General features: G+C 49.7%; 4 protein-coding genes across 5 annotated transcripts; all 4 read left to right on the top strand.

Moving 5' to 3' along the window:
* The first annotated feature begins 12,399 nt into the window (after positions 1-12,399).
* LOC136113863 (dynein axonemal heavy chain 9-like) lies at positions 12,400-41,311 on the top strand. Its single transcript, XM_065859095.2, has 17 exons — positions 12,400-12,480; positions 13,460-13,573; positions 15,400-15,468; positions 16,416-16,542; positions 18,431-18,686; positions 20,527-20,768; positions 23,521-23,656; positions 24,683-24,879; positions 24,974-25,398; positions 27,393-27,615; positions 29,883-30,049; positions 30,416-31,286; positions 34,315-34,445; positions 35,557-35,683; positions 39,076-39,228; positions 40,440-40,565; positions 41,197-41,311. The coding sequence occupies exons 2-17, from the start codon at positions 13,482-13,484 to the stop codon at positions 41,290-41,292; spliced, it is 3,438 nt and encodes a 1,145-aa protein (XP_065715167.2). The 5' UTR covers positions 12,400-12,480; positions 13,460-13,481; the 3' UTR covers positions 41,293-41,311.
* Positions 41,312-41,331: 20 nt separating this feature from the next.
* On the top strand, positions 41,332-50,275 carry LOC139825819 (dynein axonemal heavy chain 9-like). Of its 2 annotated transcripts, XR_011736004.1 has the most exons (7): positions 41,332-41,436; positions 42,527-42,687; positions 43,720-43,876; positions 45,279-45,383; positions 48,033-48,190; positions 48,495-48,633; positions 49,838-50,275. XR_011736004.1 is itself a non-coding variant. In XM_071800131.1 (6 exons), the coding sequence occupies exons 1-5, from the start codon at positions 41,332-41,334 to the stop codon at positions 48,153-48,155; spliced, it is 651 nt and encodes a 216-aa protein (XP_071656232.1). In that variant the 3' UTR covers positions 48,156-48,190; positions 49,838-50,275. The 2 variants fall into 2 exon arrangements, 1 of the variants encoding a protein (XP_071656232.1); XM_071800131.1 differs by lacking the exon at positions 48,495-48,633.
* A 203-nt stretch (positions 50,276-50,478) lies between these two features.
* On the top strand, positions 50,479-54,938 carry LOC139825820 (dynein axonemal heavy chain 9-like). The gene is made up of 3 exons (XM_071800132.1): positions 50,479-50,811; positions 53,083-53,210; positions 53,685-54,938. Exons 1-3 carry the CDS (start codon positions 50,682-50,684, stop codon positions 53,847-53,849), a joined length of 423 nt encoding a protein of 140 aa, XP_071656233.1. The 5' UTR covers positions 50,479-50,681; the 3' UTR covers positions 53,850-54,938.
* Positions 54,939-55,118: 180 nt separating this feature from the next.
* On the top strand, positions 55,119-66,505 carry LOC139825826 (dynein axonemal heavy chain 9-like). Its single transcript, XM_071800145.1, has 4 exons — positions 55,119-56,065; positions 59,022-59,195; positions 60,579-60,786; positions 65,408-66,505. The coding sequence occupies exons 1-4, from the start codon at positions 55,925-55,927 to the stop codon at positions 65,575-65,577; spliced, it is 693 nt and encodes a 230-aa protein (XP_071656246.1). The 5' UTR covers positions 55,119-55,924; the 3' UTR covers positions 65,578-66,505.
* Positions 66,506-68,665: the final 2,160 nt, after the last annotated feature.

The following is a 68,665-nucleotide window of genomic DNA, read 5'->3' as shown; positions in this document are numbered from 1 at the left end:
AGACTTCACAACCTCTTTGAGCAACCTGGGCCAGTGCTCGATTACTCTCATAGTGAAAAAGTGTTTTGTGATGTTCAGGAGCCTCCTGTAGCTCAGTGTCGGGTTATCTCAGGTGGGCTGATGTTTTCTTAAAGAGATCGTCAAGAGGTTCGAGTGCTTTTGCTTTGCTGTGTTATTAGCCTGAACTAGACAATGTTGTTTCGGTTTATTCCTGATGGCTCCTCACCTGGAGAAGTCTCAGGAATGAGGCTGTAATGGGAAAGCAGAGGAGCTGCTGGATTTGAGAAGCTCTGATCATGATGTTTGGTATATTAAGATGGTGACTGATAGATTGGATTCCCAAGAGCAGGCTGCCAGACTGGTTATCCTGGTTTTGTGAGAAAACACATGATTTATACGGGGAGCTTTTGTTTTGATGAGCCCCGTGGTCTTGCGAAGTCTGCACAAACAGTGGTTTTGCATCACGGCTGGCCAATAGCATTGCAAGCACCGTCTGCTATGGGTAGATGGTGGGGTAGGAACACTTTGGCAGATCCTGTTAAATCCTGTTTTCTGAATGCCTTTGGGAGCCGGGATTGTGCGTCCCAGCTGCGTGTTTGCAGGCTTTGCTCTCCCCTGTGCAGACATGCAGTATTTCTGCAGGGAGCAGATTGTGCCTGGTTTTCATCCTATTTTCCTCTCAAGCTTCACTTGAAGGCAAAAGCAGCGGTGGTGCTGGGTCAGGCAGATGGGGTGGGTCTGCGTGAAGGTGAAAAAGGTCTTGAATTTCCTGGGGTTGGGGTCGTGTGTTCCTCTGCCCACACTTTGTCTTTATTCGGTGAGGGGTCACAGCTGGTGACCTTGTCCACTTGTTGCTTCACTCCTGCGGTGCCGAAGGGAACACACCTGCTCTGTGGGCTGGGGCTTCGTCCTGAGTCCAGTTATCATTTTAACAGTCAGAAAGAAAATGAACGGCTATCATTTGCCTGGTTACAACATCACTGGCATTAGCAGTCCACATGCTTTAAGTAATAGAGACACATCTTGCTAATAATGCAGCTAAAACTGCTGAAGGTGAACTCGTCAGCACCTGCCCGTGTGTTCCCTGGGGTTGTGCTCCCCCTTCCCACGGCTCCCTGGGCACGAAGGTGGCTGGTCGGGTCTTCTTCGGGTCTACAGAGCCAGCCACAGTTCCAAAGAGTCTTCAGCATCCTGGGACAGCACCATGGAGGTGCTGAGCTGCTTTATTCCGTTTCAATTTTATGTCCATTTGCAGCTATTTTTATGCCTTTAGTCACCTCCCCCCCCTCCCCTACCCCCACCCTGAGTCCAGTAACACAAAGGGCTGTTGTTTGTCACTAGGGACAACCTGGCTTTGTTAGGCTGTTGCCACAGGCTGGTCCCAGTGCAGAGCCAGCCAGGATAGGTGACAGACACGGTGTTGCTGTCACAGCTCAAACAAGCCAAAAGCAGCTCAAATCTGGGCAAACCCCGACCAGCCCCACAACCCCATGCTGCCGGGTCAGTAAAAGTGCTGATAAAGGCAAAGCTCCTGTTTGGTGGGCTGCAGCTGGGACCTGGGGGACCCTCACCACCAGTGTATCCCAGGGGGTACCAGCAGACCTTCCCTTGCAGCACACTGAGCTCAGCCCAGCCCTGGCAGGCTCAAAGGGCAGCCTGACGGCTGTGCCCATGGGCAGGGACATGGGGACCAAGCACCGGGGACAGTTGTGAGGGCAAGGGACAGCAGCCCATGGGGCCATCTCCAGTTGCGGGCTTGAAAGGCTGGGAGAGCCTGGGGATGGGGCTGCTCACTTTGCCTACTGGCTTCCACCCTCCTTGGCTGCTTGGATTTGGGGAAAAGGGTGTTCTGCTGTATAAAGTGGGCCTGTAGAGATGCCCATTCATCATCAGCTGCCTCTATTTCACATGGGAACTGCTTGAGACAGCAATGAATATGGGTCTCCAGGCTTGGCCAAGCACAGACCTCAGAGCCTGGTGGCCCGTCCGTCTCCTGCTGCACTTTTTTCTCCATTGGTCTTCCGTGACTCCCGCTGTAGGTGATCGTGCCCATCCTAACGAATAAGAAGAACCATCAGGGCTGGCCACAAGTGGTGTCACAAGACATCGTGCGTCATGTCCACAACCTCAAAAGTACCATTTTCACAGTTGTTGGCCAAGTAGACGGCAAGACCTTGCTGCCTCTCCCAGCTGGCTCAGAGGGAATTGAGGACATTGATCTGGAAAATGAGAAATCGTGAGTACCACCCCAAAATAACAGGTTCTGGAAGGTCCAGAGAAGCAGATGCGTTTGTACATCAAGTTGTCATCGTGTCTGGGCTGCGTGCGTGCCCCTGTGGAACCCCAGGAGATGTGTGGGTGCAGTGGAATGAATCACTCCTCAGACAGGACGTGGTGCGGGTGGGATTTTGTGAGAAGTTACTGCTTCCAAGGCAGTGGGGTGACCTGTCCTCAGCTTCCCAGCCCACTTGGTGGTGTTTCTTGCTGAATTAAGTGAGTTAATGACTGCAGGGATGTAGAATATTTTGAGGGAGAATGGTATGGGGAGAGAGAATCTTGCTGGATGTGTGAGTCTCCAGGTCAGATCCTGAACCTGAATGGATCTGATGTGACAATGACTGGCTGTGCAGAGAGGTGGCGACTGGCTCTTCATTTCCACCATTCACTTTATGAACAGTGTTGTTGCCCACACTGCTGCAGACATTCAGCCGTTTTCTCCAGAGAGTAATTCCTATATTAAACCAGTGACAAAATCTTATGGGGTTTGATTGTTTTGTGGTTTTGAAATGTGAAACCCTGTAAAATCCAGCTGCCCACACGGCCATTGGAAGTAGATCCAACTGAGCAATGCACATCAACAAAGTTAATCACGTACTCTGTTTACTACAGCATGGAACGGATAGATAAATCTCTGGTGTATGCCATGGAGTCGGCCATCGTAGACTGGAGCCACCAGATCCAGGAGGCACTGAAGAAAGAGTCTTCAGAGCCTCTCCTGCAAGGCAGCAATCCGAACCCGAAGGTGGAGCTGGAGTTCTGGAAGAACAGGTACCCAGAGCAGCCTGGCCAGTGCATGGTGCCCTGTGGTGCTGGTTTTGTGTAGAGGGAGAGTGCTGGTGGTGGAGCTGCTAATTCCATGAGTTGAGAAGAACAGGCCACTTGGGGTTCATGTAGGCTTCAACTAAGGAAAATTGCTCCCGCACAGAAAATCATCATGATCTGCAAAGTGCCTGGGAGGTCACTGGGCAGCTGGCTGTGTTTTAACTTAGCCCCACCACAGGGGCTACACCTCAAGGGACTTTTTTCAGAAATGCCCTTTACAGAATCCCAGGCTGGTTGGGCTGAAGGGACCTCTGCAGATCCCCCAGTCCAAGCCCTGCTCACGCAGGGTCACAGAGCAGATCACACAGGTGGGTCCAGGCGGGTTCGAATGTCTCAGAGAAGGAGACTCCACACCCGCTCTGGGCACTCTTTGGTCACTGTTCACTAGGAGCCATCCACAGGAGTAATTGCTGATGGACACCTGCTGGGGGCTGTCTGGAAATGGTGCATCTCAGCTGGCTGCTGTTCATCTGTCAGGGCCAGAGGGGCTTTAGATGCTCAGGAGCCTGGGAGTGGTATTTCCTCCTGCCCTTTGAAAACCTTTGTGCTGTACTGGTTCAGGCTGACTCGGGGCAAAGCCCTGCTGGCTGGAGAGCTGTTGCTAATGCCTGCAGAAACACGATGGCTTTTTTTCAGCGATGTTCTGTCAGTAGCAGAGCTGCTGTCATGCTGAACTCAGCACTTTCTGTCCTGTAGGGTTTGTCTGTGCCTCATGCAGCTTTCTCCCATTTCCACAGTCCATGTGTAGCTGGAGGAAGCCCTGAATCAGGCCCAGGGGAAACAGATGATGTTGGGGGACAGCTGATGGCCCAGTGTAGGTGGGTAACATGGCCACCAGCATCCTGGTGTGCATCAAGAACAGTGTGGCCAGCAGGCCCAGGGCAATGACTGTCCCACTGTACTCAGCGCTGGGGAAGCCAAACCTCAAATCAGTTTTGGGCCCCTCAGGCCAAGAAAGACCTTGAGGTAGTGGAGTGAGTTGAGAGAAGGGAATAGAGCTGGTGAGGGGCTGGAGCACAAGTGTGATGGGAGTGGCTGAGGGACCTGGGGGGTTCAGCTGGAGAACAGGAGCTGAGGGGAGACCTTCTGATCTCTGCACTGCCTGAAAGGAGCTTGGAGCCAGGGGGGGTCGGGCTCTGCTCCCCAGGAACAAGCGCCAGGAGCAGAGGAAACGGCCTCAAGTTGCGCCAGGGGAGGCTGAGGTTGGATATTAGGAAACATTTCTTCCCAGAAGGGGTTGTGAAGCATTGGAACAGGCTGCCCAGGGCAGTGGTGGAGTCACCATTCCTGGAGGGGTTGAACAGTCACAGAGATGACACTCTCAGGGACACGGGGCAGTGCCAGGGGTTAGGTTATGGTTGGACTCGATGATCTTGAGGGTCTCTTCCAACCAACTGATTCTGTGATTCTGTGTCTCGGTTGCTGTAGGTGTGATGACCTGGAATGCATTTACAACCAGCTGACAACGAGGAAGGTCAGGAACATGATGGAGCTGCTGGAGAGAGTTGAGAGCAGCTACATCCCAGCCTTCAAAACCATGCTAATGGATGTTGAGGCAGGTGAGATGCTGGGGCAACTTTACCACAGTGCTGGCTTCTGGCCTTTCTTCATGGCCTGGTGTGACTGATTTCAAGCCAAATCTTTCTAGTTTGTGAATTGAGACTGGGCTGCTTGTGCTTGAGTCTAGGCTTTTGTTTCCAGGCTGGGACAAGCTCCATCGCTGGTCTGTTGAGCCAGACTCTTGCCAAAGTTCAGGGTGAATGGGTTTGGGAATTTATTCTGCTGTAATAAAGTGTTTGCATTACTCTAACAGGACTCACCTCAACTTCCACCAGCTCCTCTGGTGTTATTATGCAGGAATGGGAGTTCAGACTAAGAGGACAGATCTTGTACCTAAGACTGCTTTGTTAGAGCGCTGCTTCTCAGGCTTTGGCCACTGCAGCCCGAATTTCCTTGCTTTGCTTTGCTTAGGGGAGTTGAGCGCAGCCCAAGGAAATGTTGCAAATCCCTGTCTGTAGTGAAAAACAGTGTAGTCCTGCTGGTCTGTCCCTGCAGACCAACACAGCTGGACATCCATGTCCAACCCAGCTGCTCTCTGGCACAATGAAACCATCCAGACTGTGTTAGCTGTGCACGTGCTGGCAGAAAACACTGTTCTTCACCACTTCACGTGCAAACATTGAATCTCTTAAGGATCTGTGTCACACTCTGCATTGTGCAGTTTAAATGGGCTGGAGAAACACCCCTTATATAAGGAGCCAAGGGTTCATTGTTGAACTAATTAATACTTTAAGGGTTTAATCAAAATACAACAAATATTTGGTTTTAATCCGGCTACAGCGATACTAACCCTAACTGGATAATTTGGACTATAATTGTTAATTTCCATTACAGCGCAGTTCAGATTTGTGTGCACCTGCTTTTAAGTCTCTGCCCCTTTCCCTGGCATTGTACTGGTGTGGCTGCTGTTGGTGGATTTGCTGGGAGGGTGATGCTGATAGTGGGAGTCTCTTCTTCCTTGGTCTTGGGCCTTAGGGGTTATTTTTGCATGCATTCAAGCACTTCTGTCACTTCTTGTTGGTCCACAGGTTTAATTGCACAACGATCTGGTTTTATTAATGCTTGCGCTCTGGGGTAATTCTTCAGGGTAAAACCACACAGCTGTACAGAGCTAAGCTAAAGCTTTCGACGAGTCAGACATCAGTTGCTTTACTGTTGACAGGTTTTCTATTACAGTCAGGACTAGTGGGGCCGTCGTCATCTGCCCACTGGACAAGGAGTTGCTTGAGCCAAAACTGAGCTAAAAAGGGCTCAGGCCAAGGCTGTACAGCCTGTCGTGCTGTACAGCAAGGCCATGGCTCACAGCCATGGCAGCACTGTATTTTTGGTGCTGTTGGGCAAATTCCGTGTGACTTTTTAGCAGTTGTGGACTCAGGCTCTCCACGAAGCCCTGTCCCAGCTCCCTGTCCCCTGCCATCACATCAGCTTATTTCTGTTCTGGTTACTGCCGCAGGTGAGTGATGTTCACGAGTGAGTGACCTGCAGCACACAGGTGGCTGAGGGTGCTCAGTGCTTGTCAGGACAGTTTCTTTTCCCAGGCACTTTTCCATGTGGTGAGGCCAGCACCTAGCTGGGAACCCAGCACACCGCAGCTGGGTGGTTCTTACCGCTTCTCACGTCTCTCAACACAGCTTTGACTGAAGCTCAGGACGTTCACCTGCACCTGACACCCCTCAAGCGCCGCTTGGAAGACGTAGAGAGGGTTGAGTTCAGCGAGGTGAAGCCTTTCCTGCTCCCCCTGCTCCACGTGGTGTGTTTGATCTGGGTCACCTCCAAGCACTACAACATGCCCGTGCGGATAGTGGTGCTGCTCCAGGAGATCTGCAACCTTCTCATTGAGCAGGTCTGTGGCTGTGATGCCTGTGTTTGCAGTCCCCTGTGTCCCCTCTCCCCTTCGTCCTATTGTCCTTCCCTGGAAAAGTGATTCTTTAGGCAACATTTAACTTAATAAACAGGTTCAAATGTGTTCAACACAAGAAGTCCTTGTTTTCCATGATGGCAGAAGTGACCTCTCAGGTGTGATTTTGCTCTTCCAGGCCCTGGTGTACCTGTCTCCAGAAGACCTTCTGAAAGGGGACATGGAGGAGAGCCTGGGCAAGGTGCGAATGGTGCTCGGTATCCTGAACATGTTCAAAGAGGCATTTGAGGAGAGAAGGGAAAAACTGCACATGTATTATGAACCAGGCCAAGAAGTGAGGGAGTGGGACTTCAGCTCCACGATGGTGTTTGCGAGGCTGGACACCTTCCTGAAGAGACTGGAGATGGTGGAGGTGAGACTCTGGTCTTGAAAAACATTGCAAACCGTCAGGAGAACTCTGTAGCCAGGAGATCACTTGCTGGCATCTTTCCTTTCTATAGCTTCACCTGATACCAGGGAATGGGGCCACTCTTTTGCTGTTAGGTCTCCTGTTACAGCGAGTCTAAGACTGTGTTTTACTATGTCCTGCTCAGTGCATATGTAAGCTGGTCAGGTTGATAGGTGTGTTTTTTGCTCTCAGGAGTCCCGTTGGACTCCTTGCTCCTGTTGGGGCAAGAAAAGGAGGATTACTGGAGGTGTGGTTTGCACAGCTGTAAATAAAGCAATGTAATCTCCCAGGTCTCCTGGTGCCATCAGAGACAGATTTAGGTTATGGTTGGACTCAATGATCTTAAGGGTCTCTTCCAACTGAAATGGTTCTATGATTCTATGACACCCTAGAGCTGGGTCCTGCCTGTCTTGGAGAGGCCAGATGGCAGGATCCCCTTGGCTGTGCCACGTGGGCCTGGGGAGGAGCAGGGACACGTTCCTCACCAGGTTGTCCCTTCGCATCCTCATAGTCCATCAAACTGGGGTGCTGTGGCTCAGGGGTGTCCCTGTTTGCCAGATCTGTCACCTGAGGCAGGGACATTGGGGTGTCATCCCTGAGCTCCCAGTGTGGCCAAGGGCTCCTTGAGCCACAGGAGATGTTCTGCAGAGAGCAGGTCTGAGTGTGAATGTGGGAGCTCCCTATGCTCTCCTTACCACATGGCTGTGTCTGGAGACCACAGACATACAGACACCATATGTACCTGTTATACAGACACTGTATATACCTCTCATACAGATACTGTATGTACCTCTTGTACAGACCTTGCATGTACCTGTTCTCTCTCACGTGGCTAACCACACACATTCATCTGCTCTCCACACACATCCCAAATGAATTTCTTTGTTGATTGTTGCTGCGTTCTCAGTGTGTAGGGTTGGATGGCCAGTGTACAGGTTGCTGGTGTTTGCAGTTTTACTGCTTTAAATGTGCCATATACTTTCATGTGTTCCTTAATTAACTATGTTGAAAACTGTCATGACTGGTGCCTATTTTAAAAGTATTCATAATGATGGTTTCCAGTAGGGTTTGATGTGAAATAAACCAAATTATGCTGGTCAGTGTAGAGAGGAATATAAATAGACACAGGAATAACTGCAGGTTATCATGAGGACAGTGTTGGTGACAGGTTTACTGGGACCCTGTAAAGGCTCTGGGGCACTGACTGCTGGGATTCCATGGATGCCGTGGGCACACTGTGGATATGGGCTGCAGACAAAAGCCAGTGGGGAGGTTTTGAGCTGGGGCACTGTGCGTTTTGACCAGTGTCTGTTTCCTCCTTCCGTGGCTGTCCCACACTCCAGGGACAGTAGAAGCTGCAGTATCTGGAGTCAGAGGGAGAGCCTGCGGAGTGAGCTGTAAAACAATAATTAAAAGCATAGTGCACACCAGCCTGTTAATGAGGAAAACTGCTGCATCTCTCTCCGTCTCAATTTCCCCTCATCACTTCATTTCAAGCAACCTTGCAAGACAAAGCAAGGGACAACTGGTATTTCCACATTATTTTTTTGCCTTACTAGGTATTTGTTCAAGCGGATGTGCTGGTGTGTCGAAGTGAATATGAATGCATATGTGCATTTGTTTTCGAATTTTCATAAAAGCTGCAGTTACACTGGTGCATGGGTAGCCCATGAGCACGTGAAGAGGGAAGGATCCCTTTCCTTTGGTTCGTTGCACTGTTTCATATTACGTGTCTGTGGTAAAACCTGCTGCCCTGCTCGGGTGGCCCCAGGACAAGCGCAAGCAGAGAGTGCCCACCAGTACATTCCTGTGCACATTTCTCCTGGTCCTCTGAGACAATGGACGTTCAACCAGCCCTTACTTGGCCCTACCTAGGGAGACAGATGAGGTGGGATGGCAGCAGAGCTGCCCAGTGCTGCCACCACCACTGGGGGAGCGGGACATTTTCCCAAGAGGTGACACTGCCAGGCTGCAGAGGATGGGAAGGGAAGGGAAGGACCCGTGTGCCACCTCAGCAGAGAGGGCCAGCGGGGCAGGTGCTGCAACACCCACTTGGACACGTGGAGGTTTGACTGCGCAGGAGCTTTGGACAGTTTGGGTACCTGTAAATATTAGAAATCTGTCCTTGGTTAATACCTATAAAATTGGGATTCTTAGCTATGCTGGATGACATATAAGAGTCTCGTATCCTGCTTTGGATCTGTCCTTTAAATACACTTAAAAGCGATTTTACAGTTGTCATGGTATTTCTAGTGGCTGCAGCAGGTCTCACTGGGCAGGGACGTGTTATGAGCAGCCACTGATGCTCAGGACAGGCAGATCAGGCTCCCCCCTTCCCATCCCTGCCACCCAGCCTGAGCACCAGCGCTGTGCTTGGGAAGGTCCCTCAGCAAGTGCAACTCTGTCGTGACAACTGTTGTCATCTTCTTTTGTCAACATCATGACCTGTGTCTCCCTCCGTTGACTTTGAAGGATCTCCTGGCAACTTCCTTGGACTTGATGAAGCTGGAGAAAATTGAATTCAGTGGGATTAAAGGGAAGACCCTGGGCCAGCAGGTCCTGGACATGTATGAGGAATTCCAGGAGGCATACAAGGTGTTTTCAGAGCGAACCTATGACTGTCTTGACCTGACCAACACGGTAGGTGGGACCAGTTTGCGGGAACATCAGGAACATGTGCATGTTTCCAAAGCAGCAGTTTCCTGCTGTCTTCTTCCCAGCTCTTTCCTCCTTTCATTATGATCTGATCTGGTACTGGAGGGAACAGGGAGCCGCTGGCCTTTCCTGCAGAGATTTGGGACTTCTTGCACGTCTATATCTAACATATCTTGCTAGATCAGCACCTTAGATCAGTGCAGCTGGGAAACTGGGATTTCCATGAGTTATGCACAAGCTTTTGCTGTACATGGTGCTTGCTGAGGTATAAGAGCTATACCAACACCCACATCTCTTTGCTTTCCTGCTCTTGGTATTTACCATGTTTCCCCAAAAATAAGACCTACCCCAAAAACAAGCTATAGCATGATTTTTCAGGATGCTTGAAATATGAACCCTATTCAAAAAATTAGCCCTAGTTACAGTTCATAAAAAAGTCAATTTAAATAGGGTCCAGGCAGCTATACATGTAAAAAAGTAAGCATCTTTTGCAGCAAAAATTAATATAAGACTCTGTCTTAGTTTTGGAAAAACAAGGTAGTTTGCCTGATGAGGGCCAACTCAGATCATCTCTGGGATGTGTTCGCTCCTGCCTAGATGAACACATGGCATCTGGGGCTCTCAGAATTCAAGGATGCTCTATTTTATTATCAGTAGTGCTTTAATTAAAGGAATATTCCCAGCCCTCTGGGACCTGCCTGGTGTGGGGATGGGTGGCTCGTGCTTTGCTTCCTGCAGCTCCCAGTACATCTCTGCAGGGGGTGGCACGTCCCCAGTGTTTCTTGCTGGAAAGCTGCTTGCTCCATAGCACCCCTCCTTCAGCAGGGCAGGCACAGAGGAGAGGTGACAGTGGCTCTGCAGGAGGTGGCTTGGGTTTGGTGACCCCATGGCCATTTGTGTGACTCTGAGTCATGTTTGTTCTTTCAGTGCTCTGGTTTTGCACCCTCTGCCACTGCTGGAGCCGTTTTTTTTAGCTAAAACATGGCATCTGGATCTGCTGGAGCTCAGCAGTAGCAATAGTAAAAGCTATTTCCTTGCACTTTGTCCTTTGGAAAAGAGACACATGACCTCGTTTTTAGTGGTTTTGTCCAAGCTAGAACAGAAGGACTGTCACGGACTGTCAAGTTCAGTCTTTGATTTGGACTCTTTTACGTGTAGGAAAACAAATATAGATGTTACTCTTGAAGTTCAAAGGATTTATTACAATTGAAGCAAGAAAAGCAGTGCAAGAAGATGATGGAAATTACAGAAACCCAGTACTGTTGAGTTTGAAAAGGACCTCTGGAGATCACCCAGTCCACCTTCCCTGCTCAAAGCAGGCTCAGCTAGAGCAGGACTGTGACTGGTCAGGTGAAATATCTCCAAGATTACCTATGTCCAAGTGTGGAGACTCCACAGCCTCTCTGGGCAACCTGTGCGAGTGTTTTGAAACTGCCTCACTCACAACCAGCTCACCATGGAACCACAGGCTTGTTTTGACTTGAAAGTAGGTTGGATTTGGGACTCAGCAGGTGCATCCGTGGGTTTTCTGGATGATGGTGTGGTCTTCAGGCCAAGTGGTGGGGGAGAGGGTGTGGAAATAGTCCATCTTGCCTGTAGGCTGAAGATAGTGCCATGTGGGCTGTGGAAAGCCCTCAGGACCAAAGGGTCCCTCCCAGAGAAAGGGCCAACATCTCAGCCATGGGACAGCACAGAAATGTTCTCGAGCTTCGTGAGGACTTTGCCACGTTGCGATGGCTGAAGATTGGCCAGAGGAGTGGCTTAGTTCACGGTGAATAAGAGAGGGCATCTCTGGATCGAGGAGTTACAGGTACCTTCCTAGTGCCATCTTGCAGCCTCACAGCTTGTGTTTTGCCTTTGTGCAGGACTTTGAGCAGGATGCCTTTGGTTTCCAGCAGAAAGTAGAAGACATGGACCGTCGGCTGGGCACCATTTTCATCCAGGCTTTTGATGACGCCTCCAACTTGGACCACGCCTTCAAGGTTTGTTTATCGCTCCCTTGCTCTTCCCTAAAAGGGAAATCAGGGCACCCGGCTCGGTGAGAATCACGCTGAGGAGACCAGGCAGTGCTGGAGCCACAGGCACATGGGGCTGGTGTTTGCTGGTGGGACAGTGGGACTTGTAGCTTTTGGGCTGCTCTTGGTTTGGGATGCTCAGGCTGGTGGGTCCCTCACAAAGCTTTTGGATGCCAGGAGATATATTTGTGTCTCTCTCTGCAAGTCGGGGGAAATCATGCTTTTTCTAGGATTTCCTGGTGAGAATTGATATTGTTAGTATCAATTTGTTAATATTATTAATACATGGATCTGTTTCAGTTTTGGAAACAGGTTTTCTAGAAACAAAGCTGGTTTATTTATCAATTAATCTATCTTGCAGAAATAATAAATGGTAGTTTTTTAAAAAAATCAATATAAGCATTTGTAGAAAAGACTTTAGCAAGTGACAGTGTTTATCTTTGTAAGTTTTTTGAAAAAAATAGAAAATCTTGAAGCATTTGAAGAACAACAGTTGGAATGTGGTCCAACCCCAGAGAAAGTCTGAGAGGCCCCGTAACAAAGGGAGCAAATTTCCTTTTTCCAAAGTGCCCATCGGTGCGGACAGTGTTGAAGCCTCTGGGCTGGGGAGGAAGGTCCCAGCTGATCTCTCTGCAGGAGTCGGGGTTGTAAATTTTTCCCCTCTTCTTTTCCTGCGTGTTCACCCCAACAGCTGCTGGACATGTTCGGGAGCCTTTTGGAGCGACCGGTAGTCGCTGCAGATGCTGCTGGCAAATACTCCGTCCTCATCAGCATGTTCAGCAGGGCCCTGGACCACGCCAGGCTGATCTACTCCCGGCACATCCAGGCAGAGCTGAAGCTCGGTAGGTAGAACGTGCTGAGTAAAATGGGTTTTACAGGGAGTTTGATTGAGATTAATTTGGGGGGGAAATGATTTATTTTTCTAAGGAACCCAAAACTTTACAAATTGCAGATGTTTTCAGCCTCTGTAGCTCCTAGTGGCAATGGAAATGCCTGGGAAAGCTCTGTTCTTAGTATTAAAGCAAATAATTGGTTAGGAGTAAAAATACCCTTTTTCAAATGTGTATGCATGATATGTGACTGGGAATGGAGACACATGCTGAGCTTTTCTCCCAGCGAGGCTGTGACAGGAGGTTTCTCTCCACATTTGTGTGCTGCCTCCAACACCCCATGGGACCTGCAAACCCACTCATGTGCTCCTCAGAATGAATTTATTTTGTTTCCCTTACAATGCTTAAAATGCAAAGTATGCGAGTGGGACTTTGTAACCAAGGGTTTAATCAGCCTTTTCCAAGTTTATTATTCCCCGTGACTGTTGGCACAGGGGGGAATGGGTGGATTTCTATCAGATTATGAGGATTCAAGTGTGTCATTTTGAACAATAACCTATTTACTTGCCTCAGAAAGATCATACTGGAACGAGGCAAGTCCTGGACTGGAGAGAATCATGGAGAGAATCATTTGCTGTGAATTTGTGGTTATTGTTCTGTGGCTGTTAGATAAGGCGGACAGAAGTAACTCCTGGTCAGAAATCCCTATGTCAGTGTTTGTGAGGGGCGGGGAATGTGTCCCAGGCAAGGGACACCTCACATCAGCTCAGGTTTGGACATAGTCTGGGCTTCTCGTTCGATCTCAGCTCCTTATTCAAGATCCAGAGGCACTCGCCTTGGTCACAGACCTACATCAGTGTGGCAGATGTTGGATTTAAGGAAGGAAGCTGGGAAATCAGAGCAGTTTTCTGCAAATGAGGTTCTGTTGTTGCATCTTTGGGGTTACAAGTGCAGTGTTCAGTCAAACGCTGTTCCAATGTGCCCTCCCCAGGATCCCCCCTGTGCACAAGAACATGCCGCCGGTGGCTGGAGCGCTGCGCTGGGCGCAGGAGCTGCGAGCGCGAATCCAGGTGCCGTTTGATCACTTCAGGCACATCCCACATCTGTGCGTGTCTGTTCCAGCTAAGTTGCTTTATGACCACCTTGCTATCTTCTCTGTAATCAATCTGATTTTCTTTCTGTGGTGAACATTATCCCATGGTTATAGCTGAAATAATTCTTAGTCAAAGAGGTGTGAAGTGGTTGCACTGGTGCTTTTCAGCTTCCTTGTGATCATTATTTTTTTTAAGAAACTCATTAACTGGATTTGTTTTGAAGCGATTAAGAGGCACAGTGGGCTATTCAGCTTTCAGACATAGTTCCCGGGTTGCAATTGAAAGAGGTATCAGAACCTTTCCTGCTGCAATCCCACTCAGCATGTTCTCCAGGACCTCCTCAGCTGCAAGTCCTGGTTCTGGCATCATCCAAACTGTGAATAGCAGAGAAGTGCTGGGCTGGACTCAGCTGAGATGGGTCGATGGAGCTGGGTTTGCATGTTGGGGAGCAGACGAGCATTTTGCGGGCAGAAGAAAACTTTCTCAGCGTTAAACAAAGGAGCCATCTCCCAAGATCAAGGAAAGAAACCAATGCTGGTATATTTATCACCCAAATGCTTGTTATAACGGATGGTGTCAGGGAAGTATGGCCTCATACTCACAGCTGGCACCACATGAGACAACATTTAAGAGCTCTGTAAGCAAGGCAGTGTTGGACTTATGACAACTGCGGATGTTCTAGGGACTGCACCTGGTAGCTCACAGGAATGGCTTCACGTGTGCTGGTCAGGATTCTGTGTAAATGGATCCACTTTTTTAATGTACTTGACCAAAATAACTTGACCGTCACTGTACCATGTTTGTAACCTTCTCTCACTGTATCTTGCCATTAAGTGTCTTTAAGTGCACAGTTATTCTGCAGCAGCAAAGACATTGGTGCAATGAAACAAACTCTTGGGCTGTTCCCAGCACAGAGCCCAAGTTATCATGTCTGATATGAACCTAAATGGCAAATTTTTGTCCAGCATGAAGGACCCAGATCTGCATTTCACACTGATTTTCTGTCCTCTGTTTAGAGTAGTTAACAACATGCTCTGCAACGGTGGTGACATGATGCTGTTGAAAGGGAAAAAGGATTAAAAAGGAGAAACAAAAGTGGTTTTGCTGGGATTTACTTGGATTTGCTCAGAGGACTTGTTTACTTCCAGCAGGTTTCTCAGCACTTGCCCAGCGGTGACTGCTCAGGCGCTCCTTTTTTCCAGCTTTTGGTTAAGTTAATTCAAGTTTTGTCAATATGTCCTCCAAAATCAACAACCATCTTGAGGAAAACTTGGATATTGTAGATGAAACAGTGGGGAAAAGACAGCATGATAAGAATTCCTCTGGCCTGCTGTTCCCTGGGCTGTACAGCCCTGGCAGCGTGGCCAGGGCTCTGCCTCCCGCACTCTGGGACACCTTTGCTCTTCGGTTTGAGGGGCATGAATTGGGCACCGCCAAGAGCTTCATCTGCCGGGAGCCACACTCTGCTTCTTTCTGTGCCTCTTTGACCTCAGAAAGTGGTGGCTGGTGAGCAGAGGTTGCCCTGCTCTGTGCAAACACCGGAGCATTGAGTATGTTACGGAGACCAGTGTTCCTCCAGCAGCTCTGGGCCCTTGTTCTTCCCCCAGGACGTGGTTCTCATTTGCCAGTTGCCATGCAAACACCCGCAAAAGGGCGCACTGGGGCTTGGAGAGCTTTTGTGCAGTGAAATGGTTTTGGGCGATATGGTGGGGTTGGAATGTAAGATCCCCAGCCAGGCTCTGCCTGCAAGGTGGTGGGTGGTTTTGGGAAGGGGTAAATAGAGACTGCAGCCTCACAGGGCTAAATGTAACGCTGAGCTTGTCTGTTGTGCCACCAGCTGCTTGGACTCTGCTGAAGGAAGAAGGGTGATAGAGAAGTATGAAGAAATGATCCAGCTGCTCGACAGGTAAGTGGTGGCTCAGGCATGACTGTAACTATATGAAAAAAAGCCAAACCTTATAGAATCATAGAATTGTTTTGGTTGGAAGAGACCCTCATGTCCATCCATTAACACAACCCTGGCACTGCCCCGTGTCCCTGAGAACCTCGTCTCCACGTCTGTCCACCCCTCCAGGGATGATGACTCCACCACTGCCCTCGCAGCCTGTTCCAATGCCCGACAGCCCTTTGGGGAAGAAATGTTTCCTAATATCCAGTCTGAACCTCCCCTGGTGCAACTTGAGGCCATTTCCTTCTCCTTCTCTAAACCACCTTTCAGCACATTTGCAAGCCCAGGGCCTGAGAATGTCTCTTTCTAAGCCAGAAGGAATTTTGTGATGAGAGAGGAGGAGGAATCCTTTGCTACACACCACAGTCTTTCTGTGATATCTTGAAATGAGAAGTTTGCATGGGAGGGACAGGGGCTGTGCAGCCCAGCAGAAATGTTGGAACGAGATTCTTTTGGATGTAGGAGATGCTGTGGTAGAAAACCTGAGCTGACCAGAAGTCTCAATCCACTTGTGCCCATTCACAGTGTACTTACCGTGGCTGTAATGTGTGTATTCCACAAGTGGGAGTGGGATTCGTTGCACCTCACTTAATATCTTAATGTTTGATGCTAAAACTGAACTGATTGCTCTGAGCTTTTGAATGTTTGTCCCCAAATTTGAATCCTCTGCTAAGAATGGTACTTGGGGGATCTTTGTTTTCCTGACTTGATGCTGTCACTGGTTTTCAGGTGTTTGTCTTTGAAGCCAAGATCTTTATGGAGGTGGTGTGGGTGGGTTTTAAATATTCCTTGATGTTCTTCAGCCCTCAGAAGTGGACTTGGCTTTTATTTGGTTCTATGTCTTGGTGTGCGGGCTTGGCAGCTCCGTGGTGGATGTTTTAATTTGTTTGTTTGTTTTCCGGCAGGTATCAGGAGAAGCTCTATGCAGACTGGTCCCAGACAGTCTCTGAAAAATCACAGTACAACCTTACTCAACCGCTTATCCGGCGAGATCCAGAAACCAAACTGATCACAGTTAATTTTGATCCCCAGGTAAGAACTAGCTTTCCTGTCTGCTGGAGGGCACGTCTCCAAGCTGTGCCCCAGCGTGCATGGCAAGTCTGGTGGGATCGCTACTAGATCTGTTCTGCTGAGGTCCCTGGAGCATCTGTTATGGGTGACATGAATTAACCATCCCCTTTGTGGGCTCTGTCTCCTGGTAAAATATCAGGATTACAGTTTAAGCAGCGCAGATTGTAATTAAAGCCAGAAAGTCTGTGAGTAGCCAGAGGTTAACTGGTGTCAACATCTCCAGAGCAGGTTGGTTTGACGCTGGTGTGGGGAGCGTAGGAGCATCATCCTACAGACGTGGGTTCGTGTTATGTTTACCTGAAATCTGAGCTTCCTGAAAGGGTATAAAAATCCCAGGAAAGGTTTGTTTTGTTACTTCAGTGTTGTGGCTGTTGGATTTCCTTAATTGTGGTGCAGGAGGCTTCCAGTAGGTCTCTGTTCCCTAGGGCTGCCCTCTCCAGCACAGGGAGGCCTGACCATCCCCCTGCCCAAAGCAGAGGCAGGGTCCAAGCCAGCAGAGTGCAGAGGTGGATTCAAAGGTGCTGGGGCCTGATGAGAGCTGGGGCCTCTCAAATGTGAAATGCCATTTGCTGCGGAGGTGCTGAATCTCAGGGGCCTGGGAAAACATCAAACACTTCCCCCTTTCCCTGGGACTTGCTGCTGTTAGAGAAAAGTGTTGAGGTTCCAGAGCTCATTCCAGCTTGGCTCTCAGACAAAGGATTTGTCCAGCTCCTTGGAATCTCCTTGCTAAGGTGGGAAGCAAATGGCCCCAGGGGATGTTTTCCACCCTTCACCCTGGTGCCAGGGTTTGGAGCCTGTGACGTGCTGAGCATGTTCTCAGCTCCAGTCTCTGAGTGCTTCTGCGCTGCTCTCAGCTTTCCGTACTGAGGACTGCCTCATGTCCTCAGGTGCCTGCTTAGCAGCCCCTTCATGCCCTTCAGAGCAGATAGGAGCACCTCATTTTGCCTAAAGGGAGGATGTATTTGCAACCCTTCAACATTAAAGAATCTTCCAGAGCTCACCTTCCATGGAGGAGAGGGAAAGAGGGTAAGACATCCTTGACACCATGGTGGGGATGTCTCAGACATTCCAGTGCATAAAAGGGAGGGGAGTTTGGTTCTATCTCACTTGGCCTCCTGCTCCCTCAGTCCCCTGCTTTTCCCTTCCTCCCATCCCATCCTCTTCCATCCACCTCCTCAAACTGCTCCCTTCACCCTTCTGCGCTCCGTCTTTCTTTCCTCTTCTTGTCATTGTGGACATAGTCACTTTAGTATTGTAGATACTCCTCACCCCTGCCATTGCCCATACAATATACTGAATTTCTGTCACCCAGCCAAAATGTGCAGTTTCAGGAGCATTTTCCCTCTCACAAGCCACTAAACTGAGCAAAGATTTTTTTTTTTTGTCTTAGAAGTGATATATTGCGTTGGAAGACCTTGCTGCTCCGTTTGTTGCAGGGACTCACTTCTACTTGGGTTTATAGTTTAATAACCCACTCAATCCCGTTCCATCACAACTCAAAGATGCTTTTGGTTGTGCCTCCTCCTGCAGGCACAGTATTGCTGAAAGACTGTATTGATGAGGATAGCTGAGAAGACCAGAGATCATCATGGCTTTTAGAGGCTGCACAGGGTTTGCTGGCTGGGTAGTTAACAGAGCTAGATGTCTTTGATTGGGAAGCAAATCAGAGGCAAAGATCAATGGGAGGGAGATGGTCTGGACTAGGAGGTGTCCAGGCCCTTCTCAGAGCGTACTGCTTTGTGAATAAAACAGCAGGAACCCCCTAAGATCCCCAGAATTGACGGGAGGGTGTCTGCCAGGTGAATGGGGAGGATTGTCTCACATTCAGCTCTCTGCCTTGTTTCTGCAGCTGGTGTCGGTGCTGAGGGAGCTGAGCTACCTGTCTGGCAGCCGGCTGGGAGCCATCCCACCCACGGCAGCAGAAATCTATTCCTCCAAGGAGTCATACCGGCAGCTGGCGGCCAACTTGGAGCTGATGGTGAACAGATACAACAAGGTCCTGAAGACAGTCCTGGAGGTCGAATACCCTCTCATACAGGAGCAGCTGTGGGATATTAACTTGAAGCTGAAGAAGGCAGAAGAAACACTCAACTGGAAGATGGAGGGTGAGCTAGCTCTGTGTTAGGGCAAAAGAGGCCGTACAGGATTTCACAGAATCCCAGACTGGTGAGGGCTGAAGAGACCTCTGGAGATCTCCCAGTCCAACCCCCCTGCTCACGCAGGGTCACAGAGCAGATCACACAGGTGGGTCCAGGCGGGTTTCAATGTCTCAGAGAAGGAGACTCCACACCCGCTCTGGGCAGCCTGGGCCAGGCTCTGGCACCTCCCAGCAAACAAGTTTCTGCTCATGTTCAGATGGAGCCTCCTGTGTTTCAGTCTGTACCCGTTGCCCCTCACCCTGGTGCTGGGCACCACTGAACAGAGTCTGGTCCATCCTCTGACAGCCACCCTGAGATATTGATCCCATTGATCAGATCCCTCTCAGCTTCTCTTCTCCAGCTCAACAGCCCCAGCTCTCTCAGCCTTTCCTCAGAAGAAAAATGCTCTAGACCCCTCAGCATCTTGGTAGCCACCGCTGGGCTCTCCCCAGTAATTCCTTGTCCTTCTTAAACTGGGGTGCCCAGAACTGGACACACCACTCAGATGGGGCCTCACGAGTGCAGAGCAGAGGGGGAGGATTCACCTCCCTCGACCTGCTGGCCACACTCCTACTCACGCAGCCCAGGTACCATCAACCTTCTTGGCCACAGGGCACATTGCTCATGGTTAACCTGCTCACTTGGGTCTCATCAGATTCCTCCCATGTCCCCAGCCTCCATCACCTGGTTCCCAGTGACAGTTCACAGCAGGGCAGGGGACTCTCCAGCAGAGCCAGCACTGGGGAGACAAAGGGCAGCCCCCAGCCTGCCTGCTCCTTCCCATCTTACCTTGATCTGCTTGGGCTGGGGACAGGATCCTGATCCCTTCAGCTTCCCTCTGGGCTTTTGGGGAAGAGAGGCTGCCCTGTAAGCAGTGATGCTGAGGAAACGGCAAGATTGGGGTTTGTGAGAGCTGGCAAGGCTGGGGTTGAAGAGTCTGCTCCCTGCCCGTGCCAGCCCAAGTGACCCACTGTGTGGTCATGTCCCTGTGTCCCCAAGGCACTGCTTTCTCCCTGAGTTGTGCAGGGACTGGGACCCCTTGGCCCAGCCATCTGGCTTGGGACAGACTTCTCCCGGTGGGGGCCAGGGCCACCTCGTTATCCTTTCCAGCCGGATGAAATACTGTGGTTAGTGGTGAGGTTTGTGCACCGTGACTTTGGGATGATTTAACCAGTGTTCTTGCTTGATCAGTTTTAACTGCAAAGCAGAATGGAGGAAGACAATTTGTTTCCTCTTGGTGAAAGCAAACTGCTCGCTGTTGGAATATATATTTCTGTCATCAGGCTTGTGGTATGAACAGGAACAAGTGTCCTCCCTTGGGAACTTGCAAAGCAGAATTCCTCATGCTGAAAAACTCTTTCTCCATTGCACAACAAAGATGAAGGGACTTTCCTGCAGATGAAGTTCCCTGAATCTAAATGCAGCCCTCGCTGGTACCTTGGGCTGTCACAGCCTGTGTTTGTGGGGCTGTGGGTCCCTGCTCTAGTGACAGTGGCAGGAACACTCAGCCTGTTGTCCTTGTTCTCTCTCTGGTAGCAGATTAAATCTGGGTACGGGAAAGGGGGAAGTGTCAGACGTCCCCACGGTGCTGGTGCTCCTGGCAGAAAACAGAGGCTGCAGCTGTACCATGGATTGTTGGGGTAGGAGGGAGCTAGAAGTGACTCTTTTGGTTGAGGTGGTAAGTCTCTTGTGTTAATGATGGGTGAGAAATACATGAAACCGTGGGGGAAAAGTCTTATGGAGAGTGCACAAGAGCTTGGCCATGCAGCTCTGAAAAAAAGTAGTCAATCATCTCATTTTTTACCAGGTGTCTGGGATCACATCTCCATGGTGATGGATGATGTCCATGACCTCGAGCAGAGGATACAGAAAGCCAAAAACAATGTTGAGGAGATCCAGACCATCGTGGGATCGTGGGCGTCGCCCATATTTGTGAGAAGAGATTGTAAAAGAGAATCGCTGCTGAGCCTGGAGGACTGTCAGGACCGCCTGGAACGGCGTTACAGCCTTGTCCGAGAGTCAGGGCAGAGGATTCATCTGCTGGTGAAGGTGAGGGGGGACCTTCTCCAGGGGTTTGTTGACTCTTCATAGGCTCTGGGTGTCTCTCCGCTCTGGTGAAAATGTCCAGAGCTGCTTCACCTTAAAATTAACTCCCTTAACTCATTTGAAAAACTTACCTGTTGTTGATTAAGGAATACTTTGATGGGTGAGCTGGTACAGCTGAGTGTGCGGGGCTGCTGACCAGGCACCGAGTTTGGAGCAGGAGTGGGAGCCGATGCAGCCCAGTCTGGCTCCCAGTCCTGGTTCTTGTGAAGCCACTAGAGGGGAGTCGTGCATCAGGCTTTGGGATCCTGCTCAGAGGAAAAACTCCTCCGAAATATTCACCTTAAAATGGAGAGGCAGCTGGCTGTGGCTGACCTTTCTGCTTTAGGCTTGTTGTTCCTCTGTGGGAGCAGGAGGTGACGCTGTCAGTCCAGGGAGAAGCTGAGTAACAAGAAAAAAGCTGCTGTCTGAACCCTGGGTTTTTTCCAGTGGCTTTGCCAGAGCTGAGAGTCCTCTTTGCAGAGCAGGAGAAAGCCCAAATCTCTGCGCCTCACCTGCCCAGAGGTTTTAGCGTGTCAGGGACAGCACCTTGGCTGGAAGGCAGATGGATTTTAGGTCCAGCCCACTCCTGAGGGTCACCATCTGGCCTTGGACTCTGGAGAGACTGGGCTGACCCTCTCTGGGACGCTGAGCCCTTGTTGCTCACCTTACTTCACTGTCTGCACTCAGCCTTGGGCTTCTGACCCACTTCTGTACCCTCTGAACCCACGGCGAGGATTTTACTATGCCCACGTTGTCCTGCTGCTACAGCTGTGACAGGCTCAACCACCTCCAGCTACACCCAAAAGATGGGAACACTTCCTAAATTGACCGGAGAGAACATGGGGCTGTGGCCAAGGCAGAAGGGCTGGCACCGCTGCTCTGGTGGCTCACAGGGCAGGACCAACTGCAAAGCAGCATGAAGGTCCTGGGGAGGGAAAGGCACCGTGGCCCAAAATAGGATGTCCCCATGCCTCTGTCCTGCTGTGCTGGTCAAACCTGGAGGAACAGCAGCAAAGGGGCCAAGAGCTGGTCTGCTGTGTTTCCCTTGGGTGTTCAGGTCTTCTTTTGAGCAGGGGAGTCTTGAGGCTGCTGAGAGAAGAGCACAGAGAGTTTGGGTACGTGCACCCACAAGCACAGGCAGGACAGTGAGATGCTGGCTTGCATTGCCCTTTTGCACCAGGATGAGGCCTCTGGAGTAAAGGTTCAGTAGAACACCAGTGACAAGGGGGCATTGTCAAATACAAGGGCATGGGACGGTGAAGAGGGGGTGGTGCTTTCAAATGGGCATTCCCATAGTGTTCAGTCCTGTGAAGTTCCCCTTTCTCTTGTGTCAGCAAAATGTGGAGGTGAGTCTGCAAGGCACCAGAGCCCTGGCTTGCTCTGTTAACAGTTTAATCACTCAGCGTTGATGTGTAAAGTTGGGGAGCAGCAACTCTGGGTTGACTCAAGCCCAATTGGCAATGCCACTCTATCTTGAGGAGGCTGAGGCCAGACCTTCTTGCTCTCTGCAACTGTCTGAAAGGAGGTTGGAGCATGGAGGGGGTTGGTCTCTTCTCCCAAGTAGTAAGAGATAGGATGAGAGGAAGTGGCCTCAAGTTGCACCAAGGAAAGTTCAGATTGGATATTAGGAAAAAATAATTCACAGAGAGGATTGTGAAGCTTTGGAATAGGCTGCCCAGAGCAGTGGTGGAGTCACATCCCTGGAGGTGTTAACAAATGTACAGATGGGGTTCTTAGGGACATGGGTTAGTGGTGGAGTTAGGTTATGGTTGGATTCGATGATCTTGAGGGTCTCTTCCAACCAGAATGATTCTATGATCTCATGTGTGCCAAGCTGCCATGCCACTGGGAATGGCACCCTCTCCTGTGTCCCCAGAGATGAAATACAGCCAGCTTTGAACCCCTGGCAGCAGACTGCAAGCTGGACCTTACGTTTTTTTTGAGCCCGTGCCTGTGTTGAGAGCCCCTGGCAGGCTTAGGAGAAAGAGCCCTCAGAGGGCATAGCAAGGCCGGAACAGGATCACGGCAGAGCCTGGGAGGTGCAGGGGATGGATACCCAGGCTGGTCTTGTGGGTGTGGAAGAGGAGACGCAAGAAGGATGGGGCCATTCTGTGGCCTAGAAAACCGTGAATTTCCTGACTGTGAACTTGCCTGGAGGTAAGGAACGCAATAAGCTGAGAAGGGAGGCTGTAAGCCAACCCTTTGTCTTCTGATCCCAATCTTTAACTATTTTCACTTGGTTTATTTAAAAACCCTTTTCTGAATTTTAAAGTTCTCTTGTTTTGAGATGACCATTTGTAGGGCAGAGGTGTAAGCAGTCCACTTGGAAGGACTCATCCACCCGAGGTAACATTATACAGGCCACAAGGACTGAGGCTTCATGCATTGGGATGAGCCTTTGGCCCAGGTCTGCAAAGCACCCTTGAGCCCTTTGGCCTCAGAGAAGAGGGAGGAGAAGGTTGCAGGGCTGCTAAGTCTCTCACGCACTCCATTTTTACCTTGTGATTATTTTGAGTTGCTTCAGATGACAAAGCAGCCCTTGACAGAAGGAGAAAATTGTGGCCATGCTACCAGCAGCAACATCCGTCTGTCTGGTTTCTCTCCCCCCGCAGGGCTGGTACCTGTGTGCTCATTGCCATGAGTCCTCAGCTGTGGGCAGCTCTTGTAGGACAGACTCAGCCCCGCTGTATTTCAAAGTGTCGTCTTTTTCTTCCAGGAAAACCAGAGCCTCTTACTTGCAGACCCAGCATCTGACATCTGGAAGGCCTATGTGGATTACGTGGATGAGATAGTTCTGGATGGATTCTTCACTGCCATTGAGTGCTCACTCAAGTACCTCCTCGAAAACACAGGTAACTGCTGGTTCCTCAGCTCTGGCCGTGATACCATCTTCAGTCTCACCAAAAGGAAGTTTCTGTTTTGTGCTTTGACTTGTGGTGGTCTTTCTACTCTGCCTCTTGCATTGTCTACAGCAAGTGCTGGAGGAGCCTCCAGACTCAGAGGGTAACTCTGTCCCCTGGTCACTGGAGCAAAGCCTTGCTCAAGGGAAGGGACAGAGATGACTGTGCACCATTTGCTGGGATTTGTGAACAGACAAAATTGAGGCATCATTCCAAGTCTGTTCTTGGGCATCAGCCATCTCCTGACCTCCCATGCACAAAGCATCAAGGTGACACAACCTTTCGTTTGTGGAGAGTCTCAAGAGTTGGTTCTGTGGATGAAAGACATGAAAGAAAAACCTCCATCACTGAGGAGTGAGGAGAGGGGTCACCAAAGCAGAGCTCCTGCCTAAGGCTGCCACGGAGGGTCACTCTGCTGAGAGCAGCTGTGTCCAGCTAAAGCACATCTTCAGAACGCTTCCCTCCTGGATGTGGAGGCACACTGAGCTGGAGAATTGCATCCAGTTCCTCACCATCTTGTTAAAAACAAGCACATAATTTCACATTTGTGAAACCAGTTGGTGTTTTATTTTTTCATGCCTTTCTCCACTAAATTAAAGAGCCTCTTGGTTCCTGTTGTTTTTCTCCTCTTTAAGTACTTATGCGCTGTAATTGTTCAGCTCTCAGACTCCCTTTTGATTAGCTGAAGAGCCTGGTCTCTTTAAGGCTTCCCTCCACAGCATTTTTCCGGTCCTTAAATCACTTGTGTCTCATCTGTTCTCCAGTATCTCCTGTGGGTACCGGAACACCAGCTGGTTTGGCAGCCTCCCCTCTGCGTTGTATGCAGACACAATGTCACTGGACCCAGCGAGTGGGTGTCCCACCTGCCTGGTGTCCCTGTGGGGCATGTGTGTGTCTTGTGGTGGGATGTTAGTGGTGGCTCTAGATCACTTTTCTCCCCTTCAAAAATAACCTGGCACCTCTGTTCTTCCCTACCAGATCCCAAGGCAGGGCTTCCTCCCCTGTTTGAGGTGCAGCTGGATTTGGTGATCCCAGATTTGATATTTCAACCCTCCTTGGACCCTGGCACAAACGATGGCTTCTACGACGTGGTGGAAGGTCTTCTCAACGACATCTACCGGATCTCATCGCTGGTGCCCAGGCTGGCTGAGCACAGCGGCTTCCTCCACTACCAGGTCCGTGGCTGTGGAGCTCCCTCACGCTGTGTGGCAGTGAGGAGGTGCCACGCTGCCCCCGCATCACTGCGAGCTCCTCTCCTCTTCTCTCCAGGCTGACACGGAGGACATGGCTGACCTGGCCGACATGCGCCATGAGCTGATGGGGCGTGTGCAGGCCGTGATGGCGGCCTGCTGTGATTACCGCAGTGCCTTCGACCACTACTCCTACCTGTACGGGGAGGACAGAAAGGAGTTCTTCCGCCAGTTCCTCCTCTACGGGCACATTCTCACTGCGGCAGAAATCGAGGCCCATGCAGAGAACGGGGTCCCTGAGTCACCTCCCACGCTGCAGCAGTTCCGAGAGCAGATTGACTCCTACGAGAAGATCTATGAGGAGGTGAATCGCATCGAGCCCATCAGCATTTTCCAGAGTTGGATGAAAGTTGATGCTCGGCCTTTCAAAGCGTCTCTGCTGAATGTGATTAAACGGTGGAGCTTGCTGTTCAAGCAGCATCTCATGGACCACGTCATGCACAGGTAGGAACCGTTCTACCTCTTCTTCCCAGAACCAAAGTGGGTTTCTCTTGTGTTGGCTGGGCTTTATCATTTCACACTGATAAGCAAAAGGCTAATACAGGAGCAAGAGGAGGGGGCACACACCCCCTGCCAGCTCCATCGCATCTCTGCTAACTTTCATCCCCTCGTCTCTGCTGGGAGCAGCTGGTCCAGCTGAGTGTGTAAAGTGCAAACAGTTCCACGAACTCGGTACCATCGACATCCTGCGAGCTGATGCTCCTACGACCTACTGTGTGGTGTTGGACAGGATGTCTGTTTGTCTGTTCATCCTGGTCCAACTAATCTAATCTCTTCTAGGGCTCTATGCTTATTTTGTTGAATTTGCCATCAGTAAAGCTGCATTAATGCCATGAGATACTTGCTCCGTTTCTAAATGCAGTGCTCTTTTGAGTGCACTCTTTGTAAAAAAAGTAATTTGGGTTGCCTGGCATGAGCAGTCATGGGGAGGCAGTTTCAAGGTTACAAAAAGGAGGAGCTTTGGATGTAAGTTTTGAATTAACATGTGTTCCCTGCTCTGAATAGCTGCTCAGCCGCCTGGTCTCTGCAGGATGATGTGTTAGGTGATTTATTTGAGTAGTAGCAGCTGAAGGATGCCACAGGGCTTGGATGCTTACGAAGAAATATTTACAGACATATGTACTAGTGAAGGCTGCTGCGTGTGGTGGCTGCTGTGATCTCTTGTGTTCTTTTCAGCACGATAATTCCTGTGCAAAGAGGTTTTTGCATAGGTTAGAACAGGCATTTAGGAGTTCTTCTTAAGAGCTCCTGACTCAGCAGTTTAGTCTTTAATAGGTGAAGTGTTTAGGGCTATGTTTTGGTCCAGCAGCATCCACAGAATTTAAGCGGGCACTTCAAAAGTAAGCGTTTTGAGAAGGGAAGAATGGAAAGGACCAAAGATCCAGGAGCCCATCAAGCTCTGCTAACAGTGTCCAGCAGCTGGTGAGATCAAGAAGCAGGTAGGGAAACTTCCCCCAAATAGTCTCCTTGTCTCTAACCATTCATACCTGAGGACTTTGAGAGTCATGGGTTGTACCTTTGTATCTAAAGACCTGGATGGATTTTTTTTTCTCCCACAAATGTTCGGTTGCTTTTCTGAACCGCTGTGAATTTTTAACATCTGCATCCTTCTGCAGCAGAGACTTACCCTCTGAAATAAGGCAGCGTGCGAAGAAGAATCCCTGTTTGTTGTAGCTTTACAACCTACCAGGTTCATTTGTTGAATTCTTGTATTGGAAGAGATGACATGAAAACTGTCCTTTCAAATTCACTCTCTTCAGACCACAGACCCGAGCTCACAGGTCTCCCTTATAGAATCATAGGATAGAGTCATAGAATCTGTTTGGTTGGAAGAGACCATCAAGATCACAGAGTCCAACCATAACCTAACTCTGGCACTACCCCATGTCCCTGAGAACCTCATCTATATGTCTATCCAACCCCTCCAGGGATGGTGACTCCACCACTGCCCAGGGCAGCCTGTTCCAAGGCCCGACAGCCATTTCTGTGAATATTTTTTTTCCTAATACCCAATCTGAACCTCCCCTGGAGAAATTTGAGGCCATTTTATCTTATCACTTGCTACCTGAGAGAAGAGACCAACCCCCTCCATGCTCCAACCTCCTTTCAGACAGTTGCAGAGATCAGGTCTCCCCTCATCTCCTGTTCTCCAGGCTGAACAGCCCCAGCTCCCTCAGCTGCTCCTCGTAAGACTTGTGCTCCTCAAATGCCTTTTCTCCAACCTGTGAAGTCCCAACCCATTTATCCGTTCCTCACAGGAAGCTGTACCACATCTATGGATCCCTGTGAGCATGAACTGTGGTTCTGATGCCCTCAGCATGTTGCCATGTGATGGGCAGAGTTAGCCAGGCCTTTCCCTCTCCGTGCCAGTCCAGCTGCCTGGATGATTCCGGTAGGAACTGCTCTCATTTGGTGCTTTCCTGTTTTGTGTTCTACAGCTTGTCTGACCTGGACGAGTTCATAAAAACTGCTGACAAAGGTTTGAGCAAAAAGGTTGAAAAAGGCGATTATGATGGTTTGGTGGAGATCATGGGGCATCTCCTGGCCGTTAAGGAAAGGCACAGTGTCACCGATGCCATGTTCGAGCCCCTGAAGCAAACCGTCGAACTGCTGAAGACGTATGAGCAAGAGCTGCCGGAGGAAGTCTATGAGCAACTGGAGGTGGGTGAAAAGCTGCGGTGGGCACGGCGGTTTGCCGAGTAGCCAGCGTCAAAGAGTATGAGCTTAAGAGCATTGCAGGAATATTTAAAGCCCCACTCCCTGTCATTAGAGGGCCTCAGTGGATAGTATTTTACTATTGTGGGATGTGCCTTAATAGCTCTAAATTTTGGAGTTATATTGAGGTTTTTCTTTTAAAGCAGAGATTAAGCCTTTTGCTATGTATGAAAAACATAGAATTGCCTGCTCCAACTCTCAGCGATTACTCTTGAAAAAAATTAATGCATTTTCAAATACATCTGTTAATTAGTTTGAATTATAATTATTTTTAAATAAGCCAGTTCTTGGCAACTGTGGAGATGGGAAGGATAATGTTGGCAGAGGAGTCGCCTTCTCATAGGACTTCAGTCCTCCACTAGGTCTATAACACCCAATCTGCTTGACCCAAAGGACATCACTGGGAGCACGTTATGAAAGTATTTCAGCACCTTTCCACATCTGGCCCTGATGAATCAATTTTTCTTTGGGGAATTCTTCTCATTTCTGGACAGGGGACCATGAGGTGAAGGTTGGAAAAGCCTGTGGGATGCCCAGCCAGCCTTGGGGAACTGGCAGCAGTCACCATGTTACGGTGGAGGAGCGTGTGGCTGCATGCTGATGGATACCCCTTAGTCACGGGGCGTTGTGTGCAGAGGGCTCTGTGTAGGACACCAGGTTTAAGGCAGAGCTTTTTGGGGAGAAGTTCCTCCCTCTGCTGCAGGCTTGGATGGGACCTGAGCAGGGTTTAGCAATCCCCCAGTTTTCTGCTGGTGCAGCCGTGATCCACGGATGGTTGTATCACCAAATCTGACATGGGTAAGGGTCCTAAAGATAACTGGATTCCTACAGACACCCTGAAAAACAGAAGAGCTGCATTAAATGAATGTTTTGGCTGCTACAGCAGCTTCAGTTCAGCATAAAAAATGGTGCTATGGGGAACCCAGCTCTGCTGATTCCTCTGCCCAAGAGCTGCTTGCTTGGTGCCTGTTTGTGCGTGTAGATTTGAACAACTGATTTATTTTTCTGACAGAAGAAATGAGGTATGCAGGGCAGCCATTCAGATGGAGGAGATAACAAAACAGTTTCGTTCTTTCTGGCAAGTGACAGCAACACATAGTTGAATAATTCATTCACTGCTGTGCACAGTAGGAAAACCAAAGTAAGTTCCTCCAGGTACCGCTCCCTCCATGGCCATGAAGATGGATGGGCTGGAGCTGATAGTTTGTATGAGAAGGACAAGGAAGCAGCTCCATGTGTGCCCTGCTATGGTCATGGATAGTGATTTCTACAGAGACTGGAACATGAAGTGCCAGAAAGAGACCCCTCAGGAGGGACTGGCCCTGCTCTGGCCGCCTCTGCTGCCTCCAGGTTATTTCGCTTCTTTGCATAGTGTTGGTGCATCTCCATTAGTCTTCTCAACTGTGTGCACTGGGATGAAAAGAAGCCCAAAGTCTTTCCTGTAGGCTGGCACAGTACCTGGGGAAGTGGGAGAGCAGAGCTGTGGGACTTGAGGACAGCAGAGCCCTGGCTGGTGTCACTGTCTGGGGTGAGGATTTGGCTCGAGAAGTCTAGTGAGAAGAGAAGAAATCAAATCTCTTTCTAAATAAAATCCCAGGTGCAAAGGGTGGATTGTTAGCAGTGCTGTGCACCAGCAGCTTGGATGCAGTCCTGAGAAAGAAACTGTCTTATTTAGTACTAATATTATACAGGCAGGCTGGAGGGATTTGCCCCAGAAAGCTCTGTAGAAGTCCTTCTGGCATAATATCTTCTGCTCTAAGAGCTGGCTGGAAATTTCCCGGGCTCTGTTTCTTAATTAGCTCTGGGAAGCCGGACGATCTGATGAACTTGCATCCTCAGCCCACCCTCCTGCCTCCAGCCAGCTCTGGGTCCCGCTGGGCTCGGTGTCAGGAGAACTGTGCTCTCTCAACCACCGAGCCATCCTGGGAGCCCAGGATCTGGTCTGGGACCCTTCTTCTGAAGTTATTTAACATGTTTTTGCAATCAGAGCAGTCAGTTTTAAAGTCTCAGTCTTCATTCGTCTTCAAAATTGTGGATAACTGATAAGTTTTATCCCAAATTGTGTTTAGCTTTTGCATCACAACAAAACTTCCTTGCAGTTTTAGGCATGGAATCTGTTGCTTTTCCTGTTCTGTGATTGTCCATAAACAGATCAGTCACATCTTACATCAAATAGCAAATACTGCCTACCGTCATTTAAATTTTGCTTGCAGGAGCTGCCAGAAAAATGGAACAATATAAAGAAGCTGGCGATAGCTGTGAAGCAGCATGTGGCTCCTCTGCAGGCGAACGAAATGACAGTTGTGCGCAAGAGCTGTGCGGCGTTTGATGTTGAGCAACACAGATTCAGAGAGCGATTTCGGAAAGAAGCACCATTCAGGTACAGTGAAATTATAACATCAGAGAAGCCCTGAGGAAGAAAAGCTTCATGGGATCATCTTGGAGTGTCCTGAGGATGTGTTCTTGAACCCTTGCATACATTTCCTACCTGCTCACGGTGTTGTATCTGTTATGCCCTGGGTGTTTTGTCCCTGCAAACACTGTAAGGTGTTAGCAAGAGATTCAATCTGGATGCTGAGTGCACAATATTGCTTAAAGGGGTTGTCAGCAGTGCCATGTGGCTGCACCATCAATGGGTACTATAGATGTATCATGTCTGCTTTGTGTCTCAGAGGCACCATTTGTTTTATGTTTTCTTTAGAAGTTGTTACAATATCACTTATGAAGAATAAACATTTCTTTCTAGGTTTGACACCAAAAAGCCTTATCAACTGCTGGATACAAAGCACATTGAGATTAAACAAATGGAGTCAGCCATGACCTCGATTTATGAATCAGCTGGTCTGTTTGAAGTCATAGTGCCAGACTATAAACAACTGAAGCAGTGCCGAAAGGAGCTGTGTCTTCTCAAAGAGCTCTGGGATATGATCTCCCTTGTGGGCACTTGCCTTGATGACTGGCAGACCACCAAATGGGCGGATATTAACGTGGAAAACATGGATCTGGAGTGTAAAAAGTTTGCAAGAGAGATTCGGAATTTGGATAAGGAGGTGAGGGCGTGGGATGCTTTCACTGGGCTGGACAGCAAGGTGAAGAACATGCTGACGGCCCTGAAAGCTGTGGCAGAACTTCAAAATCCCGCCATTAGGGAAAGGCACTGGAATCAGCTGATGCAGGTGACGGGTGTGAGGTTTGTGATGGACTCGGACACCACGCTGGCTGACCTCCTGAAGCTCAACCTCCATAACTTTGAGGATGAGGTTCGTGGCATTGTGGACAAAGCGGTACGAGAAATGAGTATGGAGAAAGTCCTGAAGGAGCTAAAAATGACTTGGAGCACCATGGAGTTTCAGTATGAGCCTCACCCCCGGACGAACATCCCGTTGCTGAAGTCAGACGAGGAACTCATAGAAACTTTAGAAGACAACCAGGTGCAGCTGCAGAATTTAATGACATCCAAATGTATTGCTTTCTTCTTGGAGGAAGTGTCCATATGGCAGAGGAAGCTGTCCACAACAGATTCCGTCATTTCTCTCTGGTTCGAAGTGCAGCGTACGTGGTCTCACTTGGAGAGCATATTCATAGGCTCAGAAGATATACGGGCACAGCTTCCTAAGGTATGAAATCCCAAATCCTATTTTTCCTGTGTGGAAAGCGTTGAAGAAGAGCCTCCATTACACAGAAGAAGGTTGTCTATACTGCCGTGTTCCCCCAAGCAGGACTGTTCTCTTGCTGCATTGCTTTCTTGGAGGCTCCCTTAATGCTACAGCAGTTTCCCCAGTGTTGCCCCAGGATGTTTTTGTACTGTTGGTTGTGCCTGAACCCTGCTGAGAAACTGTTTTTCCTCCCCTCCACCATTGCACAGCAGATGCAGAGTTCCTGGAGGCTGAGCAGGAGGCTGCTGGCTTCCTTCAGTGATACAGGCATGTTCCCTCTTTCCTTGGAGGGGAGAAGACGGAGATAATTACTCAGATGGTGCAAACTGTCAAATCAGAGCTGGACCAGGCAGCTTTGCAGTATCCGCTTCCCTGCCTCCAGTGCTGGTGCAGCAGGAGAGCAGCTCTTCTCCCACTTCAGCTTCAGAAAATTGAGCAGAGTTGTCATTGATGCCCTCCTCAGGGTTGTGACCTCCTCAGGGCTGTCTTTGAGTCCAGCTTCCAGTCTTATTCCCTATTCTCTTGATTATTTAGAAAATCTTCCAAGCTTGTTCCTGGCCCCGCTGGACCACTCGCAGCCCTGTGGAGGAACCTGCCTTTCACTCACGAGTGACCCACGGTTGGCTGTGTGACCCCCGTCCCTGTTCACGAGCAGCATCGCTGACAGCACCACTGTGGGACGAACACCCACGAGGGGATGTGCGCAGCCCATTGACCCCTGGACAACACACTGTTCTGTCTCCAACCCTGCACTCTGCTCTGCTTGGACTGTTCCTCCATCTGCTTCAGAGAGCACGCTGTGCTGAGTGTCCTGGGGGCAGATTTTGGTCCCTCACACCAAGAAAGCCCTTGTGGTGCTGGAGCAAGTTGAGAGAAGGGAATGGAGCTGGTGAGGGGCTGGAGCACAAGTGTGATGGGAGCGGCTGAGGGACCTGGGGGGTTCAGCTGGAGAACAGGAGGTGAGGGGAGACCTTCTGATCTCTGAACTGCCTGAAAGGAGCTTGGAGCCAGGGGGGTCGGGCTCTGCTCCCCAGGAACAAGCGCCAGGAGCAGAGGAAACGGCCTCAAGTTGCGCCAGGGGAGGCTGAGGTTGGATGTGGGAACAATTTCTTCCCCAAAGGGCTGTGGGGCATTGGAACAGGCTGCCCAGGGCAGTGCTGGAGTCACCAGCCCTGGAAGATGTATAGATGAGGAACATGGTTTAGTACTAGATTTAGGTTATGGTTGGACTCAGTGATCTCAATGGTCTCCTCCAGCTAAATGATTCTATGATTCTGGGCACACCTCGCTCACTGGGCAGTATATACAGGTGCTGATAACCAGTGCCCTGAGGCTGTACCATGTGCCAGCAAGCTCTTAATATCCAGGAGCTATCTAATGTCATGTATGAAATTGCATCATGATTTACATTTGCATCCTGCTGGGCAGCTGTCTGCATCTCAGTAGCTGTCTGGCAGTGGTATGAACCATAGAACCATAGGATGTCCTGACTTGGAAGGACCCATCAGGATTGTCAAGTCCAACTCCTGTCCCTGCACAGGACACCCCACAATTCACCCCATGTGTCTGAGGACGGTGTCCAGTCTCTCCTTGAACACTGTCAGGTTGGGGCTGTGACCCCTCCCTGGGAGCCTGTTCAGTGTCCAGCACCTCTGGGTGAAGAACCTTTTCCTCATGTCCCGCTGCCCTCCCTGGCACATCTTCTGCCATTCCCTGGGTTCTGTCACTGTCACAGAGAAGAGCTCAGCCCTGCCCCTCCTGCTCCTGCTGAGGAACCTGCAGCCCCATGAGCTCTGCCCTCAGTCTCCTCTGCTCCAGCTGAGCAAACCCAGGGACTTCAGCCGCTCCTCATACGGTTTCCCCTCCGAACCCTTCACCAAGTTCATGTCCCTCCTCTGGACACCCTCCAGTAGCTTTATCTCCTTTTCTCCTGTGTCCCCAGCCCTGCACACAGTGAATGCTCCAGGTGAGGCCGCCCCAGCACAGAGCAGAGCAGGACAATCCCCTCCCTGCCCGGCTGGCCGTGCCGTGCTGGATGCACCAGGACACGGGGCCCTCTTGGCTCCAGGGACACAGGTGGCTCAGTCAGCAGCTTCTCTTCCGTAAAAGAAAGACTGAAGCTCAAAGTCTCTGTAGCTGAGCACCCTCAGGATGCATCCAGGGCTGGGGGGATGTGCTGACAGGCTGTGGGATGCTCACCTGGAGCTGGATCTGTGGCGTGAGTGTAGGGAGGGCTCAACCTTCCAGATGGAGCCTTGCTCCTGGGGCTGAACACAGGGTAGCGTGGAAGTGTTACCTGGACTGCTTGGAACACTTGTTCAGTGTCCCGCCTCACTTAGGAGGCCTGACCTGGGAAGAAGGGAGGAGCAGAGATGTTTTGAACATAGCTTGCTTTATTCTTCAGTGTTTAGCTCCAGAAATTCAGAGTCCCTGTTAGATATGGAGCATAATTGTTGATGTGGGCCTCCGGTGCTGACATGGGGTTTCCATACCCTCATTGAAGGCAAGGAAGGGCTCTCCTCTACAAGAGTCATCGTACCCGTTTTGTGGATGGGTGTTGGGATTCCTGTGCTGTAGCAGGAGGGGAGGAGTGCACTCACATGAGGCTGGGAGCCTTTCCACGGTGTGGGAGCATCTCCTGCTGCTGCAGCCAGGGAAACTTGGTACTTCACCTGGACATGGGAGAGAGAGATTTATGAGGTTTTCCAAGGGGAATTAAATCCCATGAAAATGGTTGGTCCTAGACATTGCCTCCTGCATGGAGCGCTTTATCCACAACCCCTTTGGGATACAGTGACAAGAAGGCAAGTGCCTGTTTGCAGACTAGTTTCAGGCAAGTCAGTGGAAGAGCCATTCTGGAATGGTGGAGGGGTCCCTGTCTGCACTGGACAGAAGGTTTTCCCCTCAACCCAAAGACAGCACCCAGAGGATGGAGACCTTTAGCACAAAATCCATGTTTTACCATGAACATGTTTGTGTTGCTTTTTAGGACTCCAAACGCTTTGAAGGGATTGATGTGGACTTTAAAGAACTGGCCTATGAAACTCAGAAAACCCCAAATGTGGTTGAGGCCACCAATAAACCAGGTCTGTCCCAACAACTGGAGGACATTCAGAGTAGGTAGGTACAACTTCAGTCCCAGGATTTTGTCAGAGACTGGGATCAGCTCTAATAAGTTGGTTTAACCTGTGCTCCAAGGCTTTCCTTCTGGACTGTGTGTTCTTTGCATTCACACATTGAGTCTTTTTATTCATGATCCATCACCCTGAAGCCCCCAAGGTGGATTCTGGCTTTGCGTATGTGCAAACTCTTATCTTGAATATTGATTTGCACACATACAAAGCTAGGCACTCAGTTGGTTTTAATAACATGTGGCCTCACTGCCACCCCAAATTTGGTGTCTTAAATATCTATTTAGCAGTCCAAGCAGGGATATCTGCAGCAGAGCTGATCCCATGTGCTTTAATTAACAAAATTATCTTTGTGTGTGTACCCTTCACAGATGGTATAACTAAACTCCCTGAGAAAGACCTTAATGTCCAGAGATGGATACAGTTCTCACCTAACATATGAGCTACTCTACCTGGAACACACCTAACAAGTTAACGTGAGAGCTGTTGTGTCAGTAATAACTATCCATTTAAAATAGAGATCTAATTTTACTTCCTAAACAGATAAGGCCCGTGTTCCCCACAGAGGACTAACTGCATGTTATTTATGAACTTTGAAAGCTCAGCAGCAGTTTAACATGTAAACACTGAGAGATTCATTTTAGAACGGAGCAAACAAGTTTCTTTTCAGGCTTCACAAGCACAAAAAGCTGAGTAGGTTTGAATCAGACTTTAAAATGTGCTCATTAGAATAAAAGCAGTTTTGGAAACTTTCATCCTAGTGTGAAATCACCTGTGGCAGTTGAGAGCTTGTCTAAAACAGTAAGTCAGACTGCAAAGCCTTTCTAGCCTCTTCTTCCACCTGTGTTTCTGCTTTTTGGTGAGGATTCTCTGACTCTTTGTCTGTTTGACCCTTGGGAGTGGAGAGAGATCTATGAGTTACTATGTGCTTTGTTATCTATTTGGAAAATGCTGTAAAGGACCAGCCTGCAGGCTCAGCTCATGTCTGGCATTTCCCCATGGGAGGGGAGAATCTGCTCGATAACCCAAACTGTAGCACGACACATTAAAGGATATTCACCCGCCTGTCCTGGGCTCTATTTTTCTGCTCTTCTCCCCAGGTTGTCCCTGTGTGAGAAGGCTTTGGCTGAATATTTGGACATGAAAAGATTGGCCTTTCCCAGATTTTACTTTGTTTCTTCAGCAGATTTATTGGATATTCTTTCCAATGGCACCAACCCACAGCTGGTAAGCCTTGCACTATGTCACCTTCACATTTTCCAGCTGTCAGTAATGTCAGGGTGGAAGATGCTGTCTAGGGACTCAGCTGTAGCTTATCCTTTCTTGAGTGCCTTTTCTCCCACCCTCACTTGGATTAACAATAACTCTTTCACTGCTGGCCTTCATCTGTCGTCTCTGAAAGGCAATGCGCACACTGTATGTTGTCCCATCTGTCCCTGGTGATGCTTGCAGATGGTTCTGAAAGCACTGCACAGAGCAGAGCTATGTTCTTGATACCATAAAAACAGTGGGTTTGTTTCTGCTGGGATACAGTGAGGTTGGGGGAAACCATTTCTTGAGGATCTCAGCCAAAACTTGTTGCTGAGCTTGGTTCCCCAAGCTGGGATGCCAGCAAACAGCATCTGTTGTTGAAAGAGCCACAGACCGATCATTCAAATGTGGCAGTGTTGACAACCGAGGGCTTGGAGACGTCTCTGTTTTTAGGCAGAGGAGACATCTGCTAGTCAGCCACTTCTTCCTTCCCCCATGCAAAGGTCTTTGGGATGGCCTGTGTACAGGGGAAGAGCAGAACACAGCCTGGAAGAGGTAAGACAGCTGGTGGTCAGACAGTGGCTGTGGCCAAGGCAGGACTTCCTTGGGTTGCCACCCACCCCTGCACAGCTCTGCTTGGCCTTGTTTGGGACGCATCTTTTATTCAGAGGTTGGTGCATAAAACCAGTCAAAACGTTCACAGCAAAAGGCGAGTGTTGGATGATGAACAAGGTCCTAATTCTGTCTTTTGGTAGCGAGTATTTTCACTTTCTTCAGGCTTTCCACCATTTTCAGTATTGATGTGAGCACAGGAATGGAGCAGGTTTGCATGTGTATTTGGAAATGCTGTTGTTTACCTCTAACCTTTAACGCTGCTTCTATCTGTGTCTGCTGCTGGGTGATTTCAGCCCACAGAGTATCATAAATACATAGTTGATTGATATTTAAAATGAAGAGGAAAAAAAAACCACAGGAAGCAAAGATACTGTGTTGAAATGCTCTGTTGAGTAAGAAGAAATTCCTGGTGTTTTCTCTTATTCAAAAGTATTTGCAGTAAAATCAAAGTAAATGTCAAGCAGTATCATACATAGATACACTCTCAGCCTTCCCAATGTAGTTTCAAAGTCTGATGATTCCTAAAGGAGGATTAAATACACAATGACATTATCCTCGTGAACTGGGTGCTGAACTTGTGCAGATTCAGGCGCGTTCGGGCTCTGGCAGCAGGATCGCAGCAAGTGCTGGGGTTGTGTCCGAACCCTCCAGACTGGACAGGGTCTGGGAAGGGGCAGCTGGGGATTTGTGACCAGAAGCTTCTACATGTAAGAAAAAGTTTCTACGGTTTACTTACGGTTTGAAAAGAGATAAGCTTATGGCCTCAAGATACGCTTAATGGCCTCAAGTTGTGCCAGGGGAGGTTCAGATTGGATATTGTAAAAAAATTCTTCCCAGAAAGGGCTGTGGGGCATGGGAACAGGCTGCCCAGGGCAGTGCTGGAGTCACCATCCCTGGAGGGGTTTAAAAGACATTTAGACGAGGTTCTTAGGGACATGGATTAGTGCCAGAGCTAGGGTATGGCTGGACTTGATCCTGAGGGTTTCTTCCACCCAAAATGATTCTGTGATCTGGGGGGATGCTGAGTGCCCTGTGCTTCTCAGAGTCACTTAGCACCTCCCAGGGTTTGGCCCTGCTTGTATGTGTGTGAGAAGCTGCGTCCACTTGCAGCACAGCTCATGAGAGGGAGGGTTGTAGTTCTTTGTGAGTCAGTGAGTCAGAATTAGATGGACAAATCCACCTCCACCCTTCCTTCTCTGAAAGCATCAGAGCATTGGGCATCTCACGCAGAATCCCAGAATGTCAGGGTTGGAAGGGACCTGGAAAGCTCATCCAGTGCAATCCCCCATGGAGCAGGAACACCCAGCTGAGGTTCCACAGGAAGGGGTCCAGGGGGTTTGAATGTCTGCAGAGAAGGAGACTCCACAGCCTCCCTGGGCAGCCTGGGCCAGGCTCTGACACCCTCACTGAGAAGAAGTTTCTTCTCAAATTTAAGTGAAACCTCCTGTGTTCCAGTTTGAACCCATTCCCCCTTGTCCTATCACTGGTTGTCACCGAGAAGAGCCTGGCTCCATTCTCCTGACACTCCCCCTTTATATATCTGTAAACATGAATGAGTCCCCCCTCAGTCTCCTCTTCTCCAGCTCCAGAGCCCCAGCTCCCTCAGCCTTTCCTCACACGGGAGATGCTCCACTCCCTTCAGCATCTTGGTGGCTGCGCTGGACTCTCTCCAGCAGTTCCCTGTCCTTCTGGAACTGAGGGGCCACAACTGGACACAATGTTCCAGGTGTGGTCTCCCCAGGGCAGAGCAGAGGGGCAGGAGAACCTCTCTGACCTACTGACCACCCCCTTCTAACCCACCCCAGGTACCATTGGCCTTCCTGGCCACAAGGGCCCAGTGCTGGCTCATGGTCACCCTGCTGTCCCCAGGACCCCCAGGTCCCTTTCCCTCATTTCTCATCTCCCCTATGGGAGTTTTTCTACCTCTCTGCTGTAATTGAGAGAGGCAGCTCCTGTCTGGGACTGCTTTGGGAGCTTCCCCTTTCTGTGGGGACGTCAATCCTAGGAGAATCTCACCTTCATTGGCGTGGGGCGCGCAGTGATGCAGTTGTGTGTTACGCAGTGGTCTGGAAGAAGTGCTGGTGACCTGCTCAGCTCCCAGCAGGCAGATGCTGATGTTGAGAGCCCACAGCATCTCCCTGTTGGCTTTGCAGACTCAGATGGAGGTGAACAGGAAAGAACTGAATTATTCTTTTCCTTCTGGAAGAGTGCTTTTGGTGAACATGGTTGTTCTATAGGAGGTCTGGGCTGTTTATCATAGGTCTTAGGCAGAAATAAAGATCTTTCTTCTCCATGAAAGAGAATTTAGGATATTTCACTAGCACAAAATCAGTTTCTAGTAGTGGAAAAACAGGAAAGTTCATAGTGAAGAAAACTCCACGTTGTGCTGAGAATAGGATGAGGTGGAGAAATGGCTACAGACTTCTCATCACTACATGTAGGGAAATTTGGGGTAGGAGTCATGAGGTGTTTCAATGTTTTCTATGCTTTTGCTCTGTATGGAAGATTTCCCAATGGAGAAACATGATTTATTAAGGCATGTCTGTTTTCTAAATTACGTAGAAATAGGTGGAAGTATTACAAGAGACAGCAAGAGGCTTTTGTTGGCAGTATGTTGGCCACATTTGAGAAGATGTGGTGCTACCTAAATATCCAAGATATTTTGTTAACATGATTTTGCTTGTGACATGTATAGTGATCTTCATTCCGCTCGTCCTATCTCGGTTGCTTTATTTATACAACCCGTTTTGCAGGTGCAACGTCATCTTTCCAGACTCTTTGACAGCTTGGCCAGGATGAAATTCCAGCTGGACTCTGAGCAAAAGCCAACCAAGGTTGGCCTGGGAATGTACAGTAGAGAGGAGGAGTACGTCAGCTTCAGCGAGCCCTGTGACTGCAGTGGGCAGGTGAGAGGGAAGTCCTTGTCTATCAGAACTGTCCGGTGGAGTCTGCTCCCCTGCCCCTCGTGTGAGATCCCTTGCCAAGACGTCATAGAGCTTCACTGCTCTCCCCTGGTGCATGAGAAAAGCTGGAAGAGGTGGTGATTTAGTACCTCCTTACACCGCAACCTTTCGTGTCACTCTGGATAGGTCCTCACTAAGGGGGGACGTGGATGTCGCAGTCCACTGTGAGAGAAAGAGCTGTGCCATTTTTCTGACTAGGTTTTTAATTTGATTTTTTCTAAGACCTTTTGAAGGTTAGTCTTAAAGCTTGCTACAAATATCCTTGGTGAGGGAGGGGATGCAGACTGAAAAGAGACTAAGCTATTCCATAGTACCTCTGCACGGGTGTGTTTGGCAGGAGAAGGCCTTTTACCTGTTTCTCAAGTCTTCGTTATTTCATACCACGAGTGAAAGTATGAAATGTAAGAATCAAGCTACTGCTCAGCTTATCTATCCTGGTAGTTTCACCTTTCTGCATGGTCTATTACAGGAAGCTAAAGTACGTAATACCGGCCACTGAGCTCCCCAGCAATGGAGCTTGCTGCGTTCAGTCTGTCTTCTTGTTGAGGGCTTTGCCTGTGAAATATGAAATTCAGCAGGAATTGTGTTCCCAAGTTTGGCAGCATCTTTCTTCTGCTGCTGGCAGACTGCCCACGTCCCACCAGGGATTCTGTCATGGCCTGGAGGTGGAACACACCTGACCAAATTATTCATTGACGGAGTTCATTTTGGTTCCTCCTGTAGCTAGAGTTCAAGGAAAAAATCTGTCTTCTGTTCTTGGTGTCTGGAAGTAGATGCTAATCCTACAGTACCAGAATTAGCCCAATCTACCCAGTCTGAAGGAGGCTGTGAGGTTTGGTTAACTCATAGAATGTCCTGAGCTGGAAGGGACCCACCAGGATCATGGAGTCCAAGTCCTGTCCCTGCAGTGACAACCCCACAGGTCACCCCGTGTGTCTGAGGACGTTGTCCAGTCTCTCCTTGAACACTGTCAGGTTGGGGCTGTGACACCTCCCTGGGAGCCTGTTCAGTGTCCAGCACCTCTGGGTGAAGAACCTTTCCCTCATGTCCAGTCTAAAGAGAACTGAGATGCTTGCCTCATTTCCTATCTTCACTAATTACCAAAGGCACTTAAGAAGAGCAAATGTGTTACTGGGATTTAATCTCTTTTCCAGGTTGAAGTCTGGCTCAGTCATGTACTAGACAGCATGAGGGCTACTGTGAGAGATGAGATGACAGAAGCCGTCATGGCTTATGAGGAAAAACCAAGGGAACAATGGCTCTTTGACTATCCTGCCCAGGTATCTGCCACTGCTTCTTATCACCACTCAGGCTGGCTCGTGGAAAGGTAGCTCTTGGGTTCCCCATCAGTCCTGCCCTTCCCTTCTTTCAGCAGCTGTGGACAGGCATGTTTCTGGCCTCCACCTTGCTATCCAGGAGAGAGGGAGGATGAGTTGTCCTTTATCCTGGCGGTCTCCTGATGGAGTTTTCAGGCTGAGCTCCATGCTCTGGTTGGGGCTCTTGGTTGGGTGACAGAGCCCAGGGGCTTGGGCAGTGCAGTCTGTACAGCCAGAGCAGTGAGAGGTGCAGCAGGAAGGCAAAGTGGTGAGGCCTGATAAGAGTGAAGAGCCCCTCAGATGCACCTCTGACAACCTCGTGGTCTCCAACTCTTCCTCCTCTGCTGTGTCAGGCATGTGAAAGGTGCTGATTTACTTATAACTAGCTGCTAAATGTGTCTATCACTGATATGGTGTTTTAAATGAATGTCATGGAGCAGATCCTTGTTGTACTGTCTGCTGTGACTACTGTATGAAAAAATACTTAATTTCATGTCACGGATGTTTCATCCTTGATCTCCCTGTGGATCCGACACTCTTGAACATAAGGAAGCTTTGGTATTTTCCCTGATACTGAACCAGCCTATTTCCCTAGGTGGCGCTTTGCTGCACCCAGATCTGGTGGACAACCGAGGTTGGGATTGCCTTTGCCAGGGTGGAGGAAGGCTACAAGAATGCGATGAAGGAATAGCACAAGAAGCAAGTGACCCAGCTGAACACCCTCGTTACCATGCTGATCGGGCAGCCCTCCAAGGGCGACAGACAGAAAATCATGACCATTTGCACCATCGACGTGCATGCTCGGGATGTGGTGGCAAAGATGATAGCACAGAAGGTTGGTGTTGGCAGTTCAGCACAGTTCTGTGGGTGCTGGAGAGGGGGCTTCAGGGGGCCCAACCACTGGCCATTCAGATCACTGCCGGTCTCAGTGGGAGACGTATGACTAAATTTATTTCTACAATGCTTGTAGTAAGTGTGCAGAAAGCCCCTGTAAGCCTGCAGAGCTGTGCTGTGTCATGGCCCTGCAACACCAACTTGTAGTTGCTGCAGATTCACACCAGGAGTGAGAGCGCGGCACTGCGTCCTGGTGCCAAGACATGTGCTGGTGGATGATGGTGGTGTGTTGGGAGGCTGCTGGACTCAGTCTCAGTTTTGACTTCAGAAAGTAAGAAAAAGCATTCAAGCTTTGTTCTTTGTAGCGTCCTTTGTCTGGTGTGGGGCCACAGGGACTTATGTGGGACTCCCTTCTCCTGCAACACCTCTCCCACACTACTCCCCTGTCCCTGACACCATGCCAAGTGTTTAGCCTTGCAGGTGGGTGGGAAGATGCCCTGAATGTATTGGGTTGTGGCTCTTCCCTCATCTGTGTCATCTCAGAGGCAGCCAGGCTGCTCACAGGGTTTCTGTCTTCAAGGCTCAGCTGGGCTCAGTGGTGCCTCGGTCCAGCCTGGGGTGAAGTGATGCATCTGGACCTGCCTGCTGGTTGTGCAGAGAGCGCTGGCCATGCCTGTCTTTGTCCACCTGTCCCCAGTCTGTTTCCTTGGTGCTGTCTGCAACCTCTTCCTTGTCTAGATGGCCTCTGCTCCTTCTCTCACTCTGGTTGCGTTATGAGACCTTCTTCATGACTTGCTGCTTCTTAAATCTATTCAGGAGTCTTTTTGTAAGGCTCTTTCTCTTGGCCATTAATTTTTTCCTCTCCCACCAATGTGGTCACTAATTTGGTTCCTCCCCTTTACTGATGGGAGATGGGGAGGTGACATTTCTCACCGCATTGCAAGGAGGCGGCCTTCCTCACCACACCTGCCTTGCAGTGAGGACCAGTCATCCCCCATGAAAATTTTATAGCAGTCGCTATTTTGGCCCCCGAGCTGCATGTGTCTGGCATCCCCGGCCTTCCTGTGATGGTGTTTGTGGGTGTGTTGCAGGTGGACAATGCCCAGGCCTTCATTTGGCTGTCACAGCTCCGGCACAGATGGTCAGATGAGGAACGGCACTGCTTTGCCAACATCTGTGACGCCCAGTTCCTGTACTCCTATGAATACCTTGGCAATACCCCTCGGCTTGTGATCACTCCGCTGACCGACAGGTAAGTCCCTGGGACACAATGTCATAGCTGGGCTTTGCCACACAGGTAGAGAGAGAGATGCCAACCAAAGATGGATTTAGTTCAGACACCTGTATCCCTCTTGTTCTGTCTCCATGTCCCAGCACTCCAGTGGTCGAGCTCTAACTCTTATCTGGTTTTTGGTGGTACCCTCTGGGGAATTTGTACATCAGATCCCTGGGTGGGATTCAGCTCACACATTAAAACACTTGTGGGTGTCTTCCTGTGCACAAGATGTCCACAGTCCATAAAGCTGGTGAGTCTAGAGAGCTTTCATCCCATCTTGAAGCAGACATCTACCTGGTTGCCTCAGTGGGGACACCTAGGGTTACTTGAGATACTCTGTGTTGTCCCACCTGGCTTCCAGCTGCCAATCCAGAAGTGTAAAAGTCTCCTATGGACCCCTTGTCATATCTCTCCACCCTATGTGACATTTCAGCAACCAAGAGCATCTCAGGTGGCTCTAGTCACCTGTGTTAGTCAGCTGCGTCAAGCCCCCAGGTATCATCAGGTTTTGTTGGCTATATTGACTACACCTCTGTGGCTTATACAGGTAGTATAGATACTCACATGTGGACACCACCCCAGTGTCCATCATCAACATGATGGAGAAACTTTGGGACTTGCTGCAGCTTTGAGTTGGGTTCACTCATAGGCCACCTGAGCAGGTTTCTGTCAGTGACAGGTCTTCCAGAAAAGCTGTCCTTTTCTCATACTGCCTGAGATGTGCCCAATATCCATGAGTTGTATGAGGATCCAGAGAGAACACAAGCTGGACATGAAGAGGTTTGGGCAGACCTTGGTGGAAGATGAGTATCTCTTGGAGAAAACAGAGCTGAGCAGAGGTGGTAATTAATGCCAAGAAGGCTTTCAGCTCAGACATGACCCCTGCTCACGTACAGCTTTTCAGAGGAGAGGCTCTGCTGAGTGCAATGCTCTAGTGCTATTGCCCTGCAGCCCACAGTTGACCTATTGGACATATTTCCTTTTTTCATTCATCATTCACTGTGAAAGATGTTACATCACCCTGACCCAGTCACTGCACCTGACCATGAGCGGAGCACCTGCAGGCCCTGCGGGCACTGGCAAGACGGAGACTACGAAAGATTTGGGGCGAGCCCTGGGCATCATGGTGTACGTGTTTAACTGCTCCGAGCAGATGGACTACAAGGTATGGCTCCCACCTCGGCTGCAGTGCGGTCACATGGGGCTGGGGATGCTCAGGGCCCGAGCAAACCTGAAGGATGAGAGTAATCCAATGGTACCTGGGGTGCATTAGGAGAGGTATGACCAGCAGGTCAAGGGAGGTTGTTCCTTCCGCTCTGCTCTGCCCTGGTGATGCCACATCTGGAGTTGTGTCCAGTTCTGGGCTCCCCAGTTTAAGAAGGAATAACTGCACAGAGTCCAGCAGTGGGCTACAAAGATGCTGAGGGGTCTGGAGCTTCTTTCTTGTGAGGAGAGACTGAGAGAGCTGGAGCTGTTGAGCTGGAGAAGAGAAGCTGAGAGGGATCTGATCAATGGGATCAATATCTCAGGGTGGGTGTCAGAGGATGGACCAGACTCTGTTCAGTGGTGCCCAACGCCAGGGTGAGGGACAACGGGCACAGACTGAAACACAGGAGGCTCCATGTGAACATGAGCAGAAACTTGTTTGCTGGGAGGTGCCAGAGCCTGGCCCAGGCTGCCCAGAGCGGGTGTGGAGTCTCCTTCTGTGAGACATTGAAACCCGCCTGGACCCACCTGTGTGATCTGCTCTGTGACCCTGCGTGAGCAGGGCTTGGACTGGGGGATCTGCAGAGGTCCCTTCAGCCCCACCAGGCTGGGATTCTGTGATCACCTCTCTCCAAATCCCTGCTACACTCCTTTAAGCTGAATGCCTTTTCCTTCTCCTCCCGTTCCTTCTCTAAGATTTGCACAAGGTTCTTCAGGAGGCAGAGACCCGAACTATCTTCTCTGCCTCATTATGCATTTCCCTTCCTTTCTGGAGTTAGATTTCATGTGTAATTCTTCAAAAATGTTGGTCTGTTCAGTTGAGACCAAGGCTGTGCTGATAGTTGGACCCTGGTCGTTTCTTCTCGGCGTGCTCGCGACCTGGCAGCCCCTGGCACGGGGAGGGACCTGTCCTGGTTTTCTCAGGATCCTCTCCCAGAATAAACCCAAAACATAGTGAACCTTCAGCCGCTACAGAGCACTGAATCATTAGGCTGAGTCTTGCTCTCTGCCAGTCTGGCACGGTACAGTGATTTTGGTAGCCTCGGATCATATTTCATTTAGCTTATGGGCTCTCCCAGGAAACGGGACCATCAGTAATTCAGCACAAGTGACCTTTAAATGAAACTGGTGCACAGATATATCGAGAAAGTGCAATTAGCAGATAAAGTGGCAAGCTGCGCAGAGCTATAAATATTATAATTGAGTTGTGCCTGCTGTTTCCATGCACTTTTCTAAATACCCACAATAGACTGTAAATTGCTATAAATAAACAGGCTGGGAAATAAAATCAATTTTTTGCTGGAGTTGATTCCATTTATGATTTCACTCTTGTAATCTTTGTTTTTGTTTTGTTTTTCCAGTCTTGTGGGAATATTTACAAAGGCCTTTCCCAGACGGGAGCCTGGGGCTGTTTTGATGAATTTAACAGGATCTCAGTTGAGGTCCTTTCTGTGGTTGCTGTACAGGTGAGTGGAGAAACACTCATAAATAAATACAAACAGAGCAGAGCCATTCTGCAGTCTTTGGAGCAAGGGTAAAAATGGCAATTGCATATTGCCGGTTTCAGTTCTGTGTATAGGCAGGTGTGGGATTAGATCTCAAGATTAATCACATGAATATCACAGCACTGCCAAGATGTCGCAGTTACGTGCTGCAAAGCTATTTGTCACTTTTCTTGCCCCAGTTACAGCATTTGTGCCAAGACAATTCTTTGTAGCATCTTTTCCCAGACCACTACGCACCATGGCTCTGTACCTGTTCCTCCTCAGGAAAGCACTCGTGTCATTAATCTGCTGTGAGATAATTGCAGCACATCGTTTCAAGACAGAGAAGCTGCCTTGACTTGCGGCTGCTCAGTCTGCAATGTAGGGAATAATTTTCACAGAGGGGAAGAGGGGTGTTTGGGGCAGATCCGCTGGACTTCTGGGGGTTCCTTATCACCCCTGGTCAGGCACAGGTTGTGTGTCATACTCAGGAAATGGGAATACATTCAGGATTAATTTTCTTAACCTGTCTCCAAAACTATATGGCTGTGGATTTAGTTCTGGTGTCTGTAACGACAGCTCTGCCGAGTGGCTTTGGAAGGTATTCCTGGCCAACTGGCACCATTCCTTGGAGGAATGTGTGCAGCCCCGTGGTGCTCCCAAAAGCCAGTGTCAGCTGGTGACACTCGGGAGCTGGAATCTGGGGCAGATCTGCGGCCCTTGCTGACGCGCTTGCCCAGGGTACCCTGACACCGTGGGATTAAACCTGGGACAGAGCTATTGGAGCGGTGCCCAGCTGGGCATGGGTGTTTCCCCTGGCGAATGGTTTCCCATCTCCTCTGTAGTTTAGCTGCTCAGTGCATTGTGTTGGTGAGTCTCGTGTGAAGCGCAGCAGCATCCCTGGAGAAGGGCTGGAAGGGAGACTGGCCTCCCCATCGTGCCAGAAAGTCCTGTGCTCTCGTGCTTATATATATAATCTGTCACTTCGCGTCCTCCTTCCCCTCCTCTTACCAGCCCATGAGGAAACCTGGCATTATTTTATACAGGGGAAGCCTTGGGGGGCTTCAGTGCAGAAAACTGAGGTGCCAAAGTGCCCAAGTTCTTCAGGATCCAACTGTCAGCTGAGTGCGTGTTTTAGGATCCTAATATCTGATTGAGGTGCTGAATTGTTCCTGGACTCCCTTTTGGGCTCAGTGTTGTAGAAAGATATAAAGCTCAGAAGTTTCTACACTTCTGTAAATGTTTCGGTCAAAGACATTGTTCTTAACCCCTCCATGAACTCCTCATTCTTCTCATCTGTTTCACTCATAATTGGTACCTTATGTGGCATCCCAGAGAAGCCCCAGGCAGGTACAAGAGTTTATGTATCATTCCCTCTCAATTTCTCTTCCGTCAGGTCCTAGTTTAAAGTTGTCATTGAAAAAAAGTCTTTGAGGATCTTGAAATAAAAAGGGAAGCTGAACAAAAGAAGCCCAGGAATGACTCAACTGCTGATGGTTCCCTCGCTCCTGGCTGGAGCGTGGCAGCTGAAGAAAGCGGCACGGCCGTCATTCCATCATGGTGTCTCCTGGCTGCTATTAGGAGTGTTACCATGGCGATGTTTAATTGGCTGTCTTACTCATGCAGCTGATGTCGATATGGTTCCTTACAGGGAAAAATTCGATTAATTGCTTTACTTTGAGATGGCAAACAGTAGTGAGGTTAGAGCGGTGAATAGAGAGAGATTTGCCCCTCGCTGAGGTGCTGTTTGCAGAGAGGTGAACTCTTCGGAAGGAGAGGAATGAGCAGAACAAAGCTGCAATCAGGCAAATATAAAAAACAATATAATATTAGTGAGTGAAGGTGTTAGGAGAGGTTTTACAGCTTCTGCCTTCTGGTTTTGGTTTTAAATCAAACATCTGATGTCCCAAAATCTTTAAAAGTGATATCAAGTGGTCAGTTTACAACTGAGCTGAGGCCAAGCTTATTGGGAGGTGCTACCCCTTCTCTGGGCCTGGTCAGGGAACGGAGCAGGCACAGGAGGGTTTTGGGATGTCCTGAAGAGCAACGCTGTGTGGGGAGAGGTGAGATGGGTAAAGGGAATAATGGGCCCATATTGTGATAGACTTTGGGGAGTGCGTTTGGGTGTTGGCTATGTTGTGGATACCTGTACTGCCCTGTGTCTCGCTCACACATCAGACCTCTGCTGGGCTGGCTGGTTCAGAGATGGTGGAGCCTTTGGTGGTGTTTTTGCTGTGAGATGTGCTGAGCAGTGTCCCACAGGTGATGTCAAAAGCCAAGGTGAATGCAGGCAGTGCTGGGGACATTTCCCGCTCCTGAGTTGCTCTTCCTGACCCACGTTCATCATTGTCTCATGGAGCAAAGGTGTGAAGTCTTGCAACTCCTTTGCATTTTGACTTTCCACTCTCTTCAGCTCTTTTTTCTGCTTTGCCAGAGTTTGACTGAGATGGGAAATTGATATTGCCATGCTGATGTACTCCAAACAGTGTATAAAGCTTTATGCTGCCGGTAAAAAATAAAACAGTGATTAGCCCCATTTGTCACGAGGCCAAGAGTAACGAAGGAAGCACCGTTGTCTGATGTGTTTTTCATAAGTGAACGCTGATACTATAGTACTGTATTGATTTCTAGGTGAAGAGCGTGCAGGATGCAATACGGGAGAAGAAGAAATCCTTCAATTTTCTTGGAGAAGACATCAACTTAGTACCATCAGTAGGCATTTTCATCACCATGAACCCTGGTTACGCAGGGTGAACAGAGCTACCTGAGAATTTAAAAGCTCTCTTCAGGTGAGTCCAGGTCAGGGTTTGTGACCTGGCAGAAACTGTCTTTTGGAACATCCAGGCTCGACCTCATGTCCTTGGGGAATTCACTTGCATAGGGCATTCGCAGGTAGTTTAAGCCTTGCACAACAGGCCTGGGTCTGGGCACGCACAGGCAGGGCAAAGGAGCTCTGTCCCTTGTCGTGGGGAAGGCAGAGGGTGACCTGGCTCGTAAAAGAAGGCCTAGAAGATGAAGCTGCAAATGCGCTGCCTGTAAGACCTGTAGTCAAGAAATACTTGTTCTGCAATGCCTCCTCACCTGTCATTTTAGGCCGTGTGCGATGGTTGTGCCAGACTTTGAGCTGATCTGTGAAATTATGTTGGTGGCTGAGGGATTCATCGAGGCCCGGGTGTTAGCCAGGAAGTTCATTACTCTCTACCAACTCTGCAAAGAGCTCCTGTCCAAGCAGGTGAGCCTGATTCTGTGGCTGAGTGGTATGATGAATCTCCAAAATCAGCAGAAACATGGCACTGTGCTGCTCAGCTCCATGGCTAACGTTTCACAGCTTTTATTTAATGGCTGCATTTGCACTGGCTGCTGGGGGAGGAGAGGGTTGGTGATCATCGGAGCAATAAAATTTTCAGACTGCTTTACTGGAGCATCTGCAGGGACAAAAGCATTTGACCAGCTGCATTAATGGGAGACCTTTCAGTGAGTTTAAATGACACCATGTTTGGGGTAGTATTCAGTGACCTTTTGCTTTCCAGTCTCTTCCTATTGATTCTCCTGCCTGCAAAGGGTTTATGGTGTCCCTCTCTGAGTTCAGCCTTAGGCTGGTTCCAGGTCTTGTTAGAGTTACTGTCAGTGCAAAGCAAATCAGATTTTTCCGTGTCATTATTTGTGTAGATCGAAGCTGGGTCCAGAGGAGACCTGAATCAGGATTCCTGATGATACAAACCTGATCTTGGCTGTGCCAGCATGAGGCTGGGTGGGATATGCTCTGTCGCAGAAACTTGGTGCTGTGCCTTGAGGGGCCTGGTGGAAGCCATGGCCTCCCACACAGAGCAGTCAGCTGTCGAGCTGTGCTCTGGAGGGTGTTAACAGGACAGAAATATGAACAGTTGTTTGTTGGCTTGAGAGTTCTTCTCATGCCGTTTTGTGGTACTTTTTCAGCAATGTCTTTACTGACCCCTTATTCCTGGACCTCCTCTGAGACCAAACAGGCTTGTCATCTTGTGATGGGCAGGGTGGAGAAACTTGGGTCTTTGGGGCCTCATAATGGACTCACAAGCCTTTCACCTTGGTGGCTCCTGCAGATGCAGGGGGCTGGCTGGCCTTGCTATAGGTGCTTTATGATTTAGGTGAAACAAATTGCTTTGGTCTCTGGAGTGCAAATCCTGCTGCTGTCTTACTGCCAACTGTGAGCCCATGTGATGGTCTGAACAGCTGAATTATTTGACTCTTTAATACTGTCCCTGACGGGAATCTCACCTACTGAGATGGAAACCAGGTCGCTCAGGCTGGAGAAGGTCTCTGGCCACAATGCAAATAACAGATTTAGATGTATTTTCATTGCTTACTAGTCTGGCAGTTTGGGAATGGTGGTTCTTCACCCTACATGGTACTGTCTAAGCATAAACTCATGCCTCTTTTTTTTCCTTCCTCTGGTGTAGGATCACTACGACTGGGGCTTGCGTGCCATTAAGTCAGTGCTGGTTGTTGCTGGCTCCCTCAAGCGAGATGACCCAGAGCGACCCGAAGACCAGGTTCTGATGCGCTCTCTTCGTGACTTCAACATCCCCAAGATTGTGACGGATGATGTGCCGGTGTTTATGGGGCTGATTGGGGATCTATTCCCTGCACTGGATGTGCCTCGGAAGCGTGACCTGAATTTTGAGTCGTTTGTGAGGCAGGCTGTGCTGGACCTCCGGCTGCAGGCTGAGGACAACTTTGTGCTCAAAGTAAGACCAAGAGATCTTCTGCTACACCCACATCGCCATCAAATCATTTGGGTTTTCTCAAACAGCTTTGCTTCTACAAAGAGAGCTCTGCACAGCATTGTCCTTGCAGGCAGATCTCGCTGGAGGGCAGTCAGCTGTGCTGGGTCTGAGGCAGTTGCACCTGCTCCTGAAGTCAGCACTGGATCAGTCTCTGGGCTTCCAAAGGGGCCAACTTTTGTAGGCTCATGAAAGTGTAGCCCCTGGAGAGCAGGGCCTCATCAGGTGGTGGTTGTCAAGTATAAACAGCGCTGAAAGTTTATCTGCAGGCTGAGGATTTCACCCATTGTGATTAGAGTGGCTGGACCAAACTCAATTGTCAAATCTGCTTGTGTCTCAGGGTCACGTCTTTCTAAAGAGGTGGCCCAGTGGGACCTATTTTATAGACCTGAACTTCAGTTTGGCATCTTTGTCTAAAATTTGGGAGTGTTTTTCTCAGGTGGTGCAGCTGGAGGAGTTGCTGACGGTCCGGCACTCTGTCTGCGTGGTGGGTAACGCGGGCACGGGCAAGTCTCAGGTGATGAGATCCCTGAACAGGACTTACCAGATAATGAAGCGACGTCCTGTCTGGACAGACCTCAACCCCAAGGCAGTCACCAATGATGAGCTCTTTGGCATCATTAACCCAGCAACAAGAGAATGGAAAGACGGTAAATGTCATTTCATGTCTGAAATATGTAGATAAAGACGGGTGTTTTTAATGAATTTCCCGAGCAGCAGCAGGGTGACTGGTTCTTCATGTGCAGGTCTGAGAGCCCAGGTGCTTGTCTGCTGCCTACAGCCACATGACAGTTTGTTGTTGAAAGGATACACAGGATGTTTTAGCTCTTTGATCTTCAAATGGGAAATATAGCATAAGCCTACTTGATCCTATTGCCCTAAGAATAATTTTAATGCCCGTTAATACCAACACTTACCAGTTCCTAAGTGGGGCAGGCAGTTTTTGGGAGTTGGCTGGACCAGTGATGGAAGAGATGTCCCTCCTGCACTGTGGTGTGCACTGGGACCCCAAAAAATGTCCCATCCCCAGGTTTTCATTGCTGATAGCACGCACAGCAGCCTTAACGTCAGTTTTTCCACTCAGTATGGCTGCCCGATCTCTGTAGCACACCAGCGTTTGCCAAGCTGTTGATCCTGCTTACTCCTGAGGAACATTTCAAACTTGCTGGAAGATTACAGAAAATCTGGAGTGGAAATGTTGGGTTGTGACTGATACATAAAGGCAGCTTCGATTTACGTGTGCGGCGGGTTTGGGAGGTGTGGGGGAGGTGAGGGAAGACATTACCATGAATCATCCACAGCAGCAGATGAGCTGCCACCCACCTCCCCTGGCCCCGCCATGGACCCTTCCCGACCCCCTGCTTTGCTCCAATGCCAGGTTAATTTCTTTCTAATTGTAATTAGGGAGCCTAAATCAAAGTGGCAGAGGGACGTGCAGGGTACAGCCTGAACTGTGCAGACTGGCTGCAGCAGTGGCTGCAGATCGAGGGCAGCGGTGACACCGAACAGCAGGAGGGACATTTTACAGGTGACTGTCCAGTGGTTTCTGGCCTGCGATGGTTTAAATGAAATAGCGGCACTCCTCCCTGAGCTTTCAAGGCAGATATTTTCTGCAGTAACCATTCCTGAAAATGTTGTTTCATGTTGTCAAAGACCAGCAAGGCGATCTTCACCACAGCCTAGCAAGAGGTGACCTGTTCCCTTACAGATCAGCCCCTGCTTTTCCGCTCCCCAGTTTTATCCTGTCACATTATCAGAAGTTGAAAAGGTCCTACATGTTAGGTGGTAAAAGGTCCCATATGGGAATCCCAAAAGTGTTCTTTGCAGAACAAAACTCTTCTTTTAAACCCCAAGAGAGCCGTGTGCTGTGGATGCACAAGGTCAGGACAGAGGCGCTTTCCTCTCCCCGCTGCCGCGGTGTATCCGAGGGAAGCCCTGATGCCCTGAGACAGCAACTGTTTCTGATGCTAATAATGTCGGAGTGGTTCCCAAGGCGTGTGTCCAACACGTAAGGAACTGGCTGGAGGCAGAGGCGCTGAAGCGTTATTTTTGTTGACCCAGTCTCGGGATCACACACCTGTTCCAGGTGAGCCGTTCTGCATTTGCTGAGCACAAGCTTTGTCTTCAGTCAGATGGTGCCACCAGCTGTTCCTGATCTGGATCACAAAGAAATAGCTTGTCCTGGAGAAAAAAAGAAAAAAAAAAAGAGTTCTTGTCACAATTCACTGGAAGAGAGGCTTTTTTTTAATGTTTGCCTGATGTTTTCTCATGAAGACCAGCATCTCCCGAGGTATTTTCACATGTAGAGGAGAGCAATAGTTTTGTGGAGTTTTCATTTGCTCTGCAGTGCTGCTGCTCTATTCCCAGCCTTCGTGGTCTTCTTAACATTCATTATTTACTCCCCTTGAGACTCTGTATCCTCTCTCTCCTTGATTTTACCAACATTTTGTTCTGTCATTCAATGTCATTCTGTGCTTGTTCTCCCCTCAGTCTCACTAAAGCCATGACCCAGCGTTTAATGCATCTTGATTGCCCTGATATACTTTGAGCCACAAAAAAATATTTATAAGGATTTCCTAGGCATATTCAGGTGGTTTTCTCTGCATTGTATAATTCATGCCGCCTTTTGCCTTTGAGTAGCTACTCTACATTTTTCTTATCCCTTATGATTCTCGGTGGGAATGAAGCTCGTGCGTAGGTCTGCAATCATTTTCAGTAGTGATAACTGATAACCCTTTTTTCACTTTAAAGCAAACTAGAACCGTATTGTGATATAGTAATATTTACGTATAGGCACATAGAGTTTTGCATGTTTGAGAGGAAAGCATTAATTAGAGTAATTTTTACTGTGTTGCTGGAGAAAACCGTTAGAGCAGGTGTCAAGTTCAGTGTTCATCACCATCTTCCTGTCACCCTCCCAGGCCTGTTTTCATCAATCATGCGAGAGCTGGCCAACATCACGCATGACGGTCCCAAGTGGATGGTACTAGATGGAGATATTGATCCAATGTGGATTGAGTCTCTTAATACTGTGATGGATGATAATAAGGTAATGAATATAAGTTAAAGAAGGAGATATTCTTTGACTGCATGGCATGGTTCAGCCTAAAAATGCAGATGCTGAAATAACACCTCCTAGAATAATGCGGTTGTGTTTCTTCAGATACACCAAACAATATCACATATAGAAAATGGTGCATGAGGGGAAATAGCTCAAATCATGGTTTCATTGTAATTTCCCTTCCTGGAACTGGGCTCATGGATAATCACAGATGTCCTGATTGTAACTCCAGGCCCTTCAAAAATAGGGTGGGGTCATAATTCCACACCTTTTTCTGCCGCTCGAAGGGAGCGCTGTTCCTTTGAGTCATGGAAGACAGTTCTACTACCTGCTGGAAATCAGCTGCATTCCCTCAAGGAACTGTGCTGGCAGCAACCAAGCTTTTTAGTGCAAAGTGCTGAATGCTTTTCATTCCTGTTCCTGGGGAAGATGTCATTCTGTCTGTCTGTCTGCCCAATGCAGGTGCTGACCCTGGCGAGCAATGAGAGAATCCCTCTGAACCCAACGATGCGGTTGGTGTTTGAGATCAGCCACCTGCGCACAGCCACCCCAGCAACCGTGTCCCGAGCGGGTGAGTCCTGGCCTGAGCTCCGCACTGGGATTTGCCGTGAACCCAGGAGGATCTAGTGCCATTAACCAGTCTGCTGTTGGCCAACTTGACTCCTGTTGCAAGTACCCAACCTGAGATCACAGCGGCCGTGGGTGGACAGGGCAGGTTTCTGACAGACAAACTGAGGATCCTGACCCCAAATGCACATGTGGAGCTGTCATCATCCTGGAGATTTACCCAGAGCACTCTGACTGTTGGTGGGTGATCATGGCTTCAGCGTTGCTGAGTGCTCCTGTTGTGCAAAGCCCTTTGGATGGACTTTATGAGGAGAAGGACAGTATCTGTCCCAAAGAGTTCTTGATCTTCTGAAGAAGTGCATGAAGTATGGGAGAAGGGAATGGAGGTGTCCCCTAGTTTTACACATGGGGAAATGGGGCCCAGAGCAATGAAACTGCTCAGACAAGACAATGTTCTGAATTTAGGGCAAGGTCATGAAAAGCGCCGTGGTTTCAAGGGTGAAGTTTCTTCACTGTTCATGTTTCTACTCTGCAGTGGGGCAGGAAAAGGGGGCAGGTAATGGGACGTCCCGTCATATTTGATAGGGTTTTAGTTGTGTGAAAGTACCTGGTAAACTCTGCTGGAAGAAAGGAACAGTTTCTGCTATGTCTTTACTATATGTTCTCTCTTACCCTGGGCCTAAAGGGATCCTGTACATCAGCCCGTCGGATCTGGGCTGGAATCCTCCAGTGAGCAGCTGGATCGACAGGCGAGAGATCCAGTCCGAAAGAGCCAACCTGACCGTTTTGTTTGATAAGTACCTGCCCATTTGCCTGGACACCCTCAGAACAAGGTACCATCTGATGAGTGATTGTGTCACCCGTGGTGAGGGCATGGGGACACCTGCCACTGTCCAGCCCAGCTGTGCTGCGCTGGGTTGTGCTGCACATGATCCTCCTTGCCCCTGGAAGCCCTGAGCATCATTGGCTTAAGCTCAGAGAACCAGCAGGGCGAGGTGGGCAAAGTGACGCTCCTGCCTGTATCGTGTTGGTCAGATCTGGTTTTCATCTGATTTTGATTTGATTTTTATTGTATTTCCTGTATCAACTCTCTATCTCTTGGAAAATAATTCCGGCAGATCCCAAAGAGAAAGCTTTTCAGCCTCCTGATGTGTCAGGCTAGACCTGAGCCCACTCCACAAGTTATTTTTCATTAAGAACTTGGGTATTTGGAAGGGTCCTAGTGCTTCTTGGCTTGATTTGGCTTTAAAGCAGTGTCCACAGGGAAGTCATGTGGTTCTTGCTTATCATCATGTGAAACCATTCTCTTTCTCATACTGTGGTGAGGACTGGCCAAAGTAGAGTCCCAGAAAACTTAAGGGAGCATCTCCCATCCTCTACTTGCTTCCTATAGTTGCACTTTCCTTTAAAAACAAAAGAAAAATCAGTGAGCATGGGAGATGTCAGCCAAAAGGGGGATGTGTCAGAAGGGTCTGGAATCAGGACTTAAACATTGTGCTAGGGAACTTCTCTCTGTGGGACCAAGTTGGTTTTGACTGTTGGTAGCAAAGTCAATCGGACGTTTCCCATTCTGTTTGCTGAACATTGTCTCAGAGCGTGAAATCCACGGGATTAGCTGCAGGCAACCCTGAGCTGAGTGTTTTGGTAGCTTGCTTAATTCAGAAATCGTAGAACCAACCTTTCAAATAGCTATAATTACTTTATGGAGGACTTCAGTGCAGCTACAATATTAGTTTGGAATTCTGTAAGTGTAGCTTAAATGAATGTAAAATGGCAAGATGAAAGGGTTTATTTTATTACTCCTCTATTTGACCGCTTTTGAACTCATCGTGCTCGCAGGAAATCATTGCCTTTAGCAAGTCTTCCATTCTGCTTCTTTCAAGAAGATCACAGTTTTAAAATGCTTGAAACTTCTGATTATTGTTATTACTTGTATATGTGCCGGTGCCAGCGGGTCTGAGTGTGAGAATGGGTGTTCTCTTTATTGTACCTGGGAATAGGACACGTACCGCTGACAAGCAGAATGCCAGTATTCTGAAAGAGCATTTCTAGTCTTCCTGGGTTGTGATGGACGTATTGCTTTCTAATTTCCATCCCTTAGATTTAAGAAGATTATTCCCATTCCTGAACAGAGTATGGTTCAGATGTTGTGCTACCTCCTTGAATGTCTCCTGGCAGAGGAGCACACACCTCCTGACTGTCCCAAGGAGCTTTATGAACTTTACTTTGTCTTTGCTGCCGTCTGGGCCTTTGGTGGATCAATGTTTCGAGATCAGGTAAGACGGAAGATGCCTCTTCAGCATCTTTCACACAGTTTGTTTGTGTGGTTTTGTGTTGTTTTGATTTCTTCATACTTTCTGAAACATAGTGCTATGCCAGTAATGCTGTTTTCCTGGGGCTCTCATATAGGTGATAATAAACTAGAAACACAACAATTCCTTTTACGAAAGGCCTCGTTATCCAGGGTGTAACACCACCGGAGAACAGCTGAGGGGTCAGTGGTAAAGGTGGAGGGATGTTTGCTTATGCAGATGCATTTCACTGGGGAGAAACATAAGGTTAACTTATGGAAGCCTGTGGATGTGCATAATGTGATCAAATTAAGACTGATTTATCAGATGGATGTATCAGTGGAGCAGTCTTTCAGCCTTCTGACTGCACAGGTAGACGTGCTACATAACACAAACCAGCCGGTGTTTTGTCACCAGGGCAGAGCAGAGCCGGAGGAACAACCTCCCTTGACCTGCTGGTCATACTTTTCCTAAGGCACCCCAGGTGCCATTGACTTTCGTGGCCACAGGGGCACACCTACTCTTGGGTGGTTGCATCCCCTAGTCAGAGGACGCCTTATCCTCAGATCTAAAGTGTGTAGTCCTGATGTCTGGGTCTGCCCACACTGCACTGCTGTCAAGGGCTTGGAGATCCACGTCTGATCTCCGCTGGGCTTGTGTCAAACTCTGTGTTGTCTGGACTATGCGGGAGGTCTCTCCACGAATGTAACACCAGACACCCCTCCCCAGCTCGGGTGGAGGCACTGCCGTTCTTGATGGCTGCTCAAGTGCTCCCAGGGGTCTCTTTGTGTGTTTTCCTGTACCTTAACGCCAGACCTAGAGTGTCTGCTGGTCTCTTCAGATTTGCTCCATGCCAAGGATCAGATGCTTCAGGAAGTGCTGAACAACACAGCTCAAGCTCAGCTGGGTGCTCACTTGGTGCCATCACACCTTGTGACCATTGAATGACCTGTGCGAGACCAGCTTCCTTGGTCCTTGTGGAGCCTCCATTTCCCATGTGCCAGCTGGGAAATACTCAGCCTTAGTGTTGCCAGTCTAGGATGACTTAAAGAAACAAAACAAAGCACAATAAAGCCTGGGAAGCACTACTTGTCTTTGCTTCAGCAGTACAAGCGCAAGTATGCTGGTGTGCGGTGCTGTGGCAGCTGGCCGCTGTGTTCCCCATGCCGCACAGTCAGTCTCGGGTGCATCAGGCCGGGCTCCTGCCTGCGGTAGTGGCTCTGGGTGGGCTGCAGGAGCAGCTGCAGGCACAGCGACCCTCCGGGAGGCTCCGCCGGGAGCCTGGCTGTGCGTTCCTGCCCGCGATGCTCTGTAAATGTCAGAGCTGAGAGTGCGAGGATACAGCAGTCCGAGCAACGGGGAGCCTGATGAAAAATGATCCAATATAAAATCTGTTTATTGCTTTCCACCGAAGGTGCCCTTCGCGCTGACCTTTCGCGGCCGAAATGTCAGGAGAAACAGTCTGGGAGGCTTCCCACTACTCGGTGCTTGTTGGTGGGTAGCGGGGCCCCTGTATAAAAACAGATGATAGATTTGCCATTTCCTGGCTCTGAAATTAGCGGTAATCCATATGGGGTTTTTATTAAGGAAGTGGTTTGAATTCCACACCGTTCTGGCAATAGAGCTGGGGCTGGAGTGGCTCCATTGAACCGCGGGGTCAGGGAGGGCGGGCAGCGCGGCACAGCGCGCTTGCAGGCGGTTTGGCTGTGGGGGTAAGGGCACCCTTGTGGGAAAGCTTTTAGCAGCCACGCACGTCCCGCTCCACTGCGGGCTACTCTGCTGCCGCTGCCGAGGAGTTATAACAACAGGAGAATGGAGAATTACAGGGATTCTGCCTCTCTGAATAGCATGAGTCTGCAAAATCGTGGATACTATTAATGTGTTTTTCAAATCCACTGGTCTTTTGAGGGACTGTGGCTCAGGAGGCTTTATGGAGGACACTTGGTTCAGTTCAGCAACAAACCCAGGTTTCCTTATGGAGGCCGAGCAGCCTATGGACAATGTGTTGGTGACCCCACATTGTATGGCTTTGGGGAGGAGAGACCCGCAGACACCCCAGGAACAAACTGTGCTGTTAAAACGGGCTAAATGATGCGTCCGGTATTTCACAAACATCTTTCTCACAGCAATTTTCCTCTCCTCCTCCCCTCCACCTCTCTCCAGTTCCCATTGTCCACATGGGAAGGTGTTTGGGCAGAATGGCTGGCCCAATGTCATACAGGAGACCTAGGGCAGAGGAGGGGACTAAGCACATTTTGTGAGTCCTGACCCAGCATCTAAAGCAAAACTGTCACCCCAGTTGAAAAAATTCAGATGCTCCAAAATCTCCATGTGTAGAAAGATACAATGGGGAAAAGCAAGGAAACGGGTGCTTTGAGGGGAATGTGGCAGCGCAGAATCACGGCGGGGTCAAAGGGGCAGACCCTCGCTGCTGCTTTGGTACGCTGGTGTCTGCAGTCCTGCTTGTCTGAAACGTTGTGGCTTGAAAAGAAGCCAGAAGACAACAACTCACTCTGAATAGAGTGGTGTGATTGATGAGGAAAGGCTTTGGTATGCATGCTGTGACTGACCATGAGCACAGATGTAGACGGATGTTGTGTCCTTGTCTGTTGGAAGAAGTAGGCACCAAGAATCAATCAAGTGGTCTGTTTAGTCATAGGCACGTATTTCTCTTTTTCAAATTGATCCATCTATCTAGTCTCAGACATACCAAGAGTGATCAACACAGAGGATGAATTATTTAGATGAATAAATAGGACTGATGAGCAGAAATGAAGAAAATGAAAAATTAGGCTTAATAGCAGGAAAAATGATAAGAACTTTCTGCTGTGGAATATATTTTAAGGACTAATCCCGCTCTGGTGGACTGGGATAGATAACATTCTCCATTACTAATTAATTGATCCAGATTAGTGTATTTTCTCCACTTTTTGTCTTATAGCTTGTGGACTACAGAGTGGAGTTCAGCAAGTGGTGGGTGGCAGAATTCAAGACTATCAAGTTTCCCTCTCAGGGCACAGTCTTTGACTTCTACATTGATCCAGAAACGAAGAAGTTTGAACCTTGGTCTAAACTTATTCCTCAGTTTGAATTTGATCCAGAAATGCCCTTACAGGTATGTGAACCTTGCACGTGTTTTGTCTGGGAAGAGCACATGCATTTTAGTGACTGTATGCAGGCATTTCAATTGAAGTCTCATTCGAGGTCAAGCACTTCATAATAAGAATGGCATTCCGTCCTGGTTTTGTTAAAAACAAGTTTCTCTTTTAGTGAATTTGCCTGTCAGGTAAAACCTTCATATCAGCTGCGTTTTCCTGGAGAACCAGATCCATGTTTTGGTAAACATAGCAATGGAATGTGAGGTTATTGATAAGGACAGATTCGCATCTCGCGAGAGGGGCAATGAGAAACAGGTGACCAAGAAACTGACAAACAGAGTATAACATCCCATTCACGTGAATACTTCATATAAAAGTGGGAGATCACGAGGATCTCGTCCATTTTGCTTATGGCCGAGATTAGGAGAGGACCTTGCTGGTCGTCCCTGCGAACTGAGGCCTCATGACAGACTGAATCCAGCTCCGGTTGGCTGCATAGTCCAGTCCAGGACTTCAGGTGCCAGCTCTGCAGTTGCTGGGGCTTTCAAGATTGGTTTTGTATATTTTGTATTATTTTCTCTATTCTTATTAGTAGCATTAGTAAAACATCTTTAATTTTTCCAATTCTCTTCTATCTATCCTTCTTTCCCTCCCAATCACCTGTCCTGAGTGGGAATGGGGGAGAGAGAGGGGCTGAAGGTGGGGGAGAGGGGGCTAACAACACATCTGCCATGGTTGTATTGTCACCCCACAATCAAAACCCTTGACACATTCTTTATGAAGTACAACTCAATTACCCATCTTTCTTTACTGTACTTTGACTGTGAAGACTCATCCTCCATCCATCTTCCAGAGCTGAGTGATGTACATGAGGCGCAGGCTCAGAGACACCTATGAGCCAGGGCTGGTGTGCCCAGGGTGCGGGATGGAGGTGCGTTTGGCCTGCAGAGAGAAGCAGGATGTGGGACAACGTAGTGACAAAGTCCCTGAGACACCATCTCGTCATTCTGCGTGGCTGAAAATAGGGTTGTTTATATGATTTGGACGAAAAATGAGAGTTGCTGCAGGTAGTGAATTGCGTTTGCCAGCTATGCCTTTCTTTCCTTTTAGAGGTGCCACAGTGAGCAGATGACTTGTAAAAGTTGTTACCATTTTAGCAAAATGTGTGTTTGCGGGGAGATCCAGATGTTGCTCTCAGCATCCCGCTGTCATTGTTTCGTCTGTACAGATAGTTTGACTTGAATGGTTGGTAGCAGTGTATTGTTCCCTTCCTAGCGCCATCTAGAAACTCAGGTCACCGCACTCATTCCTGGCTCTCCCAGTTTGATGTCTCCTCAGAACATGGCAGTGGGGTGGTGCCACAGATGGGTACACTTACCTGCTCGTTTTGCCCCTCTCAGGCTTGCCTGGTGCCCACCACCGAGACGGTCCGTGTGCGGTACTTCATGGACAGGCTCCTGGAGCGCCGGCGCCCCGTGATGCTGGTGGGCAACGCCGGCACGGGGAAGTCTGTGCTGGTGGGGGACAAGCTCTGCTCACTGGATACAGACGCCTATGTGGTGAAGAAGGTCCCCTTTAACTACTACACCACCTCTGCCATGCTGCAAGGTAAGACAATGGCTGAGATGTGGGACTTCTGCCTGGCAGGTCACCAAATTCCTGGGGTGTCCGTCGGGGTTTGGAGCTGGGTGTGCACTGTGGGCACTGCACTGGCACCCACTGACTCTTAAATCCCACTGTGAAACTCACTGGTCCGCAGACTCCTGGTTTTATGGAAAATGGCATTTCCCAACATGAGGGATTGAATTCTGAACACCACGACTCTGGTTCAGGGCTGTGCAAAGCACACACTTAAATCTGCTGCTGTTCTCTACAGCACACAGCTCGTACTTGACTTGAGGTGTGTCTTTAATACGCTTGAATTTAAGCCCGTGCTGAATAGAACGGGTTGCTTGGCTGGGATCTAAGCTGTCCTCAGAGTGCAATGATGGGAATTGCATCCCAGTTGTCAGTGAGGACAGTGCTAATGGGGATGTGCAGGTGCTGCTGGTTCCTGGGCTGTCCCCCGCATCCTGATGCAGCCCCGTGTGCTCCCACGGAGCGGGTGCCACATCCCACCGCCCCAGGGGACACAGCTGCTGACCCTGGGAGGCTCTGACCTGGGGAAGCCCATGAGAATATCTTTGATGAGGATTTTGGCACATCAGTGAAAGATGAAGTTTGAGACCAGGATAAGGTCAGTTCTGCTGTGTAGTCTTTTCACAGATGAAGAGAAAGAGGGAATTGTTGAAAAGTGACTCATTTTGGAATGGTATTTTCACTTTCAGTTGACCTAAAGAGAGAGGATAATTTTCTACATGTATTTATTAATCAGGAATGAAACAACCTTGCTTGTTTTGAGTTGAACAACAGCTGTGGGTCACTGTAAACCAAAATTACTTCCTTTATGGAGTTTGGTCTGACCCAAGTGTCCTGAAATCCCTTTACTCCCTCTACAGGACCAGCACCAGTGAGACCAAGGTTTTAACCTTCACCATGTGGGTTTTTCCTGGCCAGGTGGCCCTGGGGCGAACACGCTCACGGCCATGAGCATCACAGCCCCTGTCTGTGCTCTGCTGGGCTCCCGACACTGCAGATGTTTTAAGGAAGGTGTCAGAGTTTAAAGTTGCCCTGTGGGACTGATCCACTCGCAGAGGTGACAGCACAGGCTCAGCCCACGCTGTGTCACCTGGGGCTGTGTCGTGGAGTCACGGCAGCTTTCTGGGGCAGGTCTGAAGGGTTTTGGGTCTTGCTAGTGTGTGATGGCTGCAGTCTCCCTCCTCCCTCCCAGGTGCCCCTTTGCTTTTTTCCCTGTGTTGGGGTCTCTGCAAAATGCCCTTGAGCTGCTAAATGGGCTGAGCTGTCTGTCTGTCTGGCTGTCTGTCTGTCTGTCTCTCTGTCCAGCTGCCTGGGTGGGGGACAAAGATGCTGAGGGACCTAGAGATTCTTTCTTATGGGGAGAGACTGAGAGCTCTGGGGCTGTTGAGCTGGAGAAGAGAAGCTGAGAGGGATCTGATCAATGGGATCAATATGTCAGGGTGGCTGTCGGAGGATGGACCAGACTCTGTTCAGTGGTGCCCAGCACCAGGGTGAGGGGCAGCGGGCACAGACTGAAACACAGGAGGCTCCATCTGAACATGAGCAGAAACTTGTTTGCTGGGAGGTGCCAGAGCCTGGCCCAGGCTGCCCAGAGCGGGTGTGGAGTCTCCTGCTCTGAGACATTGAAACCCGCCTGGACCCACCTGTGTGATCTGCTCTGTGACCCTGCGTGAGCAGGGCTTGGACTGGGGGATCTGCAGAGGTCCCTTCAGCCCAACCAGCCTGGGATCCTGTGATTCTGTGAATGTGCAGCCGTTTGTCTCCAGCTGGATGGGCGAGTGTGTGCAGGTGTTATTTGTACAGGCAGACCTGGCACCGTGTCCCTGGTCATGAGCTGTGGGCTGAGTCAGTGATTTTCTTCCCCTGCACAGAGGAGCAAGTTGTCTTGTGTGTGGATGAAGATGTGGTGGTGAGATTTGCATTGAGAAGCATGATTTATACTGCTTGGCCTGGATCCCTGCTGCTCATTTTTTAGAGTTAATTTGTCCCTTTTTGTGTAGTTTGTCACTTGGCTGCTTTATTCTTTTCCCCAGCAGGCACATCTTTAAATTTGTAAAACATGGGCACAAAGTAATTTTGGATTTTTTCTTACTTAAAAAAGATCCTAACCTGAGTTCCAGTAGTTCCTTAGACAAGGTGCCTGTTGCTGCAGAGATGTATAAGATGCAGCCCTTAGGGGAAGCAGAGTTGTTGTTCAACCCATCCCTGCATCCTGTGGCTTCCAGAAGCGCCATGTGCACAGGGGTTAAAAGGAGCCCAACACTCTCTCTGCCTGAACCTGGGGCCAGTTTGGGGATTTTCTGTAGTTTATTGTGACTAAATACCACATTCTGTGGCATTTGCCCTGGGCCTCGCTCTGCTTCGTGCCCTCTTGGGCCTCTGCCCCTCCATCAGATGTAGCCCTGACTTCTGTCATTCAGAGAAATTGCAATAAATCTTGTGGTTTTTTTGTTTGGGTTCTTTTTTTCCCTCTCCCTTGCTCACCAACCAGAAGGTACGAGGGGTCCAGACTGTTTCTTTGAGGTGCTGGTTTGAGTATGTGTCAGGATCTCACACAGACACACCGCCCCTTATTATTATTGTGAGATACGGCTTTGAATTAAAATACCACTTCCACGAACATGTCACTTGATCCCCAGTAATTGCATTTCAGTGTGATGAATCTCTTGCGTACTTGTTTAACCTCAAAAAGGGCTGATTTTATATGTTAATTAGGGACTAATTAAATTTAAATTAAATGCTTATTTGAAACACTTAATTTAACTTGCTACCAGAAATTTCAAATATTGTGGTTTTATTGAACGGGGAGAGAGGCTCCGCTGAGGAAAGATTCATCATTTTTCGTAGCACAATCCATTCCTTTGTGCAGCAACTGTCTGTGACAAGAAATCAGCTGCGTTTTGAGTGGTGAGCAAGGCGAGCTGTCTGCAGTGCACCCAAGCAGGAAAAACCCAGCGTTTTGAAAGGTCTGTGATCTGAAACAAACCAACGGAATATAAATCTTCCTTAACAACTTTTGCACGTGATAATAAATGGCTTAAAAAAACTCCCAGTCCCGTTTACATTTGCCAGTCTTCCCTAATTACAAAGAATTGCTACTTACCGTGTGCTGCTTTATAGCACCTTATAGGTCTGTTGCCAACCCAAAACTGCTAATGAAACAAATTCTTCGAGTAAGCACAGGGCAGAAAACCCACCCGGGGTCTGGGCAGAGGAGCGTTGCTTCCGTTTGCTTTTCCACTTACTGAGACAGTAAAGGTTGCCTGGGCTGCAATCAGAGGAATCAATAACCTATAGAACATGATGTGCAGCGACGTGGGGTGATTTTTATTAAATATCAGCCCAGGATTATAAATATTCCCCACGTTTTATGAGCTAGAGCAACATATGACCCCAGCCTTCTGCTAAAACAAATTAAAGTCTTCCAAGGCTTTGAAATGCGAAACTGTTCTCTCCGTGCTTTCCTTTGCGTGTGCGTGACCCTACTTGAAACTAGGTGGTAATTTGACAGCTCGTGTTGGAATTAAGTCTTGTCACATTATCTGGAGGGTTGGGTAACGCTGGTGAGAAGATCAGGGAACTTATGATTATTTGATGCATTTAAATAAAAGTGTCATGTTGGTTGTTCTGAAGATGTCCAGGAATTTGGCCCTGAGATCGCCTATTTTTGTCTAACAGGGTAAAAGATGCATATATTCACAAAACCAGCAGCTTTGCTCGTGGGCTTCTGTGCCCACAGCATCCATCTCCCTTTCTCCATCGCAGCGCCCAGTGCCTGCTGCCCTGGCCACGCTGCAGTTGCCGCATCGCCGGGGCAGGCAGCAGGGGATGCTCACTGCTCTGGCACAGCCACCTCTGCAAGCAAGATTTCGTTTAAAAAATTATGCAGAAGAGATTCAAAAGGCTTTATCTTGCATGAAAAGCTCTTGTTTGCTCTGAGGTAGACATGTTTTGTAGCAGACGAAGTTTGTTGTATTTTTGTTTGGAAGGAAGAGTTGAGAGCTTTCTGATTTAAGTCAAACCAAAGTGCTGACCAAGGGTCCCTGCAGGGCTCCCAGCTGCACTGTAGAATCATAGAATCAGTTTGGTTGGAAGAGACCTTCAGGATCATCGAGTCCAACCGTAACCCAGCTCTAGCACTCTAGTCCCTGAGAACCTCATCTCCACGTCTGTCCAACCCTCCAGGGCTGGTGACTCCAGCACTGCCCTGGGCAGCCTGTTCCAATGCCCCACAGCCCTTTGGGGAAGAAATTGTTCCCCAGATCCAGCCTCAGCCTCCCCTGGTGCAACTTGAGACCATTTCCTCTGCTCCTGGCGCTTGTTCCTGGGGAGCAGAGCCCGACCCCCCTGGCTCCAAGCTCCTTTCAGGCAGTTCAGAGATCAGAAGGTCTCCCCTCAGCTCCTGTTCTCCAGCTGAACCCCCAGGCCCCTCAGCTGCTCCTCATACAGCTGCAGCTGGGGGACATCTCAGCTCCTTGAGGGGCCGCTGTAGCTACACACAGCACAGCATTGAGCTGGGCTGAGAAATCATTTTTATTTTGCAGCAGTTGCTCTCCCAGTAGATGAGCTTTGCACCTCTGCCTCCCTACAGGTATGCTTGAGAAACCTCTGGAGAAAAAGGCTGGTAGGAATTATGGCCCTCCAGGTACCAAGAAGCTCGTGTACTTCATTGATGATCTCAACATGCCCGAGGTGGACGCTTACGGGACAGTGCAGCCCCATACGCTGATCCGGCAGCACCTGGACTACGGCCACTGGTAGGAGCCTGCTTGGGCTTGGTTGTCGGAGACCTTTTTGTTCAGCTCCAGTGCTGGGGAGTGGGTTTGAGAGAATCTCAAAGCGTGGGTCCCTCTTCCCATTGCATACTGCTGGGCTAGAGCTGGTTGGGAGGCTCTGGGTGAACTGAGAGTTGAGCACCCTCAGGGCTTCCCCTGTCCCCAGCAAACAAATTCACTTAGAATCACAAAACGTCCTGAGCTGGAAGGGACCCGCAAGGATCATCGAGTCCAGCTCCTGTCCCTGCACAGGACAACCCCACAGTTCACACCGTGTGTCCGAGGACGTTGTCCATCGCTTCTTTAATACCGCTTGATTGCTTACTCATAGCTGGGTTGAGAGGAGCTTTGCTCTGCTCTTGCTGTGGCTTGTGACTGTGGTCCCAGTGCAAAGCCTGCGAGGGGAGCGCGATGCTCGGCCTTGCTGCCCCGCGACGCTGAGAGCAGAGGCGGCTGTGGATTTGGCCTCAGCTGGGGTGAACCCCCCTGCTGTGAGCACCTAACATTGTCTTCTGTCAGGCAGCAGCAAACAACCATTATCTAGGCAGAGGTGATTTGAAGGAAAAGCAGTGACTGTTTTGGAAGGAGATTGGTGTGTTTTACACTTTAGCCAGCAGCTCTGTGTGGGACATGAATATTTGCATCTCTCCACAGGGAATACAGGGCAGGGACGCATTGCAATTTCCACTCTCCTCAGCTGTGTGCATGCCTGAGCTCTGCCAAAAGCTTCCGAGGAACAGAGACAGTGGAGCGGAGGCAGAAATCTTGGGCTGTGGGTGTCAGGGAAGTCAGGCAGATAGAGGGTGAGGGAGCTGCGAGGGAGCGTTGGAGGCACAAGGGGCTGCAGCGAGGAGTAGGGGGATGCAGTGAGGCGCAGAGGGATGCAACGAGGTGTGGGGGATGGAGTGAGGCATGGGGGATGCAGCGAGGTGCGGTGGGATGCAGCAACGTACAGGGGATGCAGCGAGGTGCGGTGGGATGCAGCAACGTACAGGGGATGCAGCGAGGTGCGGTGGGATGCAGCAACGTACAGGGGATGCAGCGAGGTGCGGGGGGATGCAGCAACGTACAGGGGATGCAGCGAGGTGCGGTGGGATGCAGCAACGTACAGGGGATGCAGCGAGGTGCGGGCGGATGCAGCAACGTACAGGGGATGCAGCGAGGTGCGGGGGGATGCAGCAACGTACAGGGGATGCAGCGAGGTGCGGTGGGATGCAGCAACGTACAGGGGATGCAGCGAGGTGCGGGGGGATGCAGCAACGTACAGGGGATGCAGCGAGGTGCGGTGGGATGCAGCAACGTACAGGGGATGCAGCGAGGTGCGGGCGGATGCAGCAACGTACAGGGGATGCAGCGAGGTGCGGGGGGATGCAGCAACGTACAGGGGATGCAGCGAGGTGCGGGCGGATGCAGCAACGTACAGGGGATGCAGCGAGGTGCGGGGGGATGCAGCAACGTGCGGGGGGATGCAGCAACGTACAGGGGATGCAGCGAGGTGCGGGCGGATGCAGCAACGTACAGGGGATGCAGCGAGGTGCGGGGGGATGCAGCAACGTACAGGGGATGCAGCGAGGTGCGGGCGGATGCAGCAACGTACAGGGGATGCAGCGAGGTGCGGGGGGATGCAGCAACGTACAGGGGATGCAGCGAGGTGCGGGGGGATGCAGCAACGTACAGGGGATGCAGCGAGGTGCGGGCGGATGCAGCAACGTACAGGGGATGCAGCGAGGTGCGGGCGGATGCAGCAACGTACAGGGGATGCAGCGAGGTGCGGGGGGATGCAGCAACGTACAGGGGATGCAGCGAGGTGCGGGCGGATGCAGCAACGTACAGGGGATGCAGCGAGGTGCGGGGGGATGCAGCAACGTACAGGGGATGCAGCGAGGTGCGGGGGGATGCAGCAACGTACAGGGGATGCAGCGAGGTGCGGGGGGATGCAGCAACGTACAGGGGATGCAGCGAGGTGCGGGCGGATGCAGCAACGTACAGGGGATGCAGCGAGGTGCGGGCGGATGCAGCAACGTACAGGGGATGCAGCGAGGTGCGGGGGGATGCAGCAACGTACAGGGGATGCAGCGAGGTGCGGGCGGATGCAGCAACGTACAGGGGATGCAGCGAGGTGCGGGCGGATGCAGCAACGTACAGGGGATGCAGCGAGGTGCGGGCGGATGCAGCAACGTACAGGGGATGCAGCGAGGTGCGGGGGGATGCAGCAACGTACAGGGGATGCAGCGAGGTGCGGGCGGATGCAGCAACGTACAGGGGATGCAGCGAGGTGCGGGCGGATGCAGCAACGTACAGGGGATGCAGCGAGGTGCGGGCGGATGCAGCAACGTACAGGGGATGCAGCGAGGTGCGGGCGGATGCAGCAACGTACAGGGGATGCAGCGAGGTGCGGGCGGATGCAGCAACGTACAGGGGATGCAGCGAGGTGCGGGCGGATGCAGCAACGTACAGGGGATGCAGCGAGGTGCGGGGGGATGCAGCAACGTACAGGGGATGCAGCGAGGTGCGGGGGGATGCAGCAACGTACAGGGGATGCAGCGAGGTGCGGGGGGATGCAGCAACGTACAGGGGATGCAGCGAGGTGCGGGGGGATGCAGCAACGTACAGGGGATGCAGCGAGGTGCGGGGGGATGCAGCATGCCATGGGTCCCCTCCCAGACACATCGAGGCCTTCTGCCCATGTGCTCAGCAGTGCCCACTGGGCACTGTATTGCATGCAGGAAGTTATCATCTCACCAATATAATAGGCTCAGGTAGGATCTCTCAGCAAAGCATATTTTATTAACGATTTTGCAAGGTCGGGTGTTCCACCTAAAGGTAGGCACACAAAACAGGGCAAAAAGCCACTGCTTATATCCACCCCTAATCCCAACTGCAAATTCCCTCCCCAGTTCCCCGTTGGTTGGGTACGGCAGGGTTTACAGACTACCTGACACTTCCTAGCTGCCAAGGCTCAGTTTACCTGTCTCACGACTCCATTCTAATAACCCTTCCCATTATTTCTTTATTTTCATTGAAGGTGTGTTTTCTTGACTGTCTGAATTTTAACCACTGGAATGGTTTTCAAT

The sequence above is a fragment of the Patagioenas fasciata genome, chromosome 29, assembly GCF_037038585.1.
Source record: "Patagioenas fasciata isolate bPatFas1 chromosome 29, bPatFas1.hap1, whole genome shotgun sequence".
NCBI lineage: Eukaryota > Metazoa > Chordata > Aves > Columbiformes > Columbidae > Patagioenas > Patagioenas fasciata.
This window is presented reverse-complemented; position numbering and strand designations above follow the sequence as displayed.

Bases quoted from the DNA above. Each gene is read 5' to 3' on its own strand.
- LOC139825826 (XM_071800145.1), top strand. From the start codon at position 55,925: ATGGTTCAGATGTTGTGCTACCTCCTTGAATGTCTCCTGGCAGAGGAG. The intron at 56,066-59,021 runs GTAAGACGGAAG...TTTGTCTTATAG, and splicing joins GATCAATGTTTCGAGATCAG to CTTGTGGACTACAGAGTGGA. The intron at 59,196-60,578 runs GTATGTGAACCT...TGCCCCTCTCAG, and splicing joins ATCCAGAAATGCCCTTACAG to GCTTGCCTGGTGCCCACCAC.
- LOC139825819 (XM_071800131.1), top strand. From the start codon at position 41,332: ATGCTGATCGGGCAGCCCTCCAAGGGCGACAGACAGAAAATCATGACC. The intron at 43,877-45,278 runs GTATGGCTCCCA...TTGTTTTTCCAG, and splicing joins CCGAGCAGATGGACTACAAG to TCTTGTGGGAATATTTACAA. The intron at 45,384-48,032 runs GTGAGTGGAGAA...ATTGATTTCTAG, and splicing joins TTTCTGTGGTTGCTGTACAG to GTGAAGAGCGTGCAGGATGC.
- LOC136113863 (XM_065859095.2), top strand. From the start codon at position 13,482: ATGCCGCCGGTGGCTGGAGCGCTGCGCTGGGCGCAGGAGCTGCGAGCG. The intron at 25,399-27,392 runs GTAGGAACCGTT...TGTGTTCTACAG, and splicing joins ATGGACCACGTCATGCACAG to CTTGTCTGACCTGGACGAGT. The intron at 34,446-35,556 runs GTAGGTACAACT...TCTTCTCCCCAG, and splicing joins CTGGAGGACATTCAGAGTAG to GTTGTCCCTGTGTGAGAAGG.
- LOC139825820 (XM_071800132.1), top strand. From the start codon at position 50,682: ATGAGATCCCTGAACAGGACTTACCAGATAATGAAGCGACGTCCTGTC. The intron at 50,812-53,082 runs GTAAATGTCATT...TCACCCTCCCAG, and splicing joins AACAAGAGAATGGAAAGACG to GCCTGTTTTCATCAATCATG. The intron at 53,211-53,684 runs GTAATGAATATA...TGCCCAATGCAG, and splicing joins CTGTGATGGATGATAATAAG to GTGCTGACCCTGGCGAGCAA.